Raw genomic sequence first — 70218 nt, 5'->3', positions numbered from 1 at the left:
GAGTGAATCCAGGAAGAGGGAAGAGGGAGAGGGGGTGGAAGTGTGTGGATGTGCACCGGCTGTGAGTCTTAAGAACGTCTGAGTGAATCCATAAAGTGGGAAGAGGCAGAGGGGCTGGAAGTGTCTGTGCTTGTGCACAGGCTGTGAGTCTTAAAAAGGTCTGAGTGAATCCTCAAAGAGTGAAGAGGCAGACGGGCTGGAAGTGTGTGTGCGTGTACACAGGCTGTGAGTACTAAAACTGTCTGAGTGAATCCAGGAAGAGTGGAGAGGCAGAGGAGCTGGATGTGTGTGGATGTGCACAGGCTGTTTGTCTTAAAACCGTGTGAGTGAATCGAAGGAGAGGGGAGAGGCAGAGTGGCTGGAAGTGTGTGGATGTGCATCGGCTCTGAGTCTTAAAACCGTTCGAGTGAATCCAGGAAGAGGGAAGAGGCAGAGGGGCTGGACGTGTGTGGATGTGCACCGGCTGTGGGTTTTAAAACCGTCTGAGTGAATCCAGGATGAGGGAAGAGTCAGAGGAGCTAAAAGATTGTGTCCGTGTACACAGGCTGTGAGTCTTAAGAACGTCTGAATGAATCCAGGAAGAGGGAAGAGACAGAGGGGATGGAAGTGTGTGGATGTGCATAGACTGTGAGTCTTAAAACCATCTACGTAAATCCAGGAAGAGGGAAGAGGGAGAGGGGATGGAAGTGTGTGGATGTGCATAGACTGTGAGTCATAAAACCGTCTACGTGAATCAAGGAAGAGGGAAGAGGGAGAGGGGCTGGAAGTGTTTGTGCTGTGCACATGCTGTGAGTCTTAAGAACGTCTGAGTGAATCCAGGAAGAGCGAAGAGGAAGAGGGGCTGGAAGTGTGTTTGCTGTGCACAGGCAGTGAGTCTTAAGAACGTCTGAGTGAATCCAGGAAGAGGGAAGAGGGAGAGGGGGTGGAAGTGTGTGGATGTGCATAGACTGTGAGTCTTAAAACCGTCTACGTGAATCCAGGAAGAGGGAAGAGGGAGAGGGGATGGAAGTGTGTGGATGTGCACCGGCTGTGAGTCTTAATACCGTCTGAATGAATCCAGGAAGAGGGAACAGGCAGAGGGGATGGAAGTGTGTGGATGTGCATAGACTGTGAGTCATAAAACCGTCTACGTGAATCAAGGAAGAGGGAAGAGGGAGAGGGGGTGGAAGTGTGTGGATGTGCTTAGACTGTAAGTCTTAAAACCGTCTACGTGAATCCAGGAAGAGGGAGGAGGGAGAGGGGCTGGAAGTGTGTGGATGTGCACCGGCTGTGAGTCTTAAAACCGTTTGAGTGAATCCAGGAAGAGGGAAGAGGCAGAGGGGTTGGAAGTGTGTGGATGTGCACCAGCTGTGAGTCTTAAAACCGTTTGGGTGAATCCAGGAAGAGGGAAGAGGCAGAGGGGCTGATAGTGTGTGGATGTGCATAGCTTGTGAGTCTTAAGAACATATGAGTGAATCCAGGAAGAGGGAAGAGGGAGAGGGGGTGGAAGTGTGTGGATGTGCATAGACTGTGAGTCTTAAAACCGTCTACGTGAATCCAGGAAGAAGGAAGAGGGAGAGAGGCTGGAAGTGTGTGTGCTGTGCACAGGCTTTGAGTCTTAAGAACATCTGAGTGAATCCAGGAAGAGGGAAGAGGCAGAGGGGCTGGAGGTGTGTGGATATGCACCGGCTGTGAGTCTTAAAACCGTTTGAGTGAATCCAGGAAGAGGGAAGAGGCAGAGGGGTTGGAAGTGTGTGGATGTGCACCAGCTGTGAGTCTTAAAACCGTTTGGGTGAATCTAGGAAGAGGGAAGAGGCAGAGGGGCTGGAAGTGTGTGGATGTGCACCGGCTGTGAGTTTTAATAATAAGTTTAATAATAATAATAAGTTTGAATTTATTAGCCGCTCCCTTTCCAAGTAGGACTCGGGGCGGCGTACAATGGGGCATATAAAACACAGAAAATATATAAAACACATAGGCGTACATACAGAACATACATACAGATACACAAACACGGACTCGGAGGAGGTAAACAATTTACATCATATAGACAGTTAAAAGACCCGCATTAAAATACCCCAATTGTAAAAACCCGATATAAAATTAAGATTTAACGTTTAAAATACAATTTAAAAACAGTTAGGAGGAATAAGAATAATTACGATTGAGCCAGGCCAGATAATTGAAAGAGGTGGGTCTTCAGCTGTACACGGAAGGAGCGGAGATCGGAAGTAATCCTGATGTCACGGGGGAGGTCATTCCACAGGGCTGGGCCCACCACAGAGAAGGCTCTGCTCCTGGGTGTCGCCCCCCGGCACTGTTTGGCGGACGGCACCCGGAGAAGTCCCTCTCTGTGTGAGCGAATTGGTCGTAGGGATGTGTGGGGCAGGATGCGATCCTGCATATAACTAGGCCCTGTGCCATGAAGCGCTTTAAAGATCATAATCAAAACCTTGAAACGCACTCGGTAGACCACAGGAAGCCAGTGCAGCTCGCGCAGGAGAGGTGTTACAGGGGAGTACCTAGTCCTCCCCATAATCACCCGCGCGGCCGCGTTCTGGACCAACTGTAGTCTCCGAGTGCATCTCAAGGGAAGCCCCATGTAGAGAGCATTGCAGTAATCCAGGCGAGACGTCACTAGCGCATGGGTGACTGTGCGTAGGGCATCCCGGTCCAATAAGGGGCGCAATTGGCGCATCAGGCGGACCTGATGGAACGCCCCCCTTGCCACGGCTGTTACATGGTTATCCATGGACAGCCGGGCATCCAGGAGGACGCCCAAATTGCGCACCTGTTCCATGGGGGCTAGTTGGACGCCCCCGATGGCCAGAGATGGAAACACCTGGTTGAACCGGGAGGCCGGAAGCCACAGCCACTCCGTCTTGGAAGGGTTGAGTTTTAGTCGGTTGCCATCCATCCAGACCCGTACGGCCTCCAGACACCGGGACATCATTTCGACGGCCTCATTGGGGTGGTTCGGGGTGGAAATGTATAGCTGAGTATCATCAGCATACAGATGATATCCCACCCCAAAACCACGGATGATCTCGCCCAGCGGTTTCATATATGTGTTGAACAGGAGAGGCGAGAGTACCGATCCCTGTGGCACTCCACATGTGAGTGGCCTCCGGGTCGAACTCTGCTCCCCTGTCAACACACGTTGCGTCCGATCAGAGAGGTAGGAGCCAAACCACCGTAAGACGGTGCCCCTGACTCCCAGCCCCTCTAGCCGGTGCAACAGGATACCATGGTCGATGGTATCGAACGCCGCCGAGAGATCTAATAGGACCAGGATAGAGGAACAACCCCTATCTCTGGCCCTCCAGAGATCATCAACCAATGCGACCAAGGCCGTCTCTGTGCTGTGCCCGGGTCGGAAGCCGGACTGGCGCGGGTCTAGATAATCATTTTCCTCCAGGTGACGTGGGAACTGCTGTGCTACCACACTCTCTACAACCTTCGCTAAAAAAGGAAGGTTGGAGACTGGACGATAATTGACTAGGTCCGTTGGGTCCAGGGAAGGCTTCTTGAGCAGGGGCCTCACCACCGCCTCTTTCAAGGCGGCCGGTAGAGAACCCTCACCCAGCGAGGCGTTCACCAGGCCCAGGAGCCAGTCGCGCGTAACCTCCCAGGATGCCAGTACAAGCCAGGAGGGACACGGGTCCAATAAACATGTGGTAGGTCGCAGACGTCCACGCAACCTGTCCAAATCCTCGATGGTAACCGAGTCGAACTCCTCCCAAAGCGGTCCCTCAAGACTCGCAACGGGCGTCTCTACTGAATCACTGAAAGGGGTCCATCCCATCCGGATTTGAGCGACTTTATCCTGTAGATAATTCCCAAACTCCTCTGCTCTGCCCTGTAATGGGGCTTCCCGTGGTCTCTCAAACAAGAGGGAACGGGTCACCCGAAACAGGGCAGCAGGGCGGTTATCTGCAGACGCAATAAGAGCGGCACAATGTTGACGTTTGGCCGCTCTTAATGCCACAAGGTACGTCTTCAAATATGCTCGTACCTGTGCTCGGTCAAATTCGGAACGGGAGGATCTCCAACGACTCTCTAGGCGTCTCTTGTGGCGTTTCATCACCCTTAGCTCCTCGGTAAACCAAGGTGCCAGGGTGGTTCGTCGCCGCAAGAGAGGCCGCAAAGGCGCCACCCGGTCTAGGGCCCCGGTAGTCGCACTATTCCATGCGTCTACCAGGTCCTCCACTCGGGGGCGGGTCAGGTCCACAGTAGGTGGCCCAAGTTCCGTCTGGAACCTATCCGGTTCCATCAGGCGCTTGGGGCGGAACCATCTAATACCTTCCAGTTCCGCCTCCTCGCGGCGGGGGGTGGCACCAGGGAAGTCCAGCCGGAGAAGTGAGTGATCCGACCATGACAGGGGAATAGTGTCTAGATCCCCTATTCCCAGATCACTCGTCCACTGGCCAGAGACAAAAACAAGGTCCAGGGTGTGGCCTCCCTCGTGAGTAGGGCCCTGAATTAACTGGGTCAGGTCCATGGCTGTCATGGAAGCCATGAACTCCCGAACCCCCTCAGACGCTTCTCCCATCGACGGCAGATTAAAATCCCCCATCACTAAAAGTTTGGGGGTCTCAACCGCCACCGATGAGATCAGCTCAAGGAGTTCGGGCAGGGCCGCTGAAGTATAGCGAGGAGCCAGGTATACTATCAGCAGGCCCAACTGCCTCCCTGGGCCCCATCTCACGACGAGGGACTCACACCCGGATGTCTGCGGCACAGTGAACTCTCTCGGCTCTAAGTCTTCCCGGATAATCACTGCTACCCCACCGCCCCTTCCCTGGGCCCGAGGCTGGTGAAATGCTCGATAACCTGGAGGGCACATTTCCACAAGGGGTAGACCTCCCTCGTGGCCCAACCAGGTCTCGGTTATTCCGGCGAGGTCCGGGTCCCCCTCCAAAATTAGATCGTGGATGAGGGGGGCCTTATTGACAACGGACCTCGCATTGCATAACAGCAGTCTCAGGCCTTGGGTCTGTAGATCCTGACCACCTAGTATGCAGGGGTTGGTACAAACGACCGGGAATGACCAAAAACCCCGGTCTCCCAACCGACTACGTGCTCTTAAACTGTCCTCGCACCTGCCCCTCCCTACGACCGTTGGTATTAAAGTGCCCTGCACAGGAATGCTATCTTCCTTCTCCTCCCCCACTCCGCTCCCTCCTCCTTCGACCACACCTAGATGCCTGGCTCTACCATCCCTCCTGACCTGTTCCCCCCCCTCCTCCCACCCCCCAACCCCAGGATCCCTACAAATTCTTAAAAAATATTTTACTAAAAAACCCCTTAATTTGCGCTTCCTCCACCTCTCAGGGTTAATAAACCCATCCTCAAGGTGGGCCCTCGAAAGGGCTGAAGGCCAGACCTGCGAGAAAGGGGATTCCCGCAGCCGCAGTAATTCCGGCTTCGTGTACATAGAAATGGAATCATGGGGTACAGTTAGTTGGTAACTGGTGCTGAAGAAATAGATGTAAAATCATTTGTTTGTCGAGAAGGTTTTCCTGACCCAAGATGAAAAGGGTGAGTTGATGGGCTAGTCGCCTCCCCGGGTTTCATTCAGGAGAGTTTCAAGATGGTGTAGGAACCGGCAAAGCAGATGTTAAAACGATGTTAAAAAGCAGATATTTAAAAGATGTTTAAAAAGATGTTAAAAGCAAACGCCAAGATCACAATCAGAATAGTATCAAGGATTCAAACCTAGGTTCTAGGTTTGCCATTTAATTGTGTCTGCTCTGCTCTGAGAGACTTTAACCGGCTCACCCCTCCTATAGCTGCTTCGTTCAGATCTTCCTCCGTCTCCCTTCTCGCCTCTCACACAACGAGGCAGTCCTCCAGGTTTCTGGCCAACGCCCCGGCTAGCACGCCCACACGCCAACACGCCAGCACACCAACAGACCGACATACTTGCAATCTTTCTCATCATCTTCCTGTCTCTCCAGCCTCTCCGCGCTTCTCCCTCACGCCTCCCACACTCCGTTCTCTGTTTGGTGCCAGATGATCCGTTCCATGCTCCACGTCTGGCGCTCTCACCAGCTAGACGGGCAACCACAGCCAAACGAGACCCACTTCGTATCTCCGTTCTTCTCCGTTCCTCCGTTCCTCTCTAGCCGCCTGACACTCAGCTCAGCTCCACACTCCATACTCCACACTCAGCTCCGCGCTCCACGCTCCACGCTCAGCTCCGCGCTCCACGCTCCCCATCTGGTGCTCTCACTAGCCAGATGGGAAGCCACAGCCACAGCCAGCAAACCATTCCATAACTCCTTCTCCACTCCATTCCGTTCTCCTTCTCCACTCCATTCCATTCTCCATTCCATTCTCCGCCTAAGCGCTGGCGCGTTCGGCGTCCTCGGCGTCCTTCGGTGTTTCAGCTTCTCGCTAGCCAGCTGACCGCCCCAAACGCCCTGCCCGGCCCCTCCTGGCCAGGGCAGAATCGGGGGGTGGTCGTCGACAAAGCACGACCCTCAGAGTAGCATTAGGGGTCGGCAGCACCTCTCCCAGATGGAAAACCCCTCCGCAATTTTGCGGAGCTCACACGGCAGCCGCCATCTGCCTCGGAAGCTCCTCCTCCTCTCCTTTAAAACCGTCTGAGTGAATCCAGGAAGAGGGAAGAGGCAGAGGGGCTGATTGTGTGTGGATGTGCATAGCTTGTGAGTCTTAAGAACATATGAGTGAATCCAGGAAGAGGGAACAAGCAGAGGGGATGGAAGTGTATGGATGTGCACCGGCTTTGAGTCTTAAAACCGTCTGAGTGAATCCAGGAAGAGGGAAGAGGCAGAGGCGCTGGAAGTGTGTGGATGTGCACCGGCTGTGAGTCTTAAAACCATTCGAGTGAATCCAGGAAGAGGGAACAAGCAGAGGGGATGGAAGTGTGTGGATGTGCACCGGCTTTGAGTCTTAAAACCGTCTGAGTGAATCCAGGAAGAGGGAACAGGCAGAGGGGATGGAAGTGTGTGGATGTGCATAGACTGTGAGTCATAAAACCGTCTACGTGAATCCAGGAAGAGGGAAGAGGGAGAGGGGGTGGAAGTGTGTGGATGTGCTTAGACTGTGAGTCTTAAAACCATCTACGTGAATCCAGGAAGAGGGAGAGGGGCTGGAAGTGTGTGTGCTGTGCACAGGCTGTGAGTCTTAAGAACGTCTGAGTGAATCCAGGAAGAGGGAAGAGGCAGAGGGGCTGGAGGTGTGTGGATATGCACCGGCTGTGAGTCTTAAAACCGTTTGAGTGAATCCAGGAAGAGGGAAGAGGCAGAGGGGTTGGAAGTGTGTGGATGTGCACCAGCTGTGAGTCTTAAAACCGTTTCGGTGAATCCAGGAAGAGGGAAGAGGTAGAGGGGCTGGAAGTGTGTGGAAGTGCACCGGCTGTGAGTCTTAAAACCGTCTGAGTGAATCCAGGAAGAGGGAACAGGCAGAGGGGCTGGAAGTGTGTGGATGTGCACCGGCTGTGAGTCTTAAAACCGTCTGAGTGAATCCAGGAAGAGGGAACAGGCAGAGGGGATGGAAGTGTGTGGGTGTGCATAGACTGTGAGTCATAAAACCGTATCCGTGAATCCAGGAAGAAGGAAGAGGGAGAGGGGCTGGAAGTGTTTGTGCTGTGCACAGGCTGTGAGTCTAAAGATCGTCTGAGTGAATCCAGGAAGAGGGAAGAGGGAGAGAGGCTGGAAGTGTGTGTGCTGTGCACAGGCTTTGAGTCTTAAGAACATCTGAGTGAATCCAAGAAGAGGGTAGAGGCAGAGGCGCTGGAAGTGTGTGGATGTGCACCGGCTGTGAGTCTTAAAACCGTCTGATTGAATCCAGGAAGAGGGTAGAGGCAGAGGGGCTGGAAATGTGTGGATGTGCAGCGGCTGTGAGTCTTAAAACCGTCTTAGTGAATCCAGGATGAGGGAAGAGACAGAGGGGATGGAAGTGTGTGGGTGTGCATAGACTGTGAGTCATAAAACCGTCTACGTGAATCCAGGAAGAGGGAAGAGGGAGAGGGGGTGGAAGTGTGTGGATGGGCATAGATTGTGATTCTTAAAACTGTCTACGTGAATCCAGGAAGAGGGAAGAGGCAGAGGCGCTGGAAGTGTGTGGATGTGCACCGGCTGTGAGTCTTAAAACCGTTCGAGTGAATCCAGGAAGAGGGAACAAGCAGAGGGGATGGAAGTGTGTGGATGTGCACCGGCTGTGAGTCTTAAAACCGTCTGAGTGAATCCAGGAAGAGGGAAGAGGGAGAGGTGGTGGAAGTGTGTGGATGTGCTTAGACTGTGAGTCTTAAAACCGTCTACGTGAATCCAGGAAGAGGGAGAGGGGCTGGAAGTGTGTGTGCTGTGCACAGGCTGTGAGTCTTAAGAACGTCTGAGTGAATCCAGGAAGAGGGAAGAGGCAGAGGGGCTGGAGGTGTGTGGATATGCACCGGCTGTGAGTCTTAAAACCGTTTGAGTGAATCCAGGAAGAGGGAAGAGGCAGAGGGGTTGGAAGTGTGTGGATGTGCACCAGCTGTGAGTCTTAAAACCGTTTGGGTGAATCCAGGAAGAGGGAAGAGGCAGAGGGGCTGGAAGTGTGTGGATGTGCACCGGCTGTGAGTCTTAAAACCGTCTGAGTGAATCCAGGAAGAGGGAACAGGCAGAGGGGCTGGAAGTGTGTGGATGTGCACAGACTGTGAGTCATAAAACCGTATCCGTGAATCCAGGAAGAAGGAAGAGGGAGAGGGGCTGGAAGTGTTTGTGCTGTGCACAGGCTGTGAGTCTAAAGATCGTCTGAGTGAATCCAGGAAGAGGGAAGAGGGAGAGAGGCTGGAAGTGTGTGTGCTGTGCACAGGCTTTGAGTCTTAAGAACATCTGAGTGAATCCAGGAAGAGGGTAGAGGCAGAGGCGCTGGAAGTGTGTGGATGTGCACCGGCTGTGAGTCTTAAAACCGTTCGAGTAAATCCAGGAAGAGGGAACAAGCAGAGGGAATGGAAGTGTGTGGATGTGAACCAGCTGTGAGTCTTAAAACCGTCTGATTGAATCCAGGAAGAGGGAAGAGGCAGAGGGGCTGGAAGTGTGTGGATGTGCACCGCCTGTGAGTCTTAAGAACGTTTGAGTGAATCCAGGAAGAGGGAAGAGGGCAGAGGGGTTGGAAGTGTTTGGATGTGCACCAGCTGTGAGTCTTAAAACCGTTTGGGTGAATCCAGGAAGAGGGTAGAGGCAGAGGGGCTGGAAATGTGTGGATGTGCAGCGGCTGTGAGTCTTAAAACCGTCTTAGTGAATCCAGGATGAGGGAAGAGACAGAGGGGATGGAAGTGTGTGGGTGTGCATAGACTGTGAGTCATAAAACCGTCTTCGTGAATCCAGGAAGAGGGAAGAGGGAGAGGGGGTGGAAGTGTGTGGATGGGCATAGATTGTGATTCTTAAAACTGTCTACGTGAATCCAGGAAGAGGGAAGAGGCAGAGGCGCTGGAAGTGTGTGGATGTGCACCGGCTGTGAGTCTTAAAACCGTTCGAGTGAATCCAGGAAGAGGGAACAAGCAGAGGGGATGGAAGTGTGTGGATGTGCACCGGCTGTGAGTCTTAAAACCGTCTGAGTGAATCCAGGAAGAGGGAACAGGCAGAGGGGATGGAAGTGTGTGGATGTGCATAGACTGTGAGTCATAAAACCGTCTACGTAAATCCAGGAAGAGGGAAGAGGGAGAGGTGGTGGAAGTGTGTGGATGTGCTTAGACTGTGAGTCTTAAAACCGTCTACGTGAATCCAGGAAGAGGGAGAGGGGCTGGAAGTGTGTGTGCTGTGCACAGGCTGTGAGTCTTAAGAACGTCTGAGTGAATCCAGGAAGAGGGAAGAGGCAGAGGGGCTGGAGGTGTGTGGATATGCACCGGCTGTGAGTCTTAAAACCGTTTGAGTGAATCCAGGAAGAGGGAAGAGGCAGAGGGGTTGGAAGTGTGTGGATGTGCACCAGCTGTGAGTCTTAAAACCGTTTGGGTGAATCCAGGAAGAGGGAAGAGGCAGAGGGGCTGGAAGTGTGTGGATGTGCACCGGCTGTGAGTCTTAAAACCGTCTGAGTGAATCCAGGAAGAGGGAACAGGCAGAGGGGCTGGAAGTGTGTGGATGTGCACCGGCTGTGAGTCTTAAAACTGTCTGAGTGAATCCAGGAAGAGGGAACAGGCAGAGGGGATGGAAGTGTGTGGATGTGCATAGACTGTGAGTCATAAAACCGTATCCGTGAATCCAGGAAGAAGGAAGAGGGAGAGGGGCTGGAAGTGTTTGTGCTGTGCACAGGCTGTGAGTCTAAAGATCGTCTGAGTGAATCCAGGAAGAGGGAAGAGGGAGAGAGGCTGGAAGTGTGTGTGCTGTGCACAGGCTTTGAGTCTTAAGAACATCTGAGTGAATCCAGGAAGAGGGTAGAGGCAGAGGCGCTGGAAGTGTGTGGATGTGCACCGGCTGTGAGTCTTAAAACCGTTCGAGTAAATCCAGGAAGAGGGAACAAGCAGAGGGAATGGAAGTGTGTGGATGTGAACCAGCTGTGAGTCTTAAAACCGTCTGATTGAATCCAGGAAGAGGGAAGAGGCAGAGGGGCTGGAAGTGTGTGGATGTGCACCGCCTGTGAGTCTTAAGAACGTTTGAGTGAATCCAGGAAGAGGGAAGAGGGCAGAGGGGTTGGAAGTGTTTGGATGTGCACCAGCTGTGAGTCTTAAAACCGTTTGGGTGAATCCAGGAAGAGGGTAGAGGCAGAGGGGCTGGAAATGTGTGGATGTGCAGCGGCTGTGAGTCTTAAAACCGTCTTAGTGAATCCAGGATGAGGGAAGAGACAGAGGGGATGGAAGTGTGTGGGTGTGCATAGACTGTGAGTCATAAAACCGTCTACGTGAATCCAGGAAGAGGGAAGAGGGAGAGGGGGTGGAAGTGTGTGGATGTGCATAGATTGTGATTCTTAAAACTGTCTACGTGAATCCAGGAAGAGGGAAGAGGGAGAGGGGCTGGAAGTGTGTGTGCTGTGCACAGGCTGTGAGTCTTAAGAACGTCTGAGTGAATCCAGGAAGAGGGAAGAGGCAGAGGGGGTGGAAGTGTGTGGATGTGCTTAGACTGTGAGTCTTAAAACCGTTTGGGTGAATCCAGGAAGAGGGAAGAGGCAGAGGGGATGGAAGTGTGTGGATGTGCACCGGCTGTGAGTCTTAAAACCGTTTGGGTGAATCCAGGATGAGGGAAGAGGCAGAGGGGCTGAAAGTGTGTGGATGTGCATAGACTGTGAGTCTTAAAACCATCTACGTGAATCCAGGAAGAGGGAAGAGGAAGAGGGGCTGGAAGTGTGTTTGCTGTGCACAGGCAGTGAGTCTTAAGAACGTCTGAGTGAATCCAGGAAGAGGGAAGAGGGAGAGGGGGTGGAAGTGTGTGGATGTGCACCGGCTGTGAGTCATAAAACCGTCTACGTGAATCCAGGAAGAGGGAAGAGGGAGAGGGAGTGGAAGTGTGTGGATGTGCACCGGCTGTGAGTCTTAAGAACGTCTGAGTGAATCCATAAAGTGGGAAGAGGCAGAGGGGCTGGAAGTGTCTGTGCTTGTGCACAGGCTGTGAGTCTTAAAAAGGTCTGAGTGAATCCTCAAAGAGTGAAGAGCCAGACGGGCTGGAAGTGTGTGTGCGTGTACACAGGCTGTGAGTACTAAAACTGTCTGAGTGAATCCAGGAAGAGTGGAGAGGCAGAGGAGCTGGATGTGTGTGGATGTGCACAGGCTGTTTGTCTTAAAACCGTGTGAGTGAATCGAAGGAGAGGGGAGAGGCAGAGTGGCTGGAAGTGTGTGGATGTGCATCGGCTCTGAGTCTTAAAACCGTTGGAGTGAATCCAGGAAGCGGGAAGAGGCAGAGGGGCTGGACGTGTGTGGATGTGCACCGGCTGTGGGTTTTAAAACCGTCTGAGTGAATCCAGGATGAGGGAAGAGTCAGAGGAGCTAAAAGATTGTGTCCGTGTACACAGGCTGTGAGTCTTAAGAACGTCTGAATGAATCCAGGAAGAGGGAAGAGACAGAGGGGATGGAAGTGTGTGGATGTGCATAGACTGTGAGTCTTAAAACCATCTACGTAAATCCAGGAAGAGGGAAGAGGGAGAGGGGATGGAAGTGTGTGGATGTGCATAGACTGTGAGTCATAAAACCGTCTACGTGAATCAAGGAAGAGGGAAGAGGGAGAGGGGCTGGAAGTGTTTGTGCTGTGCACATGCTGTGAGTCTTAAGAACGTCTGAGTGAATCCAGGAAGAGTGAAGAGGAAGAGGGGCTGGAAGTGTGTTTGCTGTGCACAGGCAGTGAGTCTTAAGAACGTCTGAGTGAATCCAGGAAGAGGGAAGAGGGAGAGGGGGTGGAAGTGTGTTTGCTGTGCACAGGCAGTGAGTCTTAAGAACGTCTGAGTGAATCCAGGAAGAGGGAAGAGGGAGAGGGGGTGGAAGTGTGTGGATGTGCACCGGCTGTGAGTCATAAAACCGTCTACGTGAATCCAGGAAGAGGGAAGAGGGAGAGGGAGTGGAAGTGTGTGGATGTGCACCGGCTGTGAGTCTTAAGAACGTCTGAGTGAATCCATAAATTGGGAAGAGGCAGAGGGGCTGGAAGTGTCTGTGCTTGTGCACAGGCTGTGAGTCTTAAAAAGGTCTGAGTGAATCCTCAAAGAGTGAAGAGGCAGACGGGCTGGAAGTGTGTGTGCGTGTACACAGGCTGTGAGTACTAAAACTGTCTGAGTGAATCCAGGAAGAGTGGAGAGGCAGAGGAGCTGGATGTGTGTGGATGTGCACAGGCTGTTTGTCTTAAAACCGTGTGAGTGAATCGAAGGAGAGGGGAGAGGCAGAGTGGCTGGAAGTGTGTGGATGTGCATCGGCTCTGAGTCTTAAAACCGTTCGAGTGAATCCAGGAAGCGGGAAGAGGCAGAGGGGCTGGACGTGTGTGGATGTGCACCGGCTGTGGGTTTTAAAACCGTCTGAGTGAATCCAGGATGAGGGAAGAGTCAGAGGAGCTAAAAGATTGTGTCCGTGTACACAGGCTGTGAGTCTTAAGAACGTCTGAATGAATCCAGGAAGAGGGAAGAGACAGAGGGGATGGAAGTGTGTGGATGTGCATAGACTGTGAGTCTTAAAACCATCTACGTAAATCCAGGAAGAGGGAAGAGGGAGAGGGGATGGAAGTGTGTGGATGTGCATAGACTGTGAGTCATAAAACCGTCTACGTGAATCAAGGAAGAGGGAAGAGGGAGAGGGGCTGGAAGTGTTTGTGCTGTGCACATGCTGTGAGTCTTAAGAACGTCTGAGTGAATCCAGGAAGAGCGAAGAGGAAGAGGGGCTGGAAGTGTGTTTGCTGTGCACAGGCAGTGAGTCTTAAGAACGTCTGAGTGAATCCAGGAAGAGGGAAGAGGGAGAGGGGGTGGAAGTGTGTGGATGTGCATAGACTGTGAGTCTTAAAACCGTCTACGTGAATCCAGGAAGAGGGAAGAGGGAGAGGGGATGGAAGTGTGTGGATGTGCACCGGCTGTGAGTCTTAAAACCGTCTGAATGAATCCAGGAAGAGGGAACAGGCAGAGGGGATGGAAGTGTGTGGATGTGCATAGACTGTGAGTCATAAAACCGTCTACGTGAATCAAGGAAGAGGGAAGAGGGAGAGGGGGTGGAAGTGTGTGGATGTCCTTAGACTGTAAGTCTTAAAACCGTCTACGTGAATCCAGGAAGAGGGAGGAGGGAGAGGGGCTGGAAGTGTGTGGATGTGCACCGGCTGTGAGTCTTAAAACCGTTTGGGTGAATCCAGGAAGAGGGAAGAGGCAGAGGGGCTGATAGTGTGTGGATGTGCATAGCTTGTGAGTCTTAAGAACATATGAGTGAATCCAGGAAGAGGGAACAAGCAGAGGGGATGGAAGTGTGTGGATGTGCATAGACTGTGAGTCTTAAAACCGTTTGGGTGAATCCAGGAAGAGGGAAGAGGCAGAGGGGCTGGAAGTGTGTGGATGTGCACCGGCTGTGAGTTTTAAAACCGTCTGAGTGAATCCAGGAAGAGGGAAGAGGCAGAGGGGCTGATTGTGTGTGGATGTCCATAGCTTGTGAGTCTTAAGAACATATGAGTGAATCCAGGAAGAGGGAACAAGCAGAGGGGATGGAAGTGTGTGGATGTGCACCGGCTTTGAGTCTTAAAACCGTCTGAGTGAATCCAGGAAGAGGGAAGAGGCAGAGGCGCTGGAAGTGTGTGGATGTGCACCGGCTGTGAGTCTTAAAACCATTCGAGTGAATCCAGGAAGAGGGAACAAGCAGAGGGGATGGAAGTGTGTGGATGTGCACCGGCTTTGAGTCTTAAAACCGTCTGAGTGAATCCAGGAAGAGGGAACAGGCAGAGGGGATGGAAGTGTGTGGATGTGCATAGACTGTGAGTCATAAAACCGTCTACGTGAATCCAGGAAGAGGGAAGAGGGAGAGGGGGTGGAAGTGTGTGGATGTGCTTAGACTGTGAGTCTTAAAACCATCTACGTGAATCCAGGAAGAGGGAGAGGGGCTGGAAGTGTGTGTGCTGTGCACAGGCTGTGAGTCTTAAGAACGTCTGAGTGAATCCAGGAAGAGGGAAGAGGCAGAGGGGCTGGAGGTGTGTGGATATGCACCGGCTGTGAGTCTTAAAACCGTTTGAGTGAATCCAGGAAGAGGGAAGAGGCAGAGGGGTTGGAAGTGTGTGGATGTGCACCAGCTGTGAGTCTTAAAACCGTTTCGGTGAATCCAGGAAGAGGGAAGAGGTAGAGGGGCTGGAAGTGTGTGGATGTGCACCGGCTGTGAGTCTTAAAACCGTCTGAGTGAATCCAGGAAGAGGGAAGAGGCAGAGGCGCTGGAAGTGTGTGGATGTGCACCGGCTGTGAGTCTTAAAACCATTCGAGTGAATCCAGGAAGAGGGAACAAGCAGAGGGGATGGAAGTGTGTGGATGTGCACCGGCTTTGAGTCTTAAAACCGTCTGAGTGAATCCAGGAAGAGGGAACAGGCAGAGGGGATGGAAGTGTGTGGATGTGCATAGACTGTGAGTCATAAAACCGTCTACGTGAATCCAGGAAGAGGGAAGAGGGAGAGGGGGTGGAAGTGTGTGGATGTGCTTAGACTGTGAGTCTTAAAACCATCTACGTGAATCCAGGAAGAGGGAGAGGGGCTGGAAGTGTGTGTGCTGTGCACAGGCTGTGAGTCTTAAGAACGTCTGAGTGAATCCAGGAAGAGGGAAGAGGCAGAGGGGCTGGAGGTGTGTGGATATGCACCGGCTGTGAGTCTTAAAACCGTTTGAGTGAATCCAGGAAGAGGGAAGAGGCAGAGGGGTTGGAAGTGTGTGGATGTGCACCAGCTGTGAGTCTTAAAACCGTTTCGGTGAATCCAGGAAGAGGGAAGAGGTAGAGGGGCTGGAAGTGTGTGGATGTGCACCGGCTGTGAGTCTTAAAACCGTCTGAGTGAATCCAGGAAGAGGGAACAGGCAGAGGGGCTGGAAGTGTGTGGATGTGCACCGGCTGTGAGTCTTAAAACCGTCTGAGTGAATCCAGGAAGAGGGAACAGGCAGAGGGGATGGAAGTGTGTGGGTGTGCATAGACTGTGAGTCATAAAACCGTATCCGTGAATCCAGGAAGAAGGAAGAGGGAGAGGGGCTGGAAGTGTTTGTGCTGTGCACAGGCTGTGAGTCTAAAGATCGTCTGAGTGAATCCAGGAAGAGGGAAGAGGGAGAGAGGCTGGAAGTGTGTGTGCTGTGCACAGGCTTTGAGTCTTAAGAACATCTGAGTGAATCCAAGAAGAGGGTAGAGGCAGAGGCGCTGGAAGTGTGTGGATGTGCACCGGCTGTGAGTCTTAAAACCGTTCGAGTAAATCCAGGAAGAGGGAACAAGCAGAGGGAATGGAAGTGTGTGGATGTGAACCAGCTGTGAGTCTTAAAACCGTCTGATTGAATCCAGGAAGAGGGTAGAGGCAGAGGGGCTGATAGTGTTTGGATGTGCATAGCTTGTGAGTCTTAAGAACATATGAGTGAATCCAGGAAGAGGGAAGAGGGAGAGGGGGTGGAAGTGTGTGGATGTGCACCAGCTGTGAGTCTTAAAACCGTTTGGGTGAATCCAGGAAGAGGGAAGAGGCAGAGGGGCTGGAAGTGTGTGGATGTGCACCGGCTGTGAGTCTTAAAACCGTCTGAGTGAATCCAGGAAGAGGGAAGAGGCAGAGGGGCTGATAGTGTGTGGATGTGCATAGCTTGTGAGTCTTAAGAACATATGAGTGAATCCAGGAAGAGGGAAGAGGGAGAGGGGGTGGAAGTGTGTGGATGTGCATAGACTGTGAGTCTTAAAACCGTCTACGTGAATCCAGGAAGAAGGAAGAGGGAGAGGGGCTGGAAGTGTTTGTGCTGTGCACATGCTGTGAGTCTTAAGAACGTCTGAGTGAATCCAGGAAGAGGGAAGAGGAAGAGGGGCTGGAAGTGTGTGTGCTGTGCACAGGCAGTGAGTCTTAAGAACGTCTGAATGAATCCAGGAAGAGGGTACAGGGAAGAGGGAGAGGGGATGGAAGTGTGTGGATGTGCACCGGCTGTGAGTCTTAAAACCATCTGAGTGAATCCAGGAAGAGGGAAGAGGCAGAGGGGATGGAAGTGTGTGGATGTGCATAGACTGTGAGTCTTAAGAACGTCTGAGTGAATCCAGGAAGAGGGAAGAGGCAGAGGGGCTGGAAGTGTGTGTGCTGTGCACAGGCAGTGAGTCTTAAGAACGTCTAAATGAATCCAGGAAGAGGGAACAGGCAGAGGTGCTGGAAGTGTGTGGATGTGCACCGGCTGTGAGTCATAAAACCGTCTACGTGAATCCAGGAAGAGGGAAGAGGGAGAGGGAGTGGAAGTGTGTGGATGTGCACCGGCTGTGAGTCTTAAGAACGTCTGAGTGAATCCATAAAGTGGGAAGAGGCAGAGGGGCTGGAAGTGTCTGTGCTTGTGCACAGGCTGTGAGTCTTAAAAAGGTCTGAGTGAATCCTCAAAGAGTGAAGAGGCAGACGGGCTGGAAGTGTGTGTGCGTGTACACAGGCTGTGAGTACTAAAACTGTCTGAGTGAATCCAGGAAGAGTGGAGAGGCAGAGGAGCTGGATGTGTGTGGATGTGCACAGGCTCTTTGTCTTAAAACCGTGTGAGTGAATCGAAGGAGAGGGGAGAGGCAGAGTGGCTGGAAGTGTGTGGATGTGCATCGGCTCTGAGTCTTAAAACCATTCGAGTGAATCCAGGAAGAGGGAAGAGGCAGAGGGGCTGGACGTGTGTGGATGTGCACCGGCTGTGGGTTTTAAAACCGTCTGAGTGAATCCAGGATGAGGGAAGAGTCAGAGGAGCTAAAAGATTGTGTCCGTGTACACAGGCTGTGAGTCTTAAGAACGTCTGAATGAATCCAGGAAGAGGGAAGAGACAGAGGGGATGGAAGTGTGTGGATGTGCATAGACTGTGAGTCTTAAAACCATCTACGTAAATCCAGGAAGAGGGAAGAGGGAGAGGGGATGGAAGTGTGTGGATGTGCATAGACTGTGAGTCATAAAACCGTCTACGTGAATCAAGGAAGAGGGAAGAGGGAGAGGGGCTGGAAGTGTTTGTGCTGTGCACATGCTGTGAGTCTTAAGAACGTCTGAGTGAATCCAGGAAGAGCGAAGAGGAAGAGGGGCTGGAAGTGTGTTTGCTGTGCACAGGCAGTGAGTCTTAAGAACGTCTGAGTGAATCCAGGAAGAGGGAAGAGGGAGAGGGGGTGGAAGTGTGTGGATGTGCATAGACTGTGAGTCTTAAAACCGTCTACGTGAATCCAGGAAGAGGGAAGAGGGAGAGGGGATGGAAGTGTGTGGATGTGCACCGGCTGTGAGTCTTAAAACCGTCTGAATGAATCCAGGAAGAGGGAACAGGCAGAGGGGATGGAAGTGTGTGGATGTGCATAGACTGTGAGTCATAAAACCGTCTACGTGAATCAAGGAAGAGGGAAGAGGGAGAGGGGGTGGAAGTGTGTGGATGTGCTTAGACTGTAAGTCTTAAAACCGTCTACGTGAATCCAGGAAGAGGGAGGAGGGAGAGGGGCTGGAAGTGTGTGGATGTGCACCGGCTGTGAGTCTTAAAACCGTTTGAGTGAATCCAGGAAGAGGGAAGAGGCAGAGGGGTTGGAAGTGTGTGGATGTGCACCAGCTGTGAGTCTTAAAACCGTTTGGGTGAATCCAGGAAGAGGGAAGAGGCAGAGGGGCTGATAGTGTGTGGATGTGCATAGCTTGTGAGTCTTAAGAACATATGAGTGAATCCAGGAAGAGGGAAGAGGGAGAGGGGGTGGAAGTGTGTGGATGTGCATAGACTGTGAGTCTTAAAACCGTCTACGTGAATCCAGGAAGAAGGAAGAGGGAGAGAGGCTGGAAGTGTGTGTGCTGTGCACAGGCTTTGAGTCTTAAGAACATCTGAGTGAATCCAGGAAGAGGGAAGAGGCAGAGGGGCTGGAGGTGTGTGGATATGCACCGGCTGTGAGTTTTAAAACCGTTTGAGTGAATCCAGGAAGAGGGAAGAGGCAGAGGGGTTGGAAGTGTGTGGATGTGCACCAGCTGTGAGTCTTAAAACCGTTTGGGTGAATCCAGGAAGAGGGAAGAGGCAGAGGGGCTGGAAGTGTGTGGATGTGCACCGGCTGTGAGTTTTAAAACCGTCTGAGTGAATCCAGGAAGAGGGAAGAGGCAGAGGGGCTGATTGTGTGTGGATGTGCATAGCTTGTGAGTCTTAAGAACATATGAGTGAATCCAGGAAGAGGGAACAAGCAGAGGGGATGGAAGTGTGTGGATGTGCACCGGCTTTGAGTCTTAAAACCGTCTGAGTGAATCCAGGAAGAGGGAAGAGGCAGAGGGGCTGGAATTGTGTGGATGTGCACCGGCTGTGAGTCTTAAAACCATTCGAGTGAATCCAGGAAGAGGGAACAAGCAGAGGGGATGGAAGTGTGTGGATGTGCACCGGCTTTGAGTCTTAAAACCGTCTGAGTGAATCCAGGAAGAGGGAACAGGCAGAGGGGATGGAAGTGTGTGGATGTGCATAGACTGTGAGTCATAAAACCGTCTACGTGAATCCAGGAAGAGGGAAGAGGGAGAGGGGGTGGAAGTGTGTGGATGTGCTTAGACTGTGAGTCTTAAAACCATCTACGTGAATCCAGGAAGAGGGAGAGGGGCTGGAAGTGTGTGTGCTGTGCACAGGCTGTGAGTCTTAAGAACGTCTGAGTGAATCCAGGAAGAGGGAAGAGGCAGAGGGGTTGGAAGTGTGTGGATGTGCACCAGCTGTGAGTCTTAAAACCGTTTCGGTGAATCCAGGAAGAGGGAAGAGGTAGAGGGGCTGGAAGTGTGTGGATGTGCACCGGTTGTGAGTCTTAAAACCGTCTGAGTGAATCCAGGAAGAGGGAACAGGCAGAGGGGCTGGAAGTGTGTGGATGTGCACCGGCTGTGAGTCTTAAAACCGTCTGAGTGAATCCAGGAAGAGGGAACAGGCAGAGGGGATGGAAGTGTGTGGGTGTGCATAGACTGTGAGTCATAAAACCGTATCCGTGAATCCAGGAAGAAGGAAGAGGGAGAGGGGCTGGAAGTGTTTGTGCTGTGCACAGGCTGTGAGTCTAAAGATCGTCTGAGTGAATCCAGGAAGAGGGAAGAGGGAGAGAGGCTGGAAGTGTGTGTGCTGTGCACAGGCTTTGAGTCTTAAGAACATCTGAGTGAATCCAAGAAGAGGGTAGAGGCAGAGGCGCTGGAAGTGTGTGGATGTGCACCGGCTGTGAGTCTTAAAACCGTTCGAGTAAATCCAGGAAGAGGGAACAAGCAGAGGGAATGGAAGTGTGTGGATGTGAACCAGCTGTGAGTCTTAAAACCGTCTGATTGAATCCAGGAAGAGGGTAGAGGCAGAGGGGCTGGAAATGTGTGGATGTGCAGCGGCTGTGAGTCTTAAAACCGTCTTAGTGAATCCAGGATGAGGGAAGAGACAGAGGGGATGGAAGTGTGTGGGTGTGCATAGACTGTGAGTCATAAAACCGTCTACGTGAATCCAGGAAGAGGGAAGAGGGAGAGGGGGTGGAAGTGTGTGGATGGGCATAGATTGTGATTCTTAAAACTGTCTACGTGAATCCAGGAAGAGGGAAGAGGCAGAGGCGCTGGAAGTGTGTGGATGTGCACCGGCTGTGAGTCTTAAAACCGTTCGAGTGAATCCAGGAAGAGGGAACAAGCAGAGGGGATGGAAGTGTGTGGATGTGCACCGGCTGTGAGTCTTAAAACCGTCTGAGTGAATCCAGGAAGAGGGAAGAGGGAGAGGTGGTGGAAGTGTGTGGATGTGCTTAGACTGTGAGTCTTAAAACCGTCTACGTGAATCCAGGAAGAGGGAGAGGGGCTGGAAGTGTGTGTGCTGTGCACAGGCTGTGAGTCTTAAGAACGTCTGAGTGAATCCAGGAAGAGGGAAGAGGCAGAGGGGCTGGAGGTGTGTGGATATGCACCGGCTGTGAGTCTTAAAACCGTTTGAGTGAATCCAGGAAGAGGGAAGAGGCAGAGGGGTTGGAAGTGTGTGGATGTGCACCAGCTGTGAGTCTTAAAACCGTTTGGGTGAATCCAGGAAGAGGGAAGAGGCAGAGGGGCTGGAAGTGTGTGGATGTGCACCGGCTGTGAGTCTTAAAACCGTCTGAGTGAATCCAGGAAGAGGGAACAGGCAGAGGGGCTGGAAGTGTGTGGATGGGCACCGGCTGTGAGTCTTAAAACTGTCTGAGTGAATCCAGGAAGAGGGAACAGGCAGAGGGGATGGAAGTGTGTGGATGTGCATAGACTGTGAGTCATAAAACCGTATCCGTGAATCCAGGAAGAAGGAAGAGGGAGAGGGGCTGGAAGTGTTTGTGCTGTGCACAGGCTGTGAGTCTAAAGATCGTCTGAGTGAATCCAGGAAGAGGGAAGAGGGAGAGAGGCTGGAAGTGTGTGTGCTGTGCACAGGCTTTGAGTCTTAAGAACATCTGAGTGAATCCAGGAAGAGGGTAGAGGCAGAGGCGCTGGAAGTGTGTGGATGTCCACCGGCTGTGAGTCTTAAAACCGTTCGAGTAAATCCAGGAAGAGGGAACAAGCAGAGGGAATGGAAGTGTGTGGATGTGAACCAGCTGTGAGTCTTAAAACCGTCTGATTGAATCCAGGAAGAGGGAAGAGGCAGAGGGGCTGGAAGTGTGTGGATGTGCACCGCCTGTGAGTCTTAAGAACGTTTGAGTGAATCCAGGAAGAGGGAAGAGGGCAGAGGGGTTGGAAGTGTTTGGATGTGCACCAGCTGTGAGTCTTAAAACCGTTTGGGTGAATCCAGGAAGAGGGAGAGGGGCTGGAAGTGTGTGTGCTGTGCACAGGCTGTGAGTCTTAAGAACGTCTGAGTGAATCCAGGAAGAGGGAAGAGGCAGAGGGGCTGGAGGTGTGTGGATATGCACCGGCTGTGAGTCTTAAAACCGTTTGAGTGAATCCAGGAAGAGGGAAGAGGCAGAGGGGTTGGAAGTGTGTGGATGTGCACCAGCTGTGAGTCTTAAAACCGTTTGGGTGAATCCAGGAAGAGGGAAGAGGCAGAGGGGCTGGAAGTGTGTGGATGTGCACCGGCTGTGAGTCTTAAAACTGTCTGAGTGAATCCAGGAAGAGGGAACAGGCAGAGGGGCTGGAAGTGTGTGGATGTGCACCGGCTGTGAGTCTTAAAACTGTCTGAGTGAATCCAGGAAGAGGGAACAGGCAGAGGGGATGGAAGTGTGTGGATGTGCATAGACTGTGAGTCATAAAACCGTATCCGTGAATCCAGGAAGAAGGAAGAGGGAGAGGGGCTGGAAGTGTTTGTGCTGTGCACAGGCTGTGAGTCTAAAGATCGTCTGAGTGAATCCAGGAAGAGGGAAGAGGGAGAGAGGCTGGAAGTGTGTGTGCTGTGCACAGGCTTTGAGTCTTAAGAACATCTGAGTGAATCCAGGAAGAGGGTAGAGGCAGAGGCGCTGGAAGTGTGTGGATGTGCACCGGCTGTGAGTCTTAAAACCGTTCGAGTAAATCCAGGAAGAGGGAACAAGCAGAGGGAATGGAAGTGTGTGGATGTGAACCAGCTGTGAGTCTTAAAACCGTCTGATTGAATCCAGGAAGAGGGAAGAGGCAGAGGGGCTGGAAGTGTGTGGATGTGCACCGCCTGTGAGTCTTAAGAACGTTTGAGTGAATCCAGGAAGAGGGAAGAGGGCAGAGGGGTTGGAAGTGTTTGGATGTGCACCAGCTGTGAGTCTTAAAACCGTTTGGGTGAATCCAGGAAGAGGGTAGAGGCAGAGGGGCTGGAAATGTGTGGATGTGCAGCGGCTGTGAGTCTTAAAACCGTCTACGTGAATCCAGGAAGAGGGAAGAGGGAGAGGGGGTGGAAGTGTGTGGATGTGCATAGATTGTGTTTCTTAAAACTGTCTACGTGAATCCAGGAAGAGGGAAGAGGGAGAGGGGCTGGAAGTGTGTGTGCTGTGCACAGGCTGTGAGTCTTAAGAACGTCTGAGTGAATCCAGGAAGAGGGAAGAGGCAGAGGGGGTGGAAGTGTGTGGATGTGCTTAGACTGTGAGTCTTAAAACCGTTTGGGTGAATCCAGGAAGAGGGAAGAGGCAGAGGGGATGGAAGTGTGTGGATGTGCACCGGCTGTGAGTCTTAAAACCGTTTGGGTGAATCCAGGATGAGGGAAGAGGCAGAGGGGCTGAAAGTGTGTGGATGTGCATAGACTGTGAGTCTTAAAACCATCTACGTGAATCCAGGAAGAGGGAAGAGGAAGAGGGGCTGGAAGTGTGTTTGCTGTGCACAGGCAGTGAGTCTTAAGAACGTCTGAGTGAATCCAGGAAGAGGGAAGAGGGAGAGGGGGTGGAAGTGTGTGGATGTGCATAGACTGTGAGTCTTAAAACCGTCTACGTGAATCCAGGAAGAGGGAAGAGGGAGAGGGAATGGAAGTGTGTGGATGTGCACCGGCTGTGAGTCTTAAAACCGTCTGAATGAATCCAGGAAGAGGGAACAGGCAGAGGGGATGGAAGTGTGTGGATGTGCATAGACTGTGAGTCATAAAACCGTCTACGTGAATCAAGGAAGAGGGAAGAGGGAGAGGGGGTGGAAGTGTGTGGATGTGCTTAGACTGTAAGTCTTAAAACCGTCTACGTGAATCCAGGAAGAGGGAGGAGGGAGAGGGGCTGGAAGTGTGTGGATGTGCCCCGGCTGTGAGTCTTAAAACCGTTTGAGTGAATCCAGGAAGAGGGAAGAGGCAGAGGGGTTGGAAGTGTGTGGATGTGCACCAGCTGTGAGTCTTAAAACCGTTTGGGTGAATCCAGGAAGAGGGAAGAGGCAGAGGGGCTGATAGTGTGTGGATGTGCATAGCTTGTGAGTCTTAAGAACATATGAGTGAATCCAGGAAGAGGGAAGAGGGAGAGGGGGTGGAAGTGTGTGGATGTGCATAGACTGTGAGTCTTAAAACCGTCTACGTGAATCCAGGAAGAAGGAAGAGGGAGAGAGGCTGGAAGTGTGTGTGCTGTGCACAGGCTTTGAGTCTTAAGAACATCTGAGTGAATCCAGGAAGAGGGAAGAGGCAGAGGGGCTGGAGGTGTGTGGATATGCACCGGCTGTGAGTCTTAAAACCGTTTGAGTGAATCCAGGAAGAGGGAAGAGGCAGAGGGGTTGGAAGTGTGTGGATGTGCACCAGCTGTGAGTCTTAAAACCGTTTGGGTGAATCCAGGAAGAGGGAAGAGGCAGAGGGGCTGGAAGTGTGTGGATGTGCACCGGCTGTGAGTTTTAAAACCGTCTGAGTGAATCCAGGAAGAGGGAAGAGGCAGAGGGGCTGATTGTGTGTGGATGTGCATAGCTTGTGAGTCTTAAGAACATATGAGTGAATCCAGGAAGAGGGAACAAGCAGAGGGGATGGAAGTGTGTGGATGTGCACCGGCTTTGAGTCTTAAAACCGTCTGAGTGAATCCAGGAAGAGGGAAGAGGCAGAGGCGCTGGAAGTGTGTGGATGTGCACCGGCTGTGAGTCTTAAAACCATTCGAGTGAATCCAGGAAGAGGGAACAAGCAGAGGGGATGGAAGTGTGTGGATGTGCACCGGCTTTGAGTCTTAAAACCGTCTGAGTGAATCCAGGAAGAGGGAACAGGCAGAGGGGATGGAAGTGTGTGGATGTGCATAGACTGTGAGTCATAAAACCGTCTACGTGAATCGAGGAAGAGGGAAGAGGGAGAGGGGATGGAAGTGTGTGGATGTGCTTAGACTGTGAGTCTTAAAACCATCTACGTGAATCCAGGAAGAGGGAAGAGGGAGAGGGGCTGGAAGTGTGTGTGCTGTGCACAGGCTGTGAGTCTTAAGAACGTCTGAATGAATCCAGGAAGAGGGAAGAGGCAGAGGGGCTGGAAGTGTTTGGATGTGCACCGGCTGTGAGTCTTAAAACCGTTCGAGTGAATCCAGGAAGAGGGAACAGGCAGAGGGGATGGAAGTGTGTGGATGTGCACCGGCTGTGAGTCATAAAACCGTCTACGTGAATCCAGGAAGAGGGAAGAGACAGAGGGGATGGAAGTGTGTTGATGGGCATACACTGTGAGTCTTAAAACCGTCTACGTGAATCCAGGAAGAGGGAAGAGGGAGAGGGGCTGGAAGTGTGTATGCTGTGCACAGGCTGTGAGTCTTAAGAACGTCTGAATGAATCCAGGAAGAGGGAAGAGACAGAGGGGTTGGAAGTGTGTGGATGTGCACCAGCTGTGAGTCTTAAAACCGTTTGGATGAATCCAGGATGAGGGAAGAGACAGAGGGGATGGAAGTGTGTGGATGCGCACCGGCTGTGAGTCTTAAAACCGTCTGAGTGAATCCAGGATGAGGGAAGAGACAGAGGGGCTGGAAGTGTGTGGGTGTGCATAGACTATTAGTCATAAAACCTTCTACGTGAATCCAGGAAGAGGGAAGAGGGAGAGGGGGTGGAGGTGTGTGGATGTGGATAGACTGTGAGTCTTAAAACCGTCTTCGTGAATCCAGGAAGAGGGAAGAGGGAGAGGCGTTGGAAGTGTGTGGATGTGCACCGGCTGTGAGTCTTAAAACCGTTCGAGTGAATCCAGGAAGAGGGAAGAGGGAGAGGGGGTGGAAGTGTGTGGATGTGCACCGGCTGTGAGTCTTAAAACCATCTACGTGAATCCAGGAAGAGGGAAGAGGGAGAGGGGATGGAAGTGTGTGGATGTGCACCGACTGTGAGTCTTAAAACCGTCTGAGTGAATCCAGGAAGAGGGAACAGGCAGAGGCGATGGAAGTGTGTGGATGTGCATAGACTGTGAGTCATAAAATCGTCTACGTGAATCCAGGAAGAGGGAAGAGAGAGAGGGGGTGGAAGTGTGTGGATGTGCACCGGCTGTGAGTCTTAAAACCGTTCGAGTGAATCCAGGAAGAGGGAAGAGGGAGAGGGGGTGGAAGTGTGTGGATGTGCACCGGCTGTGAGTCATAAAATCGTCTACGTGAATCCAGGAAGAGGGAAGAGAGAGAGGGGGTGGAAGTGTGTGGATGTGCATAGACTGTGAGTCTTAAAACCGTCTGAGTGAATCCAGGAAGAGGGAAGAGGGAGAGGGGGTGGAAGTGTGTGGATGTGCACCGGCTGTGAGTCATAAAACCGTCTACGTGAATCCAGGAAGAGGGAAGAGGGAGAGGGGGTGGAAGTGTGTGGATGTGCACTGGCTGTGAGTCTTAAAACCGTCTACGTGAATCCAGGAAGAGGGAAGAGGCAGAGGGGCTGGAAGTGTGTGGATGTGCACCGGCTGTGAATCTTAAAACCGTCTACGTGAATCCAGGAAGAGAGAACAGGCAGAGGGGATGGAAGTGTGTGGATGTGCACCGGCTGTGAGTCATAAAACCGTGTACGTGAATCCAGGAAGAGGGAAGAGGGAGAGGCGGTGGAAGTGTGTGGATGTGCACCGGCTGTGAGTCTTAAAACCGTTCGACTGAATCCAGGAAGAGGGAAGAGGGAGAGGGGGTGGAAGTGTGTGTGCTGTGAACAGGCTGTGAGTCGTAAGAACGTCTGAGTGAATCCAGGAAGAGGGAAGAGGCAGAGGGGCTGGAAGTGTGTGTGCTGTGCACAGGCAGTGAGTCTTAAAACCGTCTGAGTGAATCCAGGATGAGGGAAGAGACAGAGGGGATGGAAGTGTGTGGGTGTGCATAGACTGTGAGTCATAAAACCGTCTACGTGAATCCAGGAAGAGGGAAGAGGCAGAGTGGCTGGAAGTATGTGTGCTGTGCACAGGCTGTGAGTCTTAAGAACGTCTGAGTGAATCCAGGAAGAGGGAAGAGGCAGAGTAGCTGGAAGTATGTGTGCTGTGCACAGGCTGTGAGTCTTAAGAACGTCTTAATGAATCCAGGATGAGGGAAGAGGCAGAGGGGCTGGAAGTGTTTGGATGTGCACCGGCTGTGAGTCTTAAAACCCTTCGAGTGAATCCAGGAAGAGGGAACAGGCAGAGGGGATGGAAGTGTGTGGATGTGCACCGGCTGTGAGTCATAAAACCGTCTACGTGAATCCAGGAAGAGGGAAGAGGGAGAGGGGGTGGAAGTGTGTGGATGTGCACCGGCTGTGAGTCTTAAAACCGTCTACGTGAATCCAGGAAGAGGGAAGAGGCAGAGGGGCTGGAAGTGTGTGGATGTGCACCGGCTGTGAGTCTTAAAACCGTCTACGTGAATCCAGGAAGAGGGAAGAGGCAGAGGGGCTGGAAATGTGTGGATGTGCAGCGGCTGTGAGTCTTAAAACCGTCTGAGTCAATCCAGGATGAGGGAAGAGACAGAGGGGATGGAAGTGTGTGGGTGTGCATAGACTGTGAGTCATAAAACCGTCTACGTGAATCCAGGAAGAGGGAAGAGGCAGAGTGGCTGGAAGTATTTGTGCTGTGCACAGGCTGTGAGTCTTAAGAACGTCTGAGTGAATCCAGGAAGAGGGAAGAAGCAGAGTAGCTGGAAGTATGTCTGCTGTGTACAGGCTGTGAGTCTTAAGAACGTCTTAATGAATCCAGGAAGAGGGAAGAGGCAGAGGGGCTGGAAGTGTGTGGGTGTGCATAGACTATTAGTCATAAAACCGTCTACGTGAATCCAGGAAGAGGGAAGAGGGAGAGGGGGTGGAAGTGTGTGGATGTGCATAGACTGTGAGTCTTAAAACCGTCTTCGTGAATCCAGGAAGAGGGAAGAGGCAGAGTGGCTGGAAGTATGTGTGCTGTGCACAGGCTGTGAGTCTTAAGAACGTCTGAATGAATCCAGGAAGAGGGAAGAGACAGAGGGGCTGGAAGTGTGTGGATGTACACCGGCTGTGAGTCTTAAAACCGTCTACGTGAATCCAGGAAGTGGGAAGAGGCAGAGGGGCTGGAAGTGTGTGGATGTGCACCGGCTGTGAGTCTTGAAACCGTCTGAGTGAATCCAGGAAGAGGGAACAGGCAGAGGGGATGGAAGTGTGTGGATGTGCATAGACTGTGAGTCATAAAACCGTCTACGTGAATCCAGGAAGAGGGAAGAGGGATAGGGGGTGGAAGTGTGTGGATGTGCATAGACTGTGAGTCTTAAAACCGTCTTCGTGAATCCAGGAAGAGGGAAGAGGGAGAGGGGCTGGAAGTGTCTGTGCTGTGCACAGGCTGTGAGTCTTAAGAACGTCTGAATGAATCCAGGAAGAGGGAAGAGGCAGAGGGGCTGGAAGTGTTTGGATGTGCACCGGCTGTGAGTCTTAAAACCGTTCGAGTGAATCCAGGAAGAGGGAACAGGCAGAGAGGATGGAAGTGTGTGGATGTGCACCGGCTGTGAGTCATAAAACCGTCTACGTGAATCCAGGAAGAGGGAAGAGACAGAGGGGATGGAAGTGTGTGGATGTGCACCAGCTGTGAGTCTTAAAACCGTCTTCGTGAATCCAGGAAGAGGGAAGAGGGAGAGGGGGTGGAAGTGTGTGGATGTGCATAGACTGTGAGTCTTAAAACCGTCTTCGTGAATCCAGGAAGAGGGAAGAGGGAGAGGGGCTGGAAGTATCTGTGCTGTGCACAGGCTGTGAGTCTTAAGAACGTCTGAATGAATCCAGGAAGAGGGAAGAGACAGAGGGGTTGGAAGTGTGTGGATGTGCACCAGCTGTGAGTCTTAAAACCGTTTGGATGAATCCAGGATGAGGGAAGAGACAGAGGGGATGGAAGTGTGTGGATGTGCACCGGCTGTGAGTCTTAAAACCGTCTGAGTGAATCCAGGATGAGGGAAGAGACAGAGGGGATGGAAGTGTGTGGGTGTGCATAGACTATTAGTCATAAAACCTTCTACGTGAATCCAGGAAGAGGGAAGAGGGAGAGGGGGTGGAAGTGTGTGGATGTGCATAGACTGTGAGTCTTAAAACTGTCTTCGTGAATCCAGGAAGAGGGAAGAGGGAGAGGCGGTGGAAGTGTGTGGATGTGCACCGGCTGTGAGTCTTAAAACCGTTCGAGTGAATCCAGGAAGAGGGAAGAGGGAGAGGGGGTGGAAGTGTGTGGATGTGCACCGGCTGTGAGTCTTAAAACCATCTACGTGAATCCAGGAAGAGGGAAGAGGGAGAGGGGCTGGAAGTGTGTGTGCTGTGCACAGGCTGTGAGTCTTAAGAACGTCTGAATGAATCCAGGAAGAGGGAAGAGGCAGAGGGCCTGGAAGTGTTTGGATGTGCACCGGCTGTGAGTCTTAAAACCGTTCGAGTGAATCCAGGAAGAGGGAACAGGCAGAGGGGATGGAAGTGTGTGGATGTGCACCGGCTGTGAGTCATAAAACCGTCTACGTGAATCCAGGAAGAGGGAAGAGACAGAGGGGATGGAAGTGTGTTGATGGGCATACACTGTGAGTCTTAAAACCGTCTACGTGAATCCAGGAAGAGGGAGGAGTGAGAGGGGCTGGAAGTGTGTATGCTGTGGACAGGCTGTGAGTCTTAAGAACGTCTGAATGAATCCAGGAAGAGGGAAGAGACAGAGGGGTTGGAAGTGTGTGGATGTGCACCAGCTGTGAGTCTTAAAACCGTTTGGATGAATCCAGGATGAGGGAAGAGACAGAGGGGATGGAAGTGTGTGGATGTGCACCGGCTGTGAGTCTTAAAACCGTCTGAGTGAATCCAGGATGAGGGAAGAGACAGAGGGGATGGAAGTGTGTGGGTGTGGATAGACTATTAGTCATAAAACCTTCTACGTGAATCCAGGAAGAGGGAAGAGGGAGAGGGGGTGGAAGTGTGTGGATGTGCATAGACTGTGAGTCTTAAAACCGTCTTCGTGAATCCAGGAAGAGGGAAGAGGGAGAGGCGGTGGAAGTGTGTGGATGTGCACCGGCTGTGAGTCTTAAAACCGTTCGAGTGAATCCAGGAAGAGGGAAGAGGGAGAGGGGGTGGAAGTGTGTGGATGTGCACCGGCTGTGAGTCTTAAAACCATCTACGTGAATCCAGGAAGAGGGAAGAGGGAGAGGGGATGGAAGTGTGTGGATGTGCACCGGCTGTGAGTCTTAAAACCGTCTGAGTGAATCCAGGAAGAGGGAACAGGCAGAGGCGATGGAAGTGTGTGGATGTGCATAGACTGTGAGTCATAAAATCGTCTACGTGAATCCAGGAAGAGGGAAGAGAGAGAGGGGGTGGAAGTGTGTGGATGTGCATAGATTGTGATTCTTAAAACCGTCTACGTGAATCCAGGAAGAGGGAAGAGGCAGAGGGGCTGGAAGTGTGTGTGCTGTGCACAGGCAGTGAGTCTTAAGAACGTCTGAATGAATGCAGGAACAGGGAAGAGGCAGAGGGGCTGGAAGTGTTTGGATGTGCACCGTCTGTGAGTCTTAAAACCGTTTGGGTGAATCCAGGATGAGGGAAGAGACAGAGGGGTTGGAAGTGTGTGGATGTGCACCGGCTGTGAGTCTTAAAACCGTCTGAGTGAATCCAGGATGAGGGAAGAGACAGAGGGGATGGAAGTGTGTGGGTGTGCATAGACTATTAGTCATAAAACCTTCTACGTGAATCCAGGAAGAGGGAAGAGGGAAGAGGGAGAGGGGGTGGAAGTGTGTGGATGTGCATAGACTGTGAGTCTTAAAACCGTCTGAATGAATCCAGGAAGAGGGTAGAGGCAGAGGGGCTGGAAGTGTTTGGATGTGCACCGGCTGTGAGTCTTAAAACCGTTCGAGTGAATCCAGGAAGAGGGAACAGGCAGAGGGGATGGAAGTGTGTGGATGTGCACCGGCTGTGAGTCATAAAACCGTCTAAGTGAATCCAGGAAGAGGGAAGAGACAGAGGGGATGGAAGTGTGTTGATGGGCATACACTGAGTCTTAAAACCGTCTACGTGAATCCAGGAAGAGGGAAGAGGGAGAGGGGCTGGAAGTGTGTATGCTGTGCACAGGCTGTGAGTCTTAAGAACGTCTGAATGAATCCAGGAAGAGGGAACAGGCAGAGGGGATGGAAGTTTGTGGATATGCACCGGCTGTGAGTCTTAAAAGTGATTGAGTGAATCCAGGAAGAGGGAAGAGGCAGAGGGGCTGGAAGTGTGTGGATGTGCACCGGCTGTGAGTCTTAAAACCGTCTACGTGAATCCAGGAAGAGGGAGAGGGTATGGAAGTGTGTGGATGTGCACCGGCTGTGAGTCTTAAAACTGTCTGAGTGAATCCAGGAAGAGGGAACAGGCAGAGGGGATGGAAGTGTGTGGATGTGCATAGACTGTGAGTCATAAAACCGTCTACGTGAATCCAGGAAGAGGGAAGAGTGAGAGGGGGTGGAAGTGTGTGGATGTGCATAGATTGTGATTCTTAAAACCGTCTACGTGAATCCAGGAAGAGGGAAGAGGGAGAGGGGCTGGAAGTGTGTGTGCTGTGCACAGGCTGTGAGTCTTAAGAACGTCTGAGTGAATCCAGGAAGAGGGAAGAGGCAGAGGGGCTGGAAGTGTGTGTGCTGTGCACAGGCAGTGAGTCTTAAAAACGTCTGAATGAATCCAGGAAGAGGGAAGAGGCAGAGGGGCTGGAAGTGTTTGGATGTGCACCAGCTGTGAGTCTTAAAACCGTTCGAGTGAATCCAGGAAGAGGGAACAGGCAGAGGGGATGGAAGTGTGTGGATATGCACCGGCTGTGAGTCTTAAAAGTGTTTGAGTGAATCCAGGAAGAGGGAACAGGCAGAGGGGCTGGAAGTGTGTGGATGTGCACCGGCTGTGAGTCATAAAACCGTCTACGTGAATCCAGGAAGAGGGAAGAGGGAGAGGCGGTGGAAGTGTGTGAATGTGCACCGGCTGTGAGTCTTAAAACCGTTCGAGTGAATCCAGGAAGAGGGAAGAGGGAGAGGGGGTGGAAGTGTGTGGATGTGCACCGGCTGTGAGTCTTAAAACCGTCTACGTGAATCCAGGAAGAGGGAACAGGCAGAGGCGATGGAAGTGTGTGGATGTGCATAGACTGTGAGTCATAAAATCGTCTACGTGAATCCAGGAAGAGGGAAGAGAGAGAGGGGGTGGAAATGTGTGGATGTGCATAGATTGTGATTCTTAAAACCGTCTACGTGAATCCAGGAAGAGGGAAGAGGGAGAGGGGCTGGATGTGTGTGTGCTGTGCACAGGCTGTGAGTCTTAAGAACGTCTGAGTGAATCCAGGAAGAGGGAAGAGGCAGAGTGGCTGGAAGTATGTGTGCTGTGCAGAGGCTGTGAGTCTTAAGAACGTCTCCATGAATCCAGGAAGAGGGAAGAGGCAGAGGGGCTGGAAGTGTGTGGATGTACACCGGCTGTGAGTCTTAAAACCGTCTACGTGAATCCAGGAAGAGGGAAGAGGGAGAGGGGCAGGAAGTGTGTGGATGTGCACCGGCTGTGAGTCTTAAAACCATCTGAGTGAATCCAGGAAGAGGGAACAGGCAGAGGGGGTGGAAGTGTGTGGATGGGCACAGATTGTGATTCTTAAAACCGTCTACGTGAATCCAGGAAGAGGGAAGAGGGAGAGGGGCTGGAAGTGTGTGTGCTGTGCACAGGCTGTGAGTCTTAAGAACGTCTGAGTGAATCCAGGAAGAGGGAAGAGGCAGAGGGGCTGGAAGTGTGTGTGCTGTGCACAGGCAGTGAGTCTTAAGAACGTCTGAATGAATCCAGGAAGAGGGAAGAGGCAGAGGGGCTGGAAGTGTTTGTATGTGCACCGTCTGTGAGTCTTAAAACCGTTTGGGTGAATCCAGGATGAGGGAAGAGACAGAGGGGATGGAAGTGTGTGGATGTGCACCGGCTGTGAGTCTTAAAACCGTCTGAGTGAATCCAGGATGAGGGAAGAGACAGAGGGGATGGAAGTGTGTGGGTGTGCATAGACTATTAGTCATAAAACCGTCTACGTGAATCCAGGAAGAGGGAAGAGGGAGAGGCGGTGGAAGTGTGTGCTGTGCACAGGCTGTGAGTCTTAAGAACGTCTGAGTGAATCCAGGAAGAGGGAAGAGGCAGAGTGGCTGGAAGTATGTGTGCTGTGCACAGGCTGTGAGTCTTAAGAACGTCTCCATGAATCCAGGAAGAGGGAAGAGGCAGAGGGGCTGGAAGTGTGTGGATGTACACCGGCTATGAGTCTTAAAACCGTCTACGTGAATCCAGGAAGAGGGAACAGGCAGAGGGGATGGACGTGTGTGGATCAGGGGGAGGATCATAAGCAATTAATCCTCAATGAGAGATAGTCTTATAATTCGAACCAATGAAGTGTTGAATTACTGCAGACAAAATTCAAACAGGATCCAAACATGTAGAAAGCAAATGTTTCATGTACAGTTCAAGTCAGTGTGTGTAATGTTAGTTGCACCCATAGATTTTTATTGCAGTCACTGTTCAAATGAGTTTTTTGGTGAGATGACAAAACAAGTAAACATAAACCAATGATGACTAATGATGACTAAGAACTTGGCAAAAATGGCAGCACATAAGTTGTCGTGTCGTTGTTTCAGCACTGTGTTGGTGGTTTTTGGTTTTTCATATCACTGGACAGCTGTTTTGGCAAGATCGTATTGGCCACTGTGCTGTCTGTAAAGTCATCTTGGTCATCTCTGGAACTGGATTTGGGAACTGGTACGACAATATTCTTGTCTAGACAAACATCACGTACTAGAATCCATAAAAATCTGTAAAAGCAAGCACAGCATATCCTCGTCCCCCTTGCGGGGGAGGCAAACAAACTTTTAAAATCTATTATGTTTCCTATGCCAAATTAGCCAAATTGGGGTACACCAAATTGTTAGGTACCCAAAATCCCTCTTTTTGTTTTTTATTTGTTTGAAAAAACAGTCCTTAAAGGACCAATTAACACGTTCCACAATGGCTTAACCTGTGGAATTGTAAGGAAAATAAAAACCCAAAATTTAAAACAATGTTCCAATTAATACAAAATTAGAAAAAGGCCAATGAAAAATAGGCCAGGCCATTGTCAGTCTTTAAAAGGAAAAGTTTGCCCAAGGCAGTAAAGGCTGAAAAAAGATTTTAAAATGTGGCCAAAAATTAAAAAATAAATAATACAATAATAATACAATAGTAGAGTTGGAAGGGACCTTGGAGGTCTCCTAGTCCAACCCCCTGACTAGATAAATGAATTTACTTTTAAGGAGCCAAAAAAAAAAAGGAAACATAGGTGACATCCATTTGCCATAGTGATTAGAGGCCAAATCATGAAAATTAATTTCCTTGTCCCCAGAGGGGGATGCCCCAGAACACTGGGGGCAAGATGAAACAATTTGTTTGGCCTGGTTGAGTGGCATATGGCAAGATTGTGCCAGTCCCCAGGCATTTTGATAAAAAAAAAAAATCAAAAATAAATCTGAAGAAAAAACCTAGTTTTAAAAAAATACCTAAAAAATTAAAAATAAATTGACACACATAATGAAAGTCAAAAATATAGTTAAAAAGCTTGTTAAGAAAAGATGTGAAAAGTTAAAATAGCAACAGACAATTTTTAGTGTTGCAAGAACAACAGTATTGTAAGGTAGGAAACTTTCATGAGAGTCCTTATAAGCAATTTTACCCTCCATCCAAAAAAAAAAAACAGTCTTATGAAAGCAAAAAATCAAAAACAATAGGCAAGCAAGAAAATCATACAAACCACATAGTTAGTTAAAGCACACTAAAAAAGGAAGTTATTCTGAAAACAAAATTAAAAATCAAATTTTGGAATAGGAAAAATAATATTAATTAAATCAGTCCAATTTCTACAACAAACCCAAGGTTATTAATTCACAACTGCCTAAAAAAATAATAATGGCAAAACATTTTAAAACGAAGCCTTTTTATCTTTAAAAAAAAACATCAAAAGAATTAGCTGACAAGTTACGCAAACCACAAATGGAATGCTCAAAATCTCATTAATCTTTTCAACTGTGGCAAGGGCACGAAAAAGAAAAAAAATCAAATAAAAAACTTTAAGTAGCGGCAGACACAGACGGACGAACCCAAATAAAGATTCCCCAATAGCTGCCATAAATTAATTAGCAAAATAACTTTGTGTTCATTTAAACAAAAAAAAAATTTTGGAGCAAAAAAGATTGTAACATTTCATGCAGTTATGTTTTACTGGAACAATCTGCAATTCATACAATACAATACAATAACAGAGTTGGAAGGGACCCTAGAGGTTCTCCAGTCCAACCCCCCTGCCTAGGCAGGAAACCCTATACCGTTTCAGACAAATAACCATCCAACATCCTCTCAAAGACCTTCAATGTTGGGGCATTCACAACCCCTGGAAACAAGCCGTTCCACTGACCAACTGCTCTAACTGTTAGGAAATCTCTCCCCAGCTCCAAGCCATCTCTCTCCTTGACCAGCCTTTTGTTCCACCCTCAGATGCCTTGGAGAACAGCCTGACTCTCCGTGGCAATCCTCGAGACATTGGAACAATGCTATCATGTCTCCCCTACTCTTTCTCTCTCTCAAGCTAAACATACCCAGTTCCTGCAACCGTTTTTCACATGCTCTAGTCTCCATCAATCACCTTCGTTACCCTTCTCTGCACTCCTTCCAGTAAAAAATCATGTTTTATTTTTGAAGGCCAATTAGGTTATATCTTTGGGGGCTCCAATCAAAATATCACCCATATAATAATTTACCAAAGCCAATAAATAACACTTATACAAAAAATTCAATTCTGCAACATAAATCTAAATTAAAAAAAACTAAATAAATATATAATCATATCTACCATATCAAGATCGTTCTCAAAACCAATAAATGCTCTCCAGCATTCAAACGTAACATTTCCCTTTGCTAATTTCACCAAACTTCATTTGAGCCTCAAAATTATCTCTCTGTTGTTTTCCTGCAATTTGTTAAACCGACACAGGCTCTTCCAAAAAAGGGAGGAGGTGGGAAACAACAAACAAAAGCCGACACAGAGTCTTTCTAAAGAGGGAAAAGTGTGTGTGTGTGGGGGGGAAACAACAGACATCCCGGAAAGGGGGAGGTGGGGGGAGGTAACATCTTTTAAAAGAAAAAAAAGTGGCGGGGGGGGAAGCAACAGGCATAGAAAACCTTCCCGAAAAGGGGGAGGTGGGGAGAAAGGAAACATAAACCAGCACAAAACTCTTTCAAAAGAAAAGAAGGGGGGGGGGGTAAGAGGCAGACACACAGAATCAAACTTTTCTTGCGAAGCAGGCCAAGGAAGGGTAGAAAAAAGCAATCCTTTAAACTAATTATTTCATGATCTTGTGGAATAAATTTAGGTGGAGAGGCAGAAAACATATGTTTATTCCCCTCCTCTTTTGCTAATTGTTCCTCTAACCATGGAGGAGCCGAAAAATTAACATCTCCATGAGGAGTTGAAAGGCCAATTGAAAATAATTTTGGAGAAAAAAATTTTACTTGATAAATAACACTTTTGCAGGGGCTCTGTGTCTTGTGGAAATAAATTCCCAATCTCCCACATAGACATTTTTATGGAGCCTTTTCCAAATAAGCCGGACATTGTTTTTCTAAGTACTAGAAAAATTTACTTAAAGAGGTTTTAGAAAGAGGATAGATAGTGGTGCCGTTAACCTTTTGCAAGCAATTTTCCTTCTCCACCAAGGTAAAAAGCTCGTCCCTATGTACTGACGAAGCTTTGGAAAGTGAGGAGCCCATACTTACGATGATCAAGCCTTTGCCAGGTGCGTAAGACGGGGGTGAAGGCGACGCAGACCTAGACAGGAATCACATCGTGGTCACCAGTTGCGTCGTTGCACTGGTGAGGGGGTCCTTGACACCTGCAAGGACCGGGGGGAGGCTTGCTTCTCCAGGGACCCTCGCGAGGGTGCGTGCCGTAGCACGGGGGCACCTGGCTCAAGAACTACTCGACACCATGAAGTCCTCGAGGTGTGTGCACCCGGATTGCTCCGTCCGACCTCTTTTTATTGGAAAGCTTACACAAAGAAGTAACATTCTATTGGTCAGAGAGTCAAGCATAAGCATAGATAACTACTGCCACATATACAGAAACATGATACTACACATAGTTTGTTCATGGTCATATGATTTACAGGAAATCTTGTAAATGTTCAGGAATAGAAACTTATAGAAGAACGAAACTTATCTCCTACTTGGGCCTAGCTTCAATCCAGGCCAGGGATCGCTACAATTGTGATTCTTAAAACCGTCTACGTGAATCCAGGAAGAGGGAAGAGGGAGAGGGGCTGGAAGTGTGTGTGCTGTGCACAGGCTGTGAGTCTTAAGAACGTCTGAGTGAATCCAGGAAGAGGGAAGAGGCAGAGGGGCTGGAAGTGTGTGTGCTGTGCACAGGCAGTGAGTCTTAAAAACGTCTGAATGAATCCAGGAAGAGGGAAGAGGCAGAGGGGCTGGAAGTGTTTGGATGTGCACCGGCTGTGAGTCTTAAAACCGTTCGAGTGAATCCAGGAAGAGGGAACAGGCAGAGGGGATGGAAGTGTGTGGATATGCACCGGCTGTGAGTCTTAAAAGTGTTTGAGTGAATCCAGGAAGAGGGAAGAGGCAGAGGGGATGGAAGTGTGTGGATATGCACCGGCTGTGAGTCTTAAAAACGTCTGAATGAATCCAGGAAGAGGGAAGAGGCAGAGGGGCTGGAAGTGTTTGGATGTGCACCGGCTGTGAGTCTTAAAACCGTTCGAGTGAATCCAGGAAGAGGGAACAGGCAGAGGGGATGGAAGTGTGTGGATATGCACCGGCTGTGAGTCTTAAAAGTGTTTGAGTGAATCCAGGAAGAGGGAAGAGGCAGAGGGGATGGAAGTGTGTGGATATGCACCGGCTGTGAGTCTTAAAAGTGTTTGAGTGAATCCAGGAAGAGGGAAGAGGCAGAGGGGCTGGAAGTGTGTGGATGTGCACCGGCTGTGAGTCTTAAAACCGTCTACGTGAATCCAGGAAGAGGGAAGAGGGAGAGGGGATGGAAGTGTGTGGATGTGCACCGGCTGTGAGTCTTAAAACCGTCTGAGTGAATCCAGGAAGAGGGAACAGGCAGAGGGGATGGAAGTGTGTGGATGTGCATAGACTGTGAGTCATAAAACCGTCTACGTGAATCCAGGAAGAGGGAAGAGGGAGAGGGGGTGGAAGTGTGTGGATGTGCATAGATTGTGATTCTTAAAACCGTCTACGTGAATCCAGGAAGAGGGAAGAGGGAGAGGGGCTGGAAGTGTGTGTGCTGTGCACAGGCTGTGAGTCTTAAGAACGTCTGAGTGAATCCAGGAAGAGGGAAGAGGCAGAGGGGCTGGAAGTGTGTGTGCTGTGCACAGGCAGTGAGTCTTAAAAACGTCTGAATGAATCCAGGAAGAGGGAAGAGGCAGAGGGGCTGGAAGTGTTTGGATGTGCACCGGCTGTGAGTCTTAAAACCGTTCGAGTGAATCCAGGAAGAGGGAACAGGCAGAGGGGATGGAAGTGTGTGGATATGCACCGGCTGTGAGTCTTAAAAGTGTTTGAGTGAATCTAGGAAGAGGGAAGAGGCAGAGGGGCTGGAAGTGTGTGGATGTGCACCGGCTGTGAGTCTTAAAACCGTCTACGTGAATCCAGGAAGAGGGAAGAGGGAGAGGGGATGGAAGTGTGTGGATGTGCACCGGCTGTGAGTCTTAAAACCGTCTGAGTGAATCCAGGAAGAGGGAACAGGCAGAGGGGATGGAAGTGTGTGGATGTGCATAGACTGTGAGTCATAAAACCGTCTACGTGAATCCAGGAAGAGGGAAGAGGGAGAGGGGGTGGAAGTGTGTGGATGTGCATAGATTGTGATTCTTTAAACCGTCTACGTGAATCCAGGAAGAGGGAAGAGGGAGAGGGGCTGGAAGTGTGTGTGCTGTGCACAGGCTGTGAGTCTTAAGAACGTCTGAGTGAATCCAGGAAGAGGGAAGAGGCAGAGGGGCTGGAAGTATGTGTGCTGTGCACAGGCAGTGAGTCTTAAAAACGTCTGAATGAATCCAGGAAGAGGGAAGAGGCAGAGGGGCTGGAAGTGTTTGGATGTGCACCGGCTGTGAGTCTTAAAACCGTTCGAGTGAATCCAGGAAGAGGGAACAGGCAGAGGGGATGGAAGTGTGTGGATATGCACCGGCTGTGAGTCTTAAAAGTGTTTCAGTGAATCCAGGAAGAGGGAAGAGGCAGAGGGGCTGGAAGTGTGTGGATGTGCACCGGCTGTGAGTCTTAAAACCGTCTACGTGAATCCAGGAAGAGGGAAGAGGGAGAAGGGATGGAAGTGTGTGGATGTGCACCGGCTGTGAGTCTTAAAACCGTCTGAGTGAATCCAGGAAGAGGGAACAGGCAGAGGGGATGGAAGTGTGTGGATGTGCATAGACTGTGAGTCATAAAACCGTCTACGTGAATCCAGGAAGAGGGAAGAGGGAGAGGGGCTGGAAGTGTGTGTGCTGTGCACAGGCTGTGAGTCGTAAGAACGTCTGAGTGAATCCAGGAAGAGGGAAGAGGCAGAGGGGCTGGAAGTGTGTGTGCTGTGCACAGGCAGTGAGTCTTAAGAACGTCTGAATGAATCCAGGAAGACAGAAGAGGCAGAGGGGCTGGAAGTGTTTGGATGTGCACCGGCTGTGAGTCTTAAAACCGTCTGAGTGAATCCAGGAAGAGGGAAGAGGCAGAGTGGCTGGAAGTATGTGTGCTGTGCACAGGCTGTGAGTCTTAAGAACGTCTAAATGAATCCAGGAAGAGGGAAGAGACAGAGGCGCTGAAAGTGTGTGGATGTGCATAGACTGTGAGTCTTAAAACCGTCTGAGTGAATCCAGGAAGAGGGAACAGGCAGAGGGGATGGAAGTGTGTGGATGTGCATAGACTGTGAGTCATAAAACCGTCTACGTGAATCCAGGAAGAGGGAAGAGGGAGAGGGGGTGGAAGTGTGTGGATGTGCATAGATTGTGATTCTTAAAACCGTCTACGTGAATCCAGGAAGAGGGAAGAGGGAGAGGGGCTGGAAGTGTGTGTGCTGTGCACATGCTGTGAGTCTTAAGAACGTCTGAGTGAATCCAGGAAGAGGGAAGAGGAAGAGGGGCTGGAAGTGTGTGTGCTGTGCACAGGCAGTGAGTCTTAAGAACGTCTGAATGAATCCAGGAAGAGGGAAGAGGCAGAGGGGCTGGAAGTGTTTGGATGTGCACCGGCTGTGAGTCTTAAAACCGTTCGAGTGAATCCAGGAAGAGGGAACAGGCAGAGGGGATGGAAGTGTGTGGATATGCACCGGCTGAGAGTCTTAAAAGTGTTTCAGTGAATCCAGGAAGAGGGAAGAGGCAGAGGGGCTGGAAGTGTGTGGATGTGCACCGGCTGTGAGTCTTAAAACCGTCTACGTGAATCCAGGAAGAGGGAAGAGGGAGAGGGGATGGAAGTGTGTGGATGTGCACCGGCTGTGAGACTTAAAACCATCTGAGTGAATCCAGGAAGAGGGAAGAGGCAGAGGGGCTGGAAGTGTTTGGATGTGCACCGGCTGTGAGTCTTAAAACCGTCTACGTGAATCCAGGAAGAGGGAAGAGGGAGAAGGGATGGAAGTGTGTGGATGTGCACCGGCTGTGAGTCTTAAAACCGTCTGAGTGAATCCAGGAAGAGGGAACAGGCAGAGGGAATGGAATTGTGTGGATGTGCATAGACTGTGAGTCATAAAACCGTCTGAGTGAATCCAGGAAGAGGGAAGAGGCAGAGGGGCTGGAAGTGTGTGTGCTGTGCACAGGCAGTGAGTCTTAAGAACGTCTGAATGAATCCAGGAAGACAGAAGAGGCAGAGGGGCTGGAAGTGTTTGGATGTGCACCGGCTGTGAGTCTTAAAACCGTCTGAGTGAATCCAGGAAGAGGGAACAGGCAGAGGGGATGGAAGTGTGTGGATGTGCATAGACTGTGAGTCTTAAAACCGTCTACGTGAATCCAGGAAGAGGGAAGAGGGAGAGGGGCTGGAAGTGTGTGTGCTGTGCACAGGCTGTGAGTCTTAAGAACGTCTGAGTGAATCCAGGAAGAGGGTAGAGGCAGAGTGGCTGGAAGTATGTGTGCTGTGCACAGGCTGTGAGTCTTAAGAACGTCTAAATGAATCCAGGAAGAGGGAAGAGACAGAGGCGCTGAAAGTGTGTGGATGTGCATAGACTGTGAGTCTTAAAACCGTCTGAGTGAATCCAGGAAGAGGGAACAGGCAGAGGGGATGGAAGTGTGTGGATGTGCATAGACTGTGAGTCATAAAACCGTCTACGTGAATCCAGGAAGAGGGAAGAGGGAGAGGGGGTGGAAGTGTGTGGATGTGCATAGATTGTGATTCTTAAAACCGTCTACGTGAATCCAGGAAGAGGGAAGAGGGAGAGGGGCTGGAAGTGTGTGTGCTGTGCACAGGCAGTGAGTCTTAAGAACGTCTGAATGAATCCAGGAAGAGGGAAGAGGGAAGAGGGAGAGGGGATGGAAGTGTGTGGATGTGCACCGGCTGTGAGTCTTAAAACCATCTGAGTGAATCCAGGAAGAGGGAAGAGGCAGAGGGGATGGAAGTGTGTGTGCTGTGCACAGGCAGTGAGTCTTAAGAACGTCTGAATGAATCCAGGAAGAGGGAACAGGCAGAGGTGCTGGAAGTGTGTGGATGTGCACTGGCTGTGAGTCATAAAACCGTCTACGTGAATCCAGGAAGAGGGAAGAGGGAGAGGGAGTGGAAGTGTGTGGATGTGCACCGGCTGTGAGTCTTAAGAACGTCTGAGTGAATCCATAAAGTGGGAAGAGGCAGAGGGGCTGGAAGTGTCTGTGCTTGTGCACAGGCTGTGAGTCTTAAAAAGGTCTGAGTGAATCCTCTAAGAGTGAAGAGGCAGACGGGCTGGAAGTGTGTATGTGTGAACAGGCTGTGAGTTTTATAATTATCTGAGTGAATCCATAAAGTGGGAAGAGGCAGAGGGGCTGGAAGTGTGTGTGCGTGTACACAGGCTGTGAGTATTAAAACTGTCTGAGTGAATCCAGGAAGAGTGGAGAGGCAGAGGAGCTGGATGTGTGTGGATGTGCACAGGCTGTTTGTCTTAAAACCGTGTGAGTGAATCGAAGGAGAGGGGAGAGGCAGAGTGGCTGGAAGTGTGTGGATGTGCATCGGCTCTGAGTCTTAAAACCGTTCGAGTGAATCCAGGAAGAGGGAAGAGGCAGAGGGGCTGGACGTGTGTGGATGTTATTATTATTATTATTATTAGCGTTTATATACCGCCCCCTCTCCCGAAAGGGACTCGGGGCGGTGTACAGTCCGTATTAAAATACAACAGATTAAAACATAGAAATAACTATATAAATACATGTATAAGAGGAGGGTAAAATATGCCAAACTGTACAGCTAATAAATAAATCAATACAAAAGTTTAAAATATCAAGTTAAATTTAAAACAATATCCCTCTAAAAACCAGTAAGAATGTGTATGCCAGGAGGTAGACGTTAAAATTATGCCAAACCAGCCAGTCGGAACAGGTGTGTCTTCAGTTTCTGTCGGAAGGAGCGGAGGTCAGTAGTGGTTCTAATATCGGGGGGGAGGTCATTCCAGAGGGTTGGGCCCATCACAGAGAAGGCCCTACTCCTTGGTGTCGCCCGTTGGCATTGCCTCGTGGACGGCACCAGGAGAAGGCCCTCCCTGTGAGAGCGGATTGGCCGCAGGGATTTATGTGGGAGGATGCGATCCCGCAGGTAACTAGGCCCTATGCCATGGAGCGCTTTAAAGATAGTGATCAGAACCTTGAAACGCACCCGAAAGACCACAGGTAGCCAGTGCAGCTCGCGCAGGAGAGGTGTTACGTGGGAGTACCTAGTACTCCCCATGACTACCCGCGCGGCTGCGTTCTGGACTAGCTGCAGTCTTCGGGCGCGTCCCAAGGGAAGCCCCATGTAGAGAGCATTACAGTAGTCCAGGCGAGACGTCACCAGTGCATGAGTGACTGTGCGTAGGGCATCACGGTCCAGAAGGGGGCGCAATTGGCGCACCAGGCGAACCTGGTGGAACGCCCACCTTGCCACGGCTGCCACATGATCATCCATTGACAGCCGGGCGTCTAGGAGGACGCCCAAATTGCGCGCCCGTTCCACAGGGGGCAATTGTTCGCCCCCTATGGCCAGTGATGGAATCAACTGGCTGAACCGAGGCGCCGGTAGCCACAGCCACTCAGTCTTGGAGGGGTTGAGTTTGAGTCTGTTGTCCCCCATCCAGACCCCGACGGCTTCCAAACACCGGGACATCACTTCGACAGCCTCGTTGGGGTGGCTTGGGGTTGAGATGTACAACTGAGTATCATCAGCGTACAGATGGTACTCAACCCCAAAACCACGGATGATCTCACCCAGCGGCTTCACATATGCGTTGAACAGAAGGGGCGAGAGGACCGACCCCTGCGGCACCCCACAAGAGAGTGGCCTCGGGGTTGACCTCTGCCCCCTAGTCAACACATATTGCATCTGGCCGGAGAGGTAGGAGCCGAACCACCGTAAAACGGTGCCTCCGACTCCCATCCCCTCCAGCCGGCGCAGTAGGATACCATGGTCGATGGTATCAAAAGCCGCCGAGAGGTCTAATAGGACCAGGATAGAGGAGCAACCTCTATCTCTGGCCCTCCAGAGATCATCCACCAACGCGACCAAGGCTGTCTCGGTGCTGTGCCCGGGTCGGAAGCCGGACTGGCGTGGGTCTAGATATACGGATTCGTCGAGGTGACGTGGAAATTGCTGCGCCACCACATTCTCAACAACCTTCGCTAAAAAGGGGAGGTTGGAGACTGGACGATAATTAGCTAGCTCCGTTGGGTCAAGTGAAGGCCTCTTGAGCAGGGGCCTCACCACCGCCTCTTTCAAGGCAGTCGGTAAGGAACCCTCGCTCAATGAGGCGTTCACCAGGCCCAGAAGCCAGCCTCGCGTCACCTCCCAGGATGCCAGTACCAACCAGGAGGGGCACGGGTCCATTGAACATGTGGTGGGTCGCAGCCGTCCACGCAACCCGTCTAAATCCTCGGGGGCAACAGAGTCAAACTCCTCCCAGAGTGGGCTCACAAGACTCACTGATGTCGGCTCGTCCGGTCCACTGAGGGGGGCCCATCCGCTCCGGATCTGAGCGACTTTGTCTTGCAGATATTCCCCAAACTCCTCTGCTCTTCCCTGCAAGGGTGCCTCCCGCGTCTCCTGCGACAGGAGAGAGCGGGTCACCCTAAACAGGGCGGCAGGGCGGTTATCCGCAGACGCAATGAGAGCGGCACAATGTCTACGTTTGGCCGCTCTCAATGCCACAAGGTAGGTCCGTAAATAGGCTCTTACCTGTATTCGGTCAGATTCGGAGCGTGAGGACCTCCACCTGCTCTCTAGACGTCTCCTATGGCGCTTCATCACCCTAAGCTCCTCGGTATACCAGGGAGCCCGGGTGGGTCGTTGCCGTAGGAGAGGTCGCAGAGGCGCAACCCGGTCCAAGGCCCCCGCCGTCGCCCTATTCCAGGCGTCGACTAGGTCCTCCGACCGAGCGCGGGTCAGGGCTACAGGTAAAGGCCCAAGCTCCGTCTGGAACCTGTCCGGTTCCATCAAGTGCTTGGGGTGGTACCAGCTTGAACAAACTGGCTCCGCCTCCTCACGGTGGAGGGTAGCGCCAGGGAAGTCCAGCCGGAGACATGAGTGATCTGACCATGACAGGGGCGTAATCTCTAAATCCCCTATTCCCAGATCACTCGTCCACTGCTCAGATACAAAGATAAGGTCCAGTGTGCTGCCGCCTTCGTGTGTGGGGCCCTGAATTAGTTGGGTCAGGCCCATGGCTGTCATGGAAGCCATGAACTCCCGAGCCACCTCGGACGCTGCTCCCGTCGACGGCAGGTTGAAATCCCCCATAACCAGAAGTTTGGGTATCTCAACCGCCGTCTCCGAGACCAGCTCGAGGAGCTCGGGCAGGGCCACTGACGTATAGCGAGGAGCCAAGTATACAATCAGCAGACCCCACTGCCTCCCTGGGCCCCATTTCATACCCAGCGACTCACACCCGGGTATCTGAGGAACAGTGAACTCCCTCGGCTCCAGACAATCCCGTATAACTACCGCCACCCCACCACCCTTACCCAGGGCCCGAGGCTGATGGAATGCACGGAAACCCGGTGGGCACATTTCCACGAGGGGTAAACCCCCCTCGTGACCCAACCAGGTCTCCGTTATCCCTGCAAGGTCCAGCTCCCCCTCCGAGATCAGCTCGTTAATGAGGGGGGCCTTGTTGGTCACGGACCTTGCATTGCAGAGCATCAGCCTCAGGCCCTGGCTCTGTAGTTCCCGACCACCTAGGCTGCGGGGGTTGGTACAAACGACCGGGCGTAGCCAGCAGCCACGGTCTCCCAACCGACCTTGCGATCTTTTCTTGTCCTCGCATCCCCCCCTCCCCGCGACCGTTGTAATAAAACAACCCTCTACTGGAATAACTTGTTCCCTCTCCCCCTTCACCCCGCTCACTTCCTTCATAGACTCACCTGTTCGTCTGGCGTTGGCTTCCCTCCTGGCCTGGTTATCCCCCCTCCCTTTCCTAGAACCCCCTAAAAACATAATAAAACATTTTGATAAAAAGCCCCTCAGCTTCCTTTTCTTCCACCTCTCGGGGTTCACAAACCCGTCATCAAGGCTGGCCCTTGAAAGGGCCAAGGGCCATACCTGCGAGAGAAGGTCCGGGAACTACAGAGCCAGGGCCTGAGGCTGATGCTCTGCAATGCAAGGTCCGATACCTGCGAGAGAGGGGCTTCTCGCAGGTGGAGCAAGTCTGACCTCGAGTAAATTGATTGAATAATAAAAGTCCCAATAGGGTAAGGTACTGATAAAACAAAGTTGATAGGTCATAGCCGGCAGGGCTAGGGTCTCAATGAAGGACCAGAGTCTTAAAGTCTAGATGGTAAATAATAGTAAGTAATGTCTGGATGGTAACTTCAGAGGAAGATGGTAAGTAATAGGTGGTAAATAGATGGTAAATAATGTCTAGATGGTAACTAGATGGTAACTTCAGAGGGAGGGGGGGGAAATGGGAGGTAGTCAAGTGTCGCAAATGGTGGGGAGAGGCAAAGATGGTAAATGCGAGAAAGATGGTTCAAATGGCCCCAGGTGAATAAAAATTCCTTAATGGGTGGGGGGGCCTTCTTGTCCTGATTGTTTTAGGCTGGGCAGCTGCTCAAACCTGTCCATGGCTCCAAGTGCCTGCTCAGGCTGCTCAAGCCTGTCCATATCCCCAAGCCATGATCTCCAGTGGCCTCCAGGCTCCAAATCATCCCCAGCCATAAATCCAGAGCCTCACCGATGTCTTTGGTGCCTCTCCGGCGCTCTCCGGCACTCCGTTGCTCCTTCCTTGTTCCTCCCTGTGCCCCCGATGCTGGTAATGACCCTCCGGTGCCTCCGGTGGCTCTCTGGGGGTTCTCCGGGGTTCCTTCCCTTTGTTCCTTTCTCTTTTTGCTTTTCGGCTTTTCGGCTTTTTTAAATTTGCCGGCGTCAGCGCTGCCCGCGCAGCCGCACTGCGCCGTCGCCATGTTCACAGGCTTCTTCCCAGCCGATTGCCGCTTACGATCTTCAACTCCTTCCTGCTCTCCGATCTTCACCGAAGACCCTGGAAGGCCAAAACTGGCCCAAAACAAGCCAGGGTGGTCGGGCTATCAACTCTCAGCCCCCTCTGATGTCATAGGGCCGGTTGCAGTCCTTACCCGGTCGGGCGCTCCATAGTTCAACTCCGGAGCTCAGGAGGCGACCGCCATCGTTGGAAGCCACGGTCACCGTGGAAAGGAGAGGATGTGCACCGGCTGTGGGTTTTAAAACCATCTGAGTGAATCCAGGATGAGGGAAGAGTCAGAGGAGCTAAAAGATTGTGTCCGTGTACACAGGCTGTGAGTCTTAAGAACGTCTGAATTAATCCAGGAAGAGGGAAGAGACAGTGGGGATGAAATTGTGTGGATGTGTATAGACTGTGAGTCTTAAAACCGTCTACGTGAATCCAGGAAGAGGGAAGAGGGAGAGGGGCTGGAAGTGTGTGTGCTGTGCACAGGCTGTGAGTCTTAAGAACGTCTGAGTGAATCCAGGAAGAGGGAAGAGGCAGAGTGGCTGGAAGTGTGTGGATGTGCATAGACTGTGAGTCTTAAAACCGTCTACGTGAATCCAGGAAGAGGGAAGAGGGAGAGGGGATGGAAGTGTGCGGATGTGCACCGGCTGTGAGTTTTAAAACCGTCTGAGTGAGTCCAGGAAGAGGGAACAGGCAGAGGGGATGGAAGTGTGTGGATGTGCATAGACTGTGAGTCATAAAACCGTCTACGTGAATCCAGGAAGAGGGAAGAGGGAGAGGGGGTGGAAGTGTGTGGATGTGCATAGATTGTGATTCTTAAAACCGTCTACGTGAATCCAGGAAGAGGGAAGAGGGAGAGGGGCTGGAAGTGTGTGTGCTGTGCACACGCTGTGAGTCTTAAGAACGTCTGAGTGAATCCAGGAAGAGGGAAGAGGAAGAGGGGCTGGAAGTGTGTGTGCTGTGCACAGGCAGTGAGTCTTAAGAAAGTCTGAATGAATCCAGGAAGAGGGAAGAGGGAAGAGGGAGAGGGGATGGAAGTGTGTGGATGTGCACCGGCTGTGAGTCTTAAAACCATCTGAGTGAATCCAGGAAGAGGGAAGAGGCAGAGGGGATGGAAGTGTGTGGATGTGCATAGACTGTGAGTCTTAAGAACGTCTGAGTGAATCCAGGAAGAGGGAAGAGGCAGAGGGGCTGGAAGTGTGTGTGCTGTGCACAGGCAGTGAGTCTTAAGAACGTCTGAATGAATCCAGGAAGAGGGAACAGGCAGAGGTGCTGGAAGTGTGTGGATGTGCACCGGCTGTGAGTCATAAAACCGTCTACGTGAATCCAGGAAGAGGGAAGAGGGAGAGGGAGTGGAAGTGTGTGGATGTGCACCGGCTGTGAGTCTTAAGAACGTCTGAGTGAATCCATAAAGTGGGAAGAGGCAGAGGGGCTGGAAGTGTCTGTGCTTGTGCACAGGCTGTGAGTCTTAAAAAGGTCTGAGTGAATCCTCGAAGAGTGAAGAGGCAGACGGGCTGGAAGTGTGTGTGTGTGAACAGGCAGTGAGTTTTAAAATTATCTGAGTGAATCCATAAAGTGGGAAGAGGCAGAGGGGCTGGAAGTGTGTGTGCGTGTACACAGGCTGTGAGTATTAAAACTGTCTGAGTGAATCCAGGAAGAGTGGAGAGGCAGAGGAGTTGGATGTGTGTGGATGTGCACAGGCTGTTTGTCTTAAAACCGTGTGAGTGAATCGAAGGAGAGGGGAGAGGCAGAGTGGCTGGAAGTGTGTGGATGTGCATCGGCTCTGAGTCTTAAAACCATTCGAGTGATTCCAGGAAGAGGGAAGAGGCAGAGGGGCTGGACGTGTGTGGATGTGCACCGGCTGTGGGTTTTAAAACCGTCTACGTGAATCCAGGAAGAGGGAGAGGGGCTGGAAGTGTGTGTACTGTGCACAAGCTGTGAGTCTTAAAACCATCTGAATGAATCCAGGAAGAGGGAACAGGCAGAGGGGATGGAAGTGTGTGGATGTGCATAGACTGTGAGTCATAAAACCGTCTACGTGAATCAAGGAAGAGGGAAGAGGGAGAGGGGGTGGAAGTGTGTGGATGTGCTTAGACTGTAAGTCTTAAAACCGTCTACGTGAATCCAGGAAGAGGGAGAGGGGCTGGAAGTGTGTGTGCTGTGCACACGCTGTGAGTCTTAAGAACGTCTGAGTGAATCCAGGAAGAGGGAAGAGGAAGAGGGGCTGGAAGTGTGTGTGCTGTGCACAGGCAGTGAGTCTTAAGAACGTCTGAATGAATCCAGGAAGAGGGAAGAGGGAAGAGGGAGAGGGGATGGAAGTGTGTGGATGTGCACCGGCTGTGAGTCTTAAAACCATCTGAGTGAATCCAGGAAGAGGGAAGAGGCAGAGGGGATGGAAGTGTGTGGATGTGCATAGACTGTGAGTCTAAAGAACGTCTGAGTGAATCCAGGAAGAGGGAAGAGGGAGAGAGGCTGGAAGTGTGTGTGCTGTGCACAGGCTTTGAGTCTTAAGAACATCTGAGTGAATCCAGGAAGAGGGAAGAGGGAAGAGGGAGAGGGGGTTGGAAGTGTGTGGATGTGCACCGGCTGTGAGTCTTAAAACCGTCTGAGTGAATCTAGGATGAGGGAAGAGGCAGAGGGGCTGATAGTGTGTGGATGTGCATAGCTTGTGAGTCTTAAGAACGTCTGAGTGAATCCAGGAAGAGGGAAGAGGGAGAGGGGCTGGAAGTGTGTGGATGTGCATAGACTGTGAGTCTTAAAACCATCTGAATGAATCCAGGAAGAGGGAACAGGCAGAGGGGATGGAAGTGTGTGGATGTGCATAGACTGTGAGTCATAAAACCGTCTACGTGAATCAAGGAAGAGGGAAGAGGGAGAGGGGGTGGAAGTGTGTGGATGTGCTTAGACTGTAAGTCTTAAAACTGTCTACGTGAATCCAGGAAGAGGGAGAGGGGCTGGAAGTGTGTGTGCTGTGCACAGGCTGTGAGTCTTAAGAACGTCTGAGTGAATCCAGGAAGAGGGAAGAGGCAGAGTGGCTGGAGGTGTGTGGATATGCACCGGCTGTGAGTCTTACAACCGTTTGAGTGAATCCAGGAAGAGGGAAGAGGCAGAGTGGCTGGAGGTGTGTGGATATGCACCGGCTGTGAGTCTTACAACCGTTTGAGTGAATCCAGGAAGAGGGAAGAGGCAGAGTGGCTGGAAGTGTGTGGATGTGCACTGGCTGTGAGTCTTAAAACCGTCTGAGTGAATCTAGGATGAGGGAAGAGGCAGAGGGGCTGATAGTGTGTGGATGTGCATAGCTTGTGAGTCTTAAGAACGTCTGAGTGAATCCAGGAAGAGGGAAGAGGGAGAGGGGCTGGAAGTGTGTGGATGTGCATAGACTGTGAGTCTTAAAACCGTCTACGTGAATCCAGGAAGAAGGAAGAGGGAGAGGGGCTGGAAGTGTTTGTGCTGTGCACAGGCTATAAGTCTAAAGAACGTCTGAGTGAATCCAGGAAGAGGGAAGAGGGAGAGAGGCTGGAAGTGTGTGTGCTGTGCACAGGCTTTGAGTCTTAAGAACATCTGAGTGAATCCAGGAAGAGGGAAGAGGGAAGAGGGAGAGGGGATGGAAGTGTGTGGATGTGCACTGGCTGTGAGTCTTAAAACCATCTGAGTGAATCCAGGAAGAGGGAAGAGGGAAGAGGGAGAGGGGATGGAAGTGTGTGGATGTGCAAAGACTGTGAGTCTTAAGAACTTCTGAGTGAATCCAGGAAGAGGGAAGAGGCAGAGGGGCTGGAAGTGTGTGAATGTGCACTGGCTGTGAGTCTTAAAACCGTCTGAGTGAATCCAGGATGAGGGAAGAGGCAGAGGGGCTGATAGTGTGTGGATGTGCATAGCTTGTGAGTCTTAAGAACGTCTGAGTGAATCCAGGAAGAGGGAAGAGGGAGAGGGGCTGGAAGTGTGTGGATGTGCATAGACTGTGAGTCTTAAAACCGTCTACGTGAATCCAGGAAGAAGGAAGAGGGAGAGGGGCTGGAAGTGTTTGTGCTGTGCACAGGCTATAAGTCTAAAGAACGTCTGAGTGAATCCAGGAAGAGGGAAGAGGGAGAGAGGCTGGAAGTGTGTGTGCTGTGCACAGGCTTTGAGTCTTAAGAACATCTGAGTGAATACAGGAAGAGGGAAGAGGGAAGAGGGAGAGGGGATGGAAGTGTGTGGATGTGCACCGGCTGTGAGTCTTAAAACCATCTGAGTGAATCCAGGAAGAGGGAAGAGGGAAGAGGGAGAGGGGATGGAAGTGTGTGGATGTGCATAGACTGTGAGTCTTAAGAACGTCTGAGTGAATCCAGGAAGTGGGAAGAGGCAGAGGGGCTGGAAGTGTGTGTTCTGTGCACAGGCAGTGAGTCTTAAGAACGTCTAAATGAATCCAGGAAGAGGGAACAGGCAGAGGTGCTGGAAGTGTGTGGATGTGCACCGGCTGTGAGTCATAAAACCGTCTACGTGAATCCAGGAAGAGGGAAGAGGGAGAGGGAGTGGAAGTGTGTCGATGTGCACCGGCTGTGAGTCTTAAGAACGTCTGAGTGAATCCATAAAGTGGGAAGAGGCAGAGGGGCTGGAAGTGTCTGTGCTTGTGCACAGGCTGTGAGTCTTAAAAAGTTCTGAGTGAATCCTCGAAGAGTGAAGAGGCAGACGGGCTGGAAGTGTGTGAGTGTGAACAGGCTGTGAGTTTTAAAATTATCTGAGTGAATCCATAAAGTGGGAAGAGGCAGAGGGGCTGGAAGTGTGTGTGCGTGTACACAGGCTGTGAGTACTAAAACTGTCTGAGTGAATCCAGGAAGAGTGGAGAGGCAGAGGAGCTGGATGTGTGTGGATGTGCACAGGCTGTTTGTCTTAAAACCGTGTGAGTGAATCGAAGGAGAGGGGAGAGGCAGAGTGGCTGGAAGTGTGTGGATGTGCATCGGCTCTGAGTCTTAAAACCGTTCGAGTGAATCCAGGAAGAGGGAAGAGGCAGAGGGGCTGGACGTGTGTGGATGTGCACTGGCTGTGGGTTTTAAAACCGTCTGAGTGAATCCAGGATGAGGGAAGAGTCAGAGGAGCTAAAAGATTGTGTCCGTGTACACAGGCTGTGAGTCTTAAGAACGTCTGAATGAATCCAGGAAGAGGGAAGAGACAGAGGGGATGAAAGTGTGTGGATGTGCATAGACTGTGAGTCTTAAAACCGTCTACGTGAATCCAGGAAGAGGGAAGAGGGAGAGGGGGTGGAAGTGTGTGGATGTGCACCGGCTGTGAGTCTTAAAACCGTCTGAGTGAATCCAGGATGAGGGAAGAGGCAGAGGGGCTGATAGTGTGTGGATGTGCATAGCTTGTGAGTCTTAAGAACGTCTGTGTGAATCCAGGAAGAGGGAAGAGGGAGAGGGGGTGGAAGTGTGTGGATGTGCATAGACTGTGAGTCTTAAAACCGTCTACGTGAATCCAGGAAGAGGGAAGAGGGAGAGGGGATGGAAGTGTGTGGATGTGCACCGGCTGTGAGTCTTAAAACCGTCTGAATGAATCCAGGAAGAGGGAACAGGCAGAGGGGATGGAAGTGTGTGGATGTGCATAGACTGTGAGTCATAAAACCGTCTACGTGAATCAAGGAAGAGGGAAGAGGGAGAGGGGGTGGAAGTGTGTGGATGTGCTTAGACTGTAAGTCTTAAAACCGTCTACGTGAATCCAGGAAGAGGGAGAGGGGCTGGAAGTGTGTGTGCTGTGCACAGGCTGTGAGTCTTAAGAACGTCTGAGTGAATCCAGGAAGAGGGAAGAGGCAGAGGGGCTGGAGGTGTGTGGATATGCACCGGCTGTGAGTCTTAAAACCGTTTGAGTGAATCCAGGAAGAGGGAAGAGGCAGAGGGGCTGGAAGTGTGTGGATGTGCACCAGCTGTGAGTCTTAAAACCGTTTGGGTGAATCCAGGAAGAGGGAAGAGGCAGAGGGGCTGGAAGTGTGTGGATGTGCACCGGCTGTGAGTCTTAAAACCGTCTGAGTGAATCCAGGAAGAGGGAAGAGGCAGAGGGGCTGATAGTGTGTGGATGTGCATAGCTTGTGAGTCTTAAGAACATATGAGTGAATCCAGGAAGAGGGAAGAGGGAGAGGGGGTGGAAGTGTGTGGATGTGCATAGACTGTGAGTCTTAAAACCGTCTACGTGAATCCAGGAAGAAGGAAGAGGGAGAGGGGCTGGAAGTGTTTGTGCTGTGCACATGCTGTGAGTCTTAAGAACGTCTGAGTGAATCCAGGAAGAGGGAAGAGGAAGAGGGGCTGGAAGTGTGTGTGCTGTCCACAGGCAGTGAGTCTTAAGAACGTCTGAATGAATCCAGGAAGAGGGTACAGGGAAGAGGGAGAGGGGATGGAAGTGTGTGGATGTGCACCGGCTGTGAGTCTTAAAACCATCTGAGTGAATCCAGGAAGAGGGAAGAGGCAGAGGGGATGGAAGTGTGTGGATGTGCATAGACTGTGAGTCTTAAGAACGTCTGAGTGAATCCAGGAAGAGGGAAGAGGCAGAGGGGCTGGAAGTGTGTGTGCTGTGCACAGGCAGTGAGTCTTAAGAACGTCTAAATGAATCCAGGAAGAGGGAACAGGCAGAGGTGCTGGAAGTGTGTGGATGTGCACCGGCTGTGAGTCATAAAACCGTCTACGTGAATCCAGGAAGAGGGAAGAGGGAGAGGGAGTGGAAGTGTGTGGATGTGCACCGGCTGTGAGTCTTAAGAACGTCTGAGTGAATCCATAAAGTGGGAAGAGGCAGAGGGGCTGGAAGTGTCTGTGCTTGTGCACAGGCTGTGAGTCTTAAAAAGGTCTGAGTGAATCCTCGAAGAGTGAAGAGGCAGACGGGCTGGAAGTGTGTGTGCGTGTACACAGGCTGTGAGTACTAAAACTGTCTGAGTGAATCCAGGAAGAGTGGAGAGGCAGAGGAGCTGGATGTGTGTGGATGTGCACAGGCTGTTTGTCTTAAAACCGTGTGAGTGAATCGAAGGAGAGGGGAGAGGCAGAGTGGCTGGAAGTGTGTGGATGTGCATCGGCTCTGAGTCTTAAAACCGTTCGAGTGAATCCAGGAAGAGGGAAGAGGCAGAGGGGCTGGACGTGTGTGGATGTGCACCGGCTGTGGGTTTTAAAACCGTCTGAGTGAATCCAGGATGAGGGAAGAGTCAGAGGAGCTAAAAGATTGTGTCCGTGTACACAGGCTGTGAGTCTTAAGAACGTCTGAATGAATCCAGGAAGAGGGAAGAGACAGAGGGGATGAAAGTGTGTGGATGTGCATAGACTGTGAGTCTTAAAACCGTCTACATAAATCCAGGAAGAGGGAAGAGGGAGAGGGGATGGAAGTGTGTGGATGTGCATAGACTGTGAGTCATAAAACCGTCTACGTGAATCAAGGAAGAGGGAAGAGGGAGAGGGGCTGGAAGTGTTTGTGCTGTGCACATGCTGTGAGTCTTAAGAACGTCTGAGTGAATCCAGGAAGAGCGAAGAGGAAGAGGGGCTGGAAGTGTGTTTGCTGTGCACAGGCAGTGAGTCTTAAGAACGTCTGAGTGAATCCAGGAAGAGGGAAGAGGGAGAGGGGGTTGGAAGTGTGTGGATGTGCATAGACTGTGAGTCTTAAAACCGTCTACGTGAATCCAGGAAGAGGGAAGAGGGAGAGGGGATGGAAGTGTGTGGATGTGCACCGGCTGTGAGTCTTAAAACCGTCTGAATGAATCCAGGAAGAGGGAACAGGCAGAGGGGATGGAAGTGTGTGGATGTGCATAGACTGTGAGTCATAAAACCGTCTACGTGAATCAAGGAAGAGGGAAGAGGGAGAGGGGGTGGAAGTGTGTGGATGTGCTTAGACTGTAAGTCTTAAAACCGTCTACGTGAATCCAGGAAGAGGGAGAGGGGCTGGAAGTGTGTGTGCTGTGCACAGGCTGTGAGTCTTAAGAACGTCTGAGTGAATCCAGGAAGAGGGAAGAGGCAGAGGGGCTGGAGGTGTGTGGATATGCACCGGCTGTGAGTCTTAAAACCGTTTGAGTGAATCCAGGAAGAGGGAAGAGGCAGAGGGGTTGGAAGTGTGTGGATGTGCACCAGCTGTGAGTCTTAAAACCATTTGGGTGAATCCAGGAAGAGGGAAGAGGCAGAGGGGCTGGAAGTGTGTGGATGTGCACCGGCTGTGAGTCTTAAAACCGTCTGAGTGAATCCAGGAAGAGGGAAGAGGCAGAGGGGCTGATAGTGTGTGGATGTGCATAGCTTGTGAGTCTTAAGAACATATGAGTGAATCCAGGAAGAAGGAAGAGGGAGAGGGGGTGGAAGTGTGTGGATGTGCATAGACTGTGAGTCTTAAAACCGTCTACGTGAATCCAGGAAGAAGGAAGAGGGAGAGAGGCTGGAAGTGTGTGTGCTGTGCACAGGCTTTGAGTCTTAAGAACATCTGAGTGAATCCAGGAAGAGGGAAGAGGCAGAGGGGCTGGAGGTGTGTGGATATGCACCGGCTGTGAGTCTTAAAACCGTTTGAGTGAATCCAGGAAGAGGGAAGAGGCAGAGGGGCTGGAAGTGTGTGTGCTGTGCACAGGCAGTGAGTCTTAAGAACGTCTAAATGAATCCAGGAAGACGGAACAGGCAGAGGTGCTGGAAGTGTGTGGATGTGCACCGGCTGTGAGTCATAAAACCGTCTACGTGAATCCAGGAAGAGGGAAGAGGGAGAGGGAGTGGAAGTGTTTGGATGTGCACCGGCTGTGAGTCTTAAGAACGTCTGAGTGAATCCATAAAGTGGGAAGAGGCAGAGGGGCTGGAAGTGTCTGTGATTGTGCACAGGCTGTGAGTCTTAAAAAGGTCTGAGTGAATCCTCAAAGAGTGAAGAGGCAGACGGGCTGGAAGTGTGTGTGCGTGTACACAGGCTGTGAGTACTAAAACTGTCTGAGTGAGTCCAGGAAGAGTGGAGAGGCAGAGGAGCTGGATGTGTGTGGATGTGCACAGGCTGTTTGTCTTAAAACCGTGTGAGTGAATCGAAGGAGAGGGGAGAGGCAGAGTGGCTGGAAGTGTGTGGATGTGCATCGGCTCTGAGTCTTAAAACCGTTCGAGTGAATCCAGGAAGAGGGAAGAGGCAGAGGGGCTGGACGTGTGTGGATGTGCACCGGCTGTGGGTTTTAAAACCGTCTGAGTGAATCCAGGATGAGGGAAGAGTCAGAGGAGCTAAAAGATTGTGTCCGTGTACACAGGCTGTGAGTCTTAAGAACGTCTGAATGAATCCAGGAAGAGGGAAGAGACAGAGGGGATGAAAGTGTGTGGATGTGCATAGACTGTGAGTCTTAAAACCGTCTACGTAAATCCAGGAAGAGGGAAGAGGGAGAGGGGATGGAAGTGTGTGGATGTGCATAGACTGTGAGTCATAAAACCATCTACGTGAATCAAGGAAGAGGGAAGAGGGAGAGGGGCTGGAAGTGTTTGTGCTGTGCACATGCTGTGAGTCTTAAGAACGTCTGAGTGAATCCAGGAAGAGCGAAGAGGAAGAGGGGCTGGAAGTGTGTTTGCTGTGCACAGGCAGTGAGTCTTAAGAACGTCTGAGTGAATCCAGGAAGAGGGAAGAGGGAGAGGGGGTTGGAAGTGTGTGGATGTGCATAGACTGTGAGTCTTAAAACCGTCTACGTGAATCCAGGAAGAGGGAAGAGGGAGAGGGGATGGAAGTGTGTGGATGTGCACCGGCTGTGAGTCTTAAAACCGTCTGAATGAATCCAGGAAGAGGGAACAGGCAGAGGGGATGGAAGTGTGTGGATGTGCATAGACTGTGAGTCTTAAAACCGTCTACGTGAATCCAGGAAGAAGGAAGAGGGAGAGGGGCTGGAAGTGTGTGGATGTGCACCGGCTGTGAGTCTTAAAACCGTCTGAGTGAATCCAGGAAGAGGGAAGAGGCAGAGGGGCTGATAGTGTGTGGATGTGCATAGCTTGTGAGTCTTAAGAACATATGAGTGAATCCAGGAAGAGGGAAGAGGGAGAGGGGGTGGAAGTGTGTGGATGTGCATAGACTGTGAGTCTTAAAACCGTCTACGTGAATCCAGGAAGAAGGAAGAGGGAGAGAGGCTGGAAGTGTGTGTGCTGTGCACAGGCTTTGAGTCTTAAGAACATCTGAGTGAATCCAGGAAGAGGGAAGAGGCAGAGGGGCTGGAGGTGTGTGGATATGCACCGGCTGTGAGTCTTAAAACCGTTTGAGTGAATCCAGGAAGAGGGAAGAGGCAGAGGGGTTGGAAGTGTGTGGATGTGCACCAGCTGTGAGTCTTAAAACCGTTTGGGTGAATCCAGGAAGAGGGAAGAGGCAGAGGGGCTGGAAGTGTGTGGATGTGCACCGGCTGTGAGTCTTAAAACCGTCTGAGTGAATCCAGGAAGAGGGAAGAGGCAGAGGGGCTGATAGTGTTTGGATGTGCATAGCTTGTGAGTCTTAAGAACATATGAGTGAATCCAGGAAGAGGGAAGAGGGAGAGGGGGTAGAAGTGTGTGGATGTGCACCAGCTGTGAGTCTTAAAACCGTTTGGGTGAATCCAGGAAGAGGGAAGAGGCAGAGGGGCTGGAAGTGTGTGGATGTGCACCGGCTGTGAGTCTTAAAACCGCCTGAGTGAATCCAGGAAGAGGGAAGAGGCAGAGGGGCTGATAGTGTGTGGATGTGCATAGCTTTTGAGTCTTAAGAACATATGAGTGAATCCAGGAAGAGGGAAGAGGGAGAGGGGGTGGAAGTGTGTGGATGTGCATAGACTGTGAGTCTTAAAACCGTCTACGTGAATCCAGGAAGAAGGAAGAGGGAGAGGGGCTGGAAGTGTTTGTGCTGTGCACATGCTGTGAGTCTTAAGAACGTCTGAGTGAATCCAGGAAGAGGGAAGAGGAAGAGGGGCTGGAAGTGTGTGTGCTGTGCACAGGCAGTGAGTCTTAAGAACGTCTGAATGAATCCAGGAAGAGGGTACAGGGAAGAGGGAGAGGGGATGGAAGTGTGTGGATGTGCACCGGCTGTGAGTCTTAAAACCATCTGAGTGAATCCAGGAAGAGGGAAGAGGCAGAGGGGATGGAAGTGTGTGGATGTGCATAGACTGTGAGTCTTAAGAACGTCTGAGTGAATCCAGGAAGAGGGAAGAGGCAGAGGGGCTGGAAGTGTGTGTGCTGTGCACAGGCAGTGAGTCTTAAGAACGTCTAAATGAATCCAGGAAGAGGGAACAGGCAGAGGTGCTGGAAGTGTGTGGATGTGCACCGGCTGTGAGTCATAAAACCGTCTACGTGAATCCAGGAAGAGGGAAGAGGGAGAGGGAGTGGAAGTGTGTGGATGTGCACCGGCTGTGAGTCTTAAGAACGTCTGAGTGAATCCATAAAGTGGGAAGAGGCAGAGGGGCTGGAAGTGTCTGTGCTTGTGCACAGGCTGTGAGTCTTAAAAAGGTCTGAGTGAATCCTCAAAGAGTGAAGAGGCAGACGGGCTGGAAGTGTGTGTGAGTGTACACAGGCTGTGAGTACTAAAACTGTCTGAGTGAATCCAGGAAGAGTGGAGAGGCAGAGGAGCTGGATGTGTGTGGATGTGCACAGGCTGTTTGTCTTAAAACCGTGTGAGTGAATCGAAGGAGAGGGGAGAGGCAGAGTGGCTGGAAGTGTGTGGATGTGCATCGGCTCTGAGTCTTAAAACCGTTCGAGTGAATCCAGGAAGAGGGAAGAGGCAGAGGGGCTGGACGTGTGTGGATGTGCACCGGCTGTGGGTTTTAAAACCGTCTGAGTGAATCCAGGATGAGGGAAGAGTCAGAGGAGCTAAAAGATTGTGTCCGTGTACACAGGCTGTGAGTCTTAAGAACGTCTGAATGAATCCAGGAAGAGGGAAGAGACAGAGGGGATGAAAGTGTGTGGATGTGCATAGACTGTGAGTCTTAAAACCGTCTACATAAATCCAGGAAGAGGGAAGAGGGAGAGGGGATGGAAGTGTGTGGATGTGCATAGACTGTGAGTCATAAAACCGTCTACGTGAATCAAGGAAGAGGGAAGAGGGAGAGGGGCTGGAAGTGTTTGTGCTGTGCACATGCTTCTTCACTCCCTCTGTTTTGAATTTATGGACTTTTCAGCATTTTTAAAAAAGAAAAAGTTAAACTTTCGGATTTCTGCTAGAGGTGCGGCTAGAGGGAGGGGGATTTCCCCCCCTCCCTTGGACAAGCGGCTTGAGAAGATTTTGCTTTCGCCCCCAGGGGAAGGAGGAGGGGGGAGAGCCAACTAATGATGCCTCACCCTCATAAAAGTGACTTTCATTGGACTTAGCTCCAGAACTTATGGGTGAACTGAGAACTTTCTGAACTTTTAAAATTTTATTATGCCTCTGAGCCCAAAGCTGGCAGGGCAAGATGGCACACTTCCGTTGTCTTCATGAACTCTGAAACCTGACTCCACCTTTAAAATTCAGGCTTCCGGTCTTTGTCTCCGAGTCACCCAGAGGAATCTCTTGTGGATTGTTTTTTTCTGAACTCTTGGGAGAAAAAACTTTCATCTATTGCTAGAGTGACTAAAGAAACCCCCATCTGTTTGGATTCTCTGCCTTCTGGACTCGCCTGCCTGCTCTACTCCTCCAGCTGCCCAGTTTCTACTCTGACTGATCTCCTTGCTTCATAAACCATGTCTCCAAAAAGACCACCTCCTGGAAAGCCTGGTTTTGCTACTTCTGCCCCAGCGTCTGCAACGTCCAGTCCAGCTACACAGTCAAAGATAACAGAACTGATGCAACCCAAGACTACAGAGATAGACTTTCAACAAATGCTTCAACAAATTCTACAGGGCCAGGAGGAAATTAAGAAACAGTTAAGGGAAATGAAAGATGAAATTAAACAGAACCAAGCCCAAATCTTTAAGAACTCACAGAGACTGGACCTTGTGGAGGGTGGGGTGGCGGAGGCGAGGGGGGGGGTAGAGGCTTTACAGAAGGGGAACAAAGAACTCGACATCCAACAAATGAAAATAGAGTTTGAGAGAATGTCCTTTTATCTTAGATTTCAAAATGTAATAGAAGCAGATGGGGAAAACATAAGGGACATTATGACTAATATCTTAGCTGAATACATACACAAAGATAAACAGCAGATGGAATGGGAGATAGACCTAGCCTATAGAGTGAATTCAGCATATGCCAGAACACATAATGTACCCAGGGAGGTTCACATTAAATTCCTTAGGAAAACCACAAGAGATGAAATCCTGGGTGTACAAAGGGGGCAAACACTGACATACCACGATAGGGAGATAACCATTCTAAAGCAGATTCCCAAAAAAATTAGGGAAAAAAGGAAAAGCTATTCGCAATTGGCGAATAAATTATACCAGAAGGGGGTGTGGTTTAGATGGTTGATGCCTGAAGGTATGTTGATATTCTGGGAGGAGACAAGAATTAGAATTAACACACCCATAGAGGCACAGGACTTTATGGAAAAAAATAAAGCGAACCTAGAAAAAACAGAAGACACTACAACGGTCATACAGGACACGGGAGGGGCCGGAGCTCTGCCAGCGGGGGGTGAAGGGTCAACACCAAGAAAGCTCAGATCACAAAAATAAATAAGAAAACCACAATGCTATAAACAGACCGAAAGTAATAATGAATTTATAACTAGACTATATATTATAATTATATAAATTGATTGAAAATCATTTTCTCTAGAATTAATATGCTGATTCTTTATGATTATGTATTAAGGCTTGATATTTTGATGTAACCTAGGAGTTTGGAGGGAGGGGGCGTCTGCCACACTTGCAACTGCCAAAATTTGTAATCATTCCATTTACCCTTTTCCGCATAAATGTTTTTAAAAAAACCAATAAAACTTTTTGAAAAAAAAAAAAAAAAACCGTTCGAGTGAATCCAGGAAGAGGGAAGAGGCAGAGGGGCTGGACGTGTGTGGATGTGCACCGGCTGTGGGTTTTAAAACCGTCTGAGTGAATCCAGGATGAGGGAAGAGTCAGAGGAGCTAAAAGATTGTGTCCGTGTACACAGGCTGTGAGTCTTAAGAACGTCTGAATGAATCCAGGAAGAGGGAAGAGACAGAGGGGATGGAAGTGTGTGGATGTGCATAGACTGTGAGTCTTAAAACCATCTACGTAAATCCAGGAAGAGGGAAGAGGGAGAGGGGATGGAAGTGTGTGGATGTGCATAGACTGTGAGTCATAAAACCGTCTACGTGAATCAAGGAAGAGGGAAGAGGGAGAGGGGCTGGAAGTGTTTGTGCTGTGCACATGCTGTGAGTCTTAAGAACGTCTGAGTGAATCCAGGAAGAGCGAAGAGGAAGAGGGGCTGGAAGTGTGTTTGCTGTGCACAGGCAGTGAGTCTTAAGAACGTCTGAGTGAATCCAGGAAGAGGGAAGAGGGAGAGGGGGTGGAAGTGTGTGGATGTGCATAGACTGTGAGTCTTAAAACCGTCTACGTGAATCCAGGAAGAGGGAAGAGGGAGAGGGGATGGAAGTGTGTGGATGTGCACCGGCTGTGAGTCTTAAAACCGTCTGAATGAATCCAGGAAGAGGGAACAGGCAGAGGGGATGGAAGTGTGTGGATGTGCATAGACTGTGAGTCATAAAACCGTCTACGTGAATCAAGGAAGAGGGAAGAGGGAGAGGGGGTGGAAGTGTGTGGATGTGCTTAGACTGTAAGTCTTAAAACCGTCTACGTGAATCCAGGAAGAGGGAGGAGGGAGAGGGGCTGGAAGTGTGTGGATGTGCACCGGCTGTGAGTCTTAAAACCGTTTGAGTGAATCCAGGAAGAGGGAAGAGGCAGAGGGGTTGGAAGTGTGTGGATGTGCACCAGCTGTGAGTCTTAAAACCGTTTGGGTGAATCCAGGAAGAGGGAAGAGGCAGAGGGGCTGATAGTGTGTGGATGTGCATAGCTTGTGAGTCTTAAGAACATATGAGTGAATCCAGGAAGAGGGAAGAGGGAGAGGGGGTGGAAGTGTGTGGATGTGCATAGACTGTGAGTCTTAAAACCGTCTACGTGAATCCAGGAAGAAGGAAGAGGGAGAGAGGCTGGAAGTGTGTGTGCTGTGCACAGGCTTTGAGTCTTAAGAACATCTGAGTGAATCCAGGAAGAGGGAACAAGCAGAGGGGATGGAAGTGTGTGGATGTGCACCGGCTTTGAGTCTTAAAACCATCTGAGTGAATCCAGGAAGAGGGAACAGGCAGAGGGGATGGAAGTGTGTTGATGTGCATAGACTGTGAGTCATAAAACCGTCTACGTGAATCCAGGAAGAGGGAAGAGGGAGAGGGGGTGGAAGTGTGTGGATGTGCTTAGACTGTGAGTCTTAAAACCATCTACGTGAATCCAGGAAGAGGGAGAGGGGCTGGAAGTGTGTGTGCTGTGCACAGGCTGTGAGTCTTAAGAACGTCTGAGTGAATCCAGGAAGAGGGAAGAGGCAGAGGGGCTGGAGGTGTGTGGATATGCACCGGCTGTGAGTCTTAAAACCGTTTGAGTGAATCCAGGAAGAGGGAAGAGGCAGAGGGGTTGGAAGTGTGTGGATGTGCACCAGCTGTGAGTCTTAAAACCGTTTGGGTGAATCCAGGAAGAGGGAAGAGGTAGAGGGGCTGGAAGTGTGTGGATGTGCACCGGCTGTGAGTCTTAAAACCGTCTGAGTGAATCCAGGAAGAGGGAACAGGCAGAGGGGCTGGAAGTGTGTGGATGTGCACCGGCTGTGAGTCTTAAAACCGTCTGAGTGAATCCAGGAAGAGGGAACAGGCAGAGGGGATGGAAGTGTGTGGGTGTGCATAGACTGTGAGTCATAAAACCGTATCCGTGAATCCAGGAAGAAGGAAGAGGGAGAGGGGCTGGAAGTGTTTGTGCTGTGCACAGGCTGTGAGTCTAAAGATCGTCTGAGTGAATCCAGGAAGAGGGAAGAGGGAGAGAGGCTGGAAGTGTGTGTGCTGTGCACAGGCTTTGAGTCTTAAGAACATCTGAGTGAATCCAAGAAGAGGGTAGAGGCAGAGGCGCTGGAAGTGTGTGGATGTGCACCGGCTGTGGGTTTTAAAACCGTCTGAGTGAATCCAGGATGAGGGAAGAGTCAGAGGAGCTAAAAGATTGTGTCCGTGTACACAGGCTGTGAGTCTTAAGAACGTCTGAATGAATCCAGGAAGAGGGAAGAGACAGAGGGGATGGAAGTGTGTGGATGTGCATAGACTGTGAGTCTTAAAACCATCTACGTAAATCCAGGAAGAGGGAAGAGGGAGAGGGGATGGAAGTGTGTGGATGTGCATAGACTGTGAGTCATAAAACCGTCTACGTGAATCAAGGAAGAGGGAAGAGGGAGAGGGGCTGGAAGTGTTTGTGCTGTGCACATGCTGTGAGTCTTAAGAACGTCTGAGTGAATCCAGGAAGAGCGAAGAGGAAGAGGGGCTGGAAGTGTGTTTGCTGTGCACAGGCAGTGAGTCTTAAGAACGTCTGAGTGAATCCAGGAAGAGGGAAGAGGGAGAGGGGGTGGAAGTGTGTGGATGTGCATAGACTGTGAGTCTTAAAACCGTCTACGTGAATCCAGGAAGAGGGAAGAGGGAGAGGGGATGGAAGTGTGTGGATGTGCACCGGCTGTGAGTCTTAAAACCGTCTGAATGAATCCAGGAAGAGGGAACAGGCAGAGGGGATGGAAGTGTGTGGATGTGCATAGACTGTGAGTCATAAAACCGTCTACGTGAATCAAGGAAGAGGGAAGAGGGAGAGGGGGTGGAAGTGTGTGGATGTGCTTAGACTGTAAGTCTTAAAACCGTCTACGTGAATCCAGGAAGAGGGAGGAGGGAGAGGGGCTGGAAGTGTGTGGATGTGCACCGGCTGTGAGTCTTAAAACCGTTTGAGTGAATCCAGGAAGAGGGAAGAGGCAGAGGGGTTGGAAGTGTGTGGATGTGCACCAGCTGTGAGTCTTAAAACCGTTTGGGTGAATCCAGGAAGAGGGAAGAGGCAGAGGGGCTGATAGTGTGTGGATGTGCATAGACTGTGAGTCATAAAACCGTCTACGTGAATCCAGGAAGAGGGAAGAGGGAGAGGGGGTGGAAGTGTGTGGATGTGCTTAGACTGTGAGTCTTAAAACCATCTACGTGAATCCAGGAAGAGGGAGAGGGGCTGGAAGTGTGTGTGCTGTGCACAGGCTGTGAGTCTTAAGAACGTCTGAGTGAATCCAGGAAGAGGGAAGAGGCAGAGGGGCTGGAGGTGTGTGGATATGCACCGGCTGTGAGTCTTAAAACCGTTTGAGTGAATCCAGGAAGAGGGAAGAGGCAGAGGGGTTGGAAGTGTGTGGATGTGCACCAGCTGTGAGTCTTAAAACCGTTTGGGTGAATCCAGGAAGAGGGAAGAGGTAGAGGGGCTGGAAGTGTGTGGATGTGCACCGGCTGTGAGTCTTAAAACCGTCTGAGTGAATCCAGGAAGAGGGAACAGGCAGAGGGGCTGGAAGTGTGTGGATGTGCACCGGCTGTGAGTCTTAAAACCGTCTGAGTGAATCCAGGAAGAGGGAACAGGCAGAGGGGATGGAAGTGTGTGGGTGTGCATAGACTGTGAGTCATAAAACCGTATCCGTGAATCCAGGAAGAAGGAAGAGGGAGAGGGGCTGGAAGTGTTTGTGCTGTGCACAGGCTGTGAGTCTAAAGATCGTCTGAGTGAATCCAGGAAGAGGGAAGAGGGAGAGAGGCTGGAAGTGTGTGTGCTGTGCACAGGCTTTGAGTCTTAAGAACATCTGAGTGAATCCAAGAAGAGGGTAGAGGCAGAGGCGCTGGAAGTGTGTGGATGTGCACCGGCTGTGAGTCTTAAAACCGTTCGAGTAAATCCAGGAAGAGGGAACAAGCAGAGGGAATGGAAGTGTGTGGATGTGAACCAGCTGTGAGTCTTAAAACCGTCTGATTGAATCCAGGAAGAGGGTAGAGGCAGAGGGGCTGGAAATGTGTGGATGTGCAGCGGCTGTGAGTCTTAAAACCGTCTTAGTGAATCCAGGATGAGGGAAGAGACAGAGGGGATGGAAGTGTGTGGGTGTGCATAGACTGTGAGTCATAAAACCATCTACGTGAATCCAGGAAGAGGGAAGAGGGAGAGGGGGTGGAAGTGTGTGGATGGGCATAGATTGTGATTCTTAAAACTGTCTACGTGAATCCAGGAAGAGGGAAGAGGCAGAGGCGCTGGAAGTGTGTGGATGTGCACCGGCTGTGAGTCTTAAAACCGTTCGAGTGAATCCAGGAAGAGGGAACAAGCAGAGGGGATGGAAGTGTATGGATGTGCACCGGCTGTGAGTCTTAAAACCGTCTGAGTGAATCCAGGAAGAGGGAACAGGCAGAGGGGATGGAAGTGTGTGGATGTGCATAGACTGTGAGTCATAAAACCGTCTACGTGAATCCAGGAAGAGGGAAGAGGGAGAGGTGGTGGAAGTGTGTGGATGTGCTTAGACTGTGAGTCTTAAAACCGTCTACGTGAATCCAGGAAGAGGGAGAGGGGCTGGAAGTGTGTGTGCTGTGCACAGGCTGTGAGTCTTAAGAACGTCTGAGTGAATCCAGGAAGAGGGAAGAGGCAGAGGGGCTGGAGGTGTGTGGATATGCACCGGCTGTGAGTCTTAAAACCGTTTGAGTGAATCCAGGAAGAGGGAAGAGGCAGAGGGGTTGGAAGTGTGTGGATGTGCACCAGCTGTGAGTCTTAAAACCGTTTGGGTGAATCCAGGAAGAGGGAAGAGGCAGAGGGGCTGGAAGTGTGTGGATGTGCACCGGCTGTGAGTCTTAAAACCGTCTGAGTGAATCCAGGAAGAGGGAACAGGCAGAGGGGCTGGAAGTTTGTGGATGTGCACCGGCTGTGAGTCTTAAAACCGTCTTAGTGAATCCAGGATGAGGGAAGAGACAGAGGGGATGGAAGTGTGTGGGTGTGCATAGACTGTGAGTCATAAAACCATCTACGTGAATCCAGGAAGAGGGAAGAGGGAGAGGGGGTGGAAGTGTGTGGATGGGCATAGATTGTGATTCTTAAAACTGTCTACGTGAATCCAGGAAGAGGGAAGAGGCAGAGGCGCTGGAAGTGTGTGGATGTGCACCGGCTGTGAGTCTTAAAACCGTTCGAGTGAATCCAGGAAGAGGGAACAAGCAGAGGGGATGGAAGTGTATGGATGTGCACCGGCTGTGAGTCTTAAAACCGTCTGAGTGAATCCAGGAAGAGGGAACAGGCAGAGGGGATGGAAGTGTGTGGATGTGCATAGACTGTGAGTCATAAAACCGTCTACGTGAATCCAGGAAGAGGGAAGAGGGAGAGGTGGTGGAAGTGTGTGGATGTGCTTAGACTGTGAGTCTTAAAACCGTCTACGTGAATCCAGGAAGAGGGAGAGGGGCTGGAAGTGTGTGTGCTGTGCACAGGCTGTGAGTCTTAAGAACGTCTGAGTGAATCCAGGAAGAGGGAAGAGGCAGAGGGGCTGGAGGTGTGTGGATATGCACCGGCTGTGAGTCTTAAAACCGTTTGAGTGAATCCAGGAAGAGGGAAGAGGCAGAGGGGTTGGAAGTGTGTGGATGTGCACCAGCTGTGAGTCTTAAAACCGTTTGGGTGAATCCAGGAAGAGGGAAGAGGCAGAGGGGCTGGAAGTGTGTGGATGTGCACCGGCTGTGAGTCTTAAAACCGTCTGAGTGAATCCAGGAAGAGGGAACAGGCAGAGGGGCTGGAAGTTTGTGGATGTGCACCGGCTGTGAGTCTTAAAACTGTCTGAGTGAATCCAGGAAGAGGGAACAGGCAGAGGGGATGGAAGTGTGTGGATGTGCATAGACTGTGAGTCATAAAACCGTATCCGTGAATCCAGGAAGAAGGAAGAGGGAGAGGGGCTGGAAGTGTTTGTGCTGTGCACAGGCTGTGAGTCTAAAGATCGTCTGAGTGAATCCAGGAAGAGGGAAGAGGGAGAGAGGCTGGAAGTGTGTGTGCTGTGCACAGGCTTTGAGTCTTAAGAACATCTGAGTGAATCCAGGAAGAGGGTAGAGGCAGAGGCGCTGGAAGTGTGTGGATGTGCACCGGCTGTGAGTCTTAAAACCGTTCGAGTAAATCCAGGAAGAGGGAAGAGGGAGAGGGGGTGGAAGTGTGTGGATGTGCATAGATTGTGATTCTTAAAACTGTCTACGTGAATCCAGGAAGAGGGAAGAGGGAGAGGGGCTGGAAGTGTGTGTGCTGTGCACAGGCTGTGAGTCTTAAGAACGTCTGAGTGAATCCAGGAAGAGGGAAGAGGCAGAGGGGGTGGAAGTGTGTGGATGTGCTTAGACTGTGAGTCTTAAAACCGTTTGGGTGAATCCAGGAAGAGGGAAGAGGCAGAGGGGATGGAAGTGTGTGGATGTGCACCGGCTGTGAGTCTTAAAACCGTTTGGGTGAATCCAGGATGAGGGAAGAGGCAGAGGGGCTGAAAGTGTGTGGATGTGCATAGACTGTGAGTCTTAAAACCATCTACGTATTTAGCAAATACAATTCTAGCAGCTGTTAACACATTTATGATCAAATATTTCAAGTCTTTATTGTATGTTTCTGGTATTATTCCCAATAAAAAAAGTTCTGGTTTCAGGTCTATATGTTTATGTATCATTTTCTCCAACCACATGTGTATTTTACTCCAGTATCTTTTAGCTTCAGGATAAGTCCACCACATGTGGTAGTATGTGCCCGGTGTATGTTGACATTTCCAGCATTTTTCAGACTTATTCTTCGACATTCTTGCTATTCTCGATGGGGATAAATGCCACCTATAAAACATCTTATACAAATTTTCTTTATATGCAGTTGACATTGTCATTTTATAATTTTGAGTCCACAATTTTTGCCATTTTTCTAAATCAATCCCATGTCCAAAGTTTTTTCCCCAGGCTAACATAGTTCCTTTCACTTGTTCTTCATATAATTTCACCTCTAATAAATAATCATAAAATTTTTTAATTAATTTTTCATCGTTACCTGTTAAGATTTTATCTAATTCAGTCAGTTTATCATAAAAACCCTCATTTTTTCGATCTTCATTGTATCTAGAGTGTATTTGCACATATGAGTACCAATTGAGTTCAATACCTTCTTGTTTCAATTCTTGTATAGATTTAAGTTCACCCTCTGCATTCAATAATTCAGCATATCTAACTGCTTCTTCCCTTTTAAATACTATTGGATATGAAAAGGCTTCAATAGTTGATATCCAGACTGGAATTTTCAAGTAGTGCAACCTCTTAACCTTCTGCCAATTTAATAACAAAGCCTCTCTTATAAAATGATCTCTAAAGTAACCATGTTTTTTAGTTCCTTTATACCATAAGTATGCATGCCATCCCAACAGCAAATCATGACCTTCTAGATTGAAAAGCCTATCATTTCTTAGCATTATCCATTCCTTAATCCACATCAGACTAGCTGCCTGATAGTATAACTCCCAATCAGGTAGACCCCACCCTCCCCTTGATTTGGAATCTTGTAACAATTTACGTTTTATTCTTGCTTTTTTCCCTTGCCATATAAATTTCAACACCATTTTATTTAATTCTTCAAAATATCCTTTCCCCAACTTAATTGGAATAGTCTGAAACAAGTATAACAGTCTAGGTAAGATATTCATTTTAATTGTTGCAATTCTGCCAATCATTGATAATTGAAGGTTCTTCCATTTCGCCAAGTCTGTTACAATTTGTTGCTTCAATTTAAGATAATTATCTTCTTTGAGAGTGCTGCATTTGGCTGTTAGGTGAATCCCCAAATATTTAACTTTATTTGTGATTTGCATTTCCAAGTTTTCTGCCAATTCTTCTTTTTGTTTTTGGGGTATATTTTTTGTTAAAATCTTTGTTTTGTCTTTGTTTATTTTTAAACCTGCAACTTTTCCATACGCCTCGATTTCTCCTATCAGTTTAGGTGCAGATTGAAATGGCTCCTCAAGAATGAAGACTAAGTCGTCAGCAAATGCTTGCAACTTGTATTCTTCCTTTTTAATGGTCATTCCCTTTATTTCTTCCTCTTCTCTAATCTTTCTATTTAGTACTTCTAATGTTAAAACAAAAAGCAGTGGTGACAGTGGGCAGCCTTGTCTCGTACCTCTTTTAATTTCAATTGGATCCGTCAGCTCTCCATTTATCATTATCTTGGCTGTTTGCTTGTGATATATCGTTTGTATGGCTTGAATAAAATTCTTACCAAAGTTCATTTGTTCCATTTGTTGAATCATAAATGTCCAGTTCACGTTATCAAAGGCTTTCTGCGCATCCAAGAAGATCAAAGCCATTTGCTTCTCAGAGTGGACCTGATAATATTCTAAGGTGTTTAAAATTGTCCTTATATTATCTCTAATTTGCCTCTTTGGTAAAAAACCATTTTGGTCCGGATGGATAAACCCATTTAGGTATTTTTTCAGTCTCTCTGCCAGTATTGAAGCAAATAGTTTATAGTCTGAGTTCAACAAGGAGATAGGTCTATAGTTCTTAATTTGCGTATGGTCTGCCTCCTCTTTGGGTATTAATGTAATATATGCCTCCAACCATGAATTAGGTATTTTACTTTCAATCATTACTTCATTCATGACTTCTAGTAATGGAACGGCCAAGGATTTTTCTAATGTTCTATAGAATTCCACAGGAAGGCCATCCGGTCCCGGGGCCTTCCCATTATTTTGTCTTTTAAGGGCCTCAGTTAATTCCATCATTGTTATTTTATCTTCAAATATAGTTCTAGTATCATTTGGTATTTGGGGGAGTTTGGCGTTTTGTAAATATTGTTTCACTTCTTTCTCTTCTATGTTCTCTTGTTGATACAACTTGGCATAGTAATCTTGAATAATTTTCCTTTTTTCCATATTTCCATAATGCAATTGTCCTTGTTCATCTCTTAGTTGTAGTATTTTCTTGGTCTCTCTTTCTTTTCTCAGTTTATAAGCCAGCCATCTGCCTGGTTTATTTGCATTTTCAAAATAGTTCTGTTTAGCACCTCTGATTTTTTGGGCCAGGTCCTCCTTTTCCAGTAGGTCAAGTTTGTGTTTTATTGTGTCCATCTTTATTTTAATCTCTTTTTTTTTTTTTGTGGAGATTTCTGTAGTTCTTTTTCCAGTGTGCTGTAATCTTTTTCTAGATCCTTAGACACTTGTCTTTTCTTTAAGTTTCTCTTTCTTGTATAGTCTATTATCAAACCTCTAGAAAAGGCCTTCATTGTATCCCAAAGATTCTGTAAGGACGTGTCTTCTTTTTTGTTTTCTTTAAAGAAGAAAGTCAATTCTTTTTCCATTTTCTTTACAAATTCTTTCTCTTTCAATATCCTGTTATCTAGTGTCCATCTAGATCTTCTTCTTTGTTGTCTCCAACCTATTGCCATTGGATTGTGGTCTGCCCAGATGTTTGGTTCAATCTCCACATCTAGTGCGCTGCTGGATATGCCCGTTGAAGCCCAAATCATATCAATTCTAGAGAGCGATGAGTGTCTATTTGAATAAAAGGTATATTGTTTTTTGATGGGGTTCCTTTCTCTCCACACATCTTTTAGATTTATTTCATCCATCATCCTGAAGAAGGACTTTGGGAGTGTTTTTCTATTTTGTTTTGTTGTTTTGTGGGTTTTATAGTCCAGTTTCTGGTCTACAATACCATTGAAGTCTCCCATCATGCAAATGTCAACATAGTCTAAATCAGAAATTTTCTTGTGGATTTTTTTATAAAAGTCATCTTGTTTTTCATTAGGGGCATAAATTCCAATTAGCAGTATTTTCCTGACATTGTCCATTATTTCCACCATTAAAATTCTTCCATCTTCGTCTGTGTAGATTTGTTTCGCAGGGATTTTATCTTTAATGTAGAAGGTCACACCTCTTTGTTTACAGTCCGCTAACGAAGTAAAGTTTTTTCCCAGCTTTGGTTGTACTAATAAGTGACTATTACTTTGCTGAATATGTACTTCTTGTAAGCAAAGAAAGTACCAACAGAGGAGGAAATTGTTCGGAAGATAATGAACTGTGCAGAAATGAGTAAACTTACATTTGAAATTAGAGAATTAGAGGATGAGCAATTTTATAAAGTATGGGACTTGTTTTATCAATGGTTGGATAAAAAAACTTGGAAGTGAATCTTTTCTTTTTCTTTACCCTATCTCATATGTAATAATAATAGAAAGTTATACTTAATGTTTTGAAAAAATCTCTCTCTTTTTTCTTTCTCTTTTTTTCCTCTTTCTATACATATTAAGCCTTTATTATGAAATAGACCATTTACTTATACGAGATAAGAATAATAATGTATTTAATGTATAAGAGTGAGATGATTTAAATTGTTAGGTATGATTGTGGCTGGTGACTATTTTATAATATAAAATGGAATAATGATGATGTAATGAACAATGGATGTGAATATAGATTAAAATATTTAATGACGACATGGATTGACAAATAATAACGGGAAATTAAATTTGGAGTTGAGGATGATTGGAAAATTTAAGATTAATGGAAAATAGAAATGTCTTATATGAAGTAATGAGT

This window comes from Natrix helvetica (genome assembly GCF_964273705.1).
Source record: "Natrix helvetica genome assembly, chromosome: W".
Lineage (NCBI taxonomy): Eukaryota > Metazoa > Chordata > Lepidosauria > Squamata > Natricidae > Natrix > Natrix helvetica.
This window is presented reverse-complemented; position numbering follows the sequence as displayed.